Source organism: Oncorhynchus nerka, linkage group LG14, assembly GCF_034236695.1.
Source record: "Oncorhynchus nerka isolate Pitt River linkage group LG14, Oner_Uvic_2.0, whole genome shotgun sequence".
Taxonomy (NCBI): domain Eukaryota; kingdom Metazoa; phylum Chordata; class Actinopteri; order Salmoniformes; family Salmonidae; genus Oncorhynchus; species Oncorhynchus nerka.
In genome coordinates this window covers 17,889,342-17,959,761 of record NC_088409.1, presented here as the reverse complement: position 1 = coordinate 17,959,761, position 70,420 = coordinate 17,889,342, and the positions used below count along the sequence as shown (strand labels likewise).

The window sequence follows — 70,420 nt, the reverse complement described above, 5'->3', positions numbered from 1 at the left end:
TACAGTATCTGCCCCATCTATCTCTGCCAAGACCTTAATACACTTCCAGATTCTAAAATAGAACACTCTGCTCCACTCTGCATGTTGGTACAGTATCTGCCCCATCTATCTCTGCCAAGACCTTAATACACTTCCAGATTCTAAAATAGAACACTCTGCTCCACTCTGCATGTTGGTACAGTATCTGCCCATCTATCTCTGCCAAGACCTTAATACACTTCCAGATTCTAAAATAGAACACTCTGCTCCACTCTGCATGTTGGTACAGTATCTGCCCCATCTATCTCTGCCAAGACCTTAATACACTTCCAGATTCTAAAATAGAACACTCTGCTCCACTCTGCATGTTGGTACAGTATCTGCCCCATCTATCTCTGCCAAGACCTTAATACACTTCCAGATTCTAAAATAGAACACTCTGCTCCACTCTGCATGTTGGTACAGTATCTGCTCCATCTATCTCTGCCAAGACCTTATACACTTCCAGATTCTAAAATAGAACACTCTGCTCCACTCTGCATGTTGGTACAGTATCTGCCCCATCTATCTCTGCCAAGACCTTAATACACTTCCAGATTCTAAAATAGAACACTCTGCTCCACTCTGCATGTTGGTACAGTATCTGCCCCATCTATCTCTGCCAAGACCTTAATACACTTCCAGATTCTAAAATAGAACACTCTGCTCCACTCTGCATGTTGGTACAGTATCTGCCCCATCTATCTCTGCCAAGACCTTAATACACTTCCAGATTCTAAAGTAGAACACTCTGCTCCACTCTGCTAAAGTAGAACATCTGCTCCACCCATCTATCTCTGCCAAGACCTTAATACACTTCCAGATTCTAAAATAGAACACTCTGCTCCACTCTGCATGTTGGTACAGTATCTGCCCATCTATCTCTGCCAAGACCTTAATACACTTCCAGATTCTAAAATAGAACACTCTGCTCCACTCTGCATGTTGGTACAGTATCTGCCCCATCTATCTCTGCCAAGACCTTAATACACTTCCAGATTCTAAAATAGAACACTCTGCTCCACTCTGCATGTTGGTACAGTATCTGCCCCATCTATCTCTGCCAAGACCTTAATACACTTCCAGATTCTAAAATAGAACACTCTGCTCCACTCTGCATGTTGGTACAGTATCTGCCCCATCTATCTCTGCCAAGACCTTAATACACTTCCAGATTCTAAAATAGAACACTCTGCTCCACTCTGCATGTTGGTACAGTATCTGCCCATCTATCTCTGCCAAGACCTTAATACACTTCCAGATTCTAAAATAGAACACTCTGCTCCACTCTGCATGTTGGTACAGTATCTGCCCCATCTATCTCTGCCAAGACCTTAATACACTTCCAGATTCTAAAATAGAACACTCTGCTCCACTCTGCATGTTGGTACAGTATCTGCCCCATCTATCTCTGCCAAGACCTTAATACACTTCCAGATTCTAAAATAGAACACTCTGCTCCACTCTGCATGTTGGTACAGTATCTGCCCCATCTATCTCTGCCAAGACCTTAATACACTTCCAGATTCTAAAATAGAACACTCTGTCCACTCTGCATGTTGGTACAGTATCTGCCCATCTATCTCTGCCAAGACCTTAATACACTTCCAGATTCTAAAATAGAACACTCTGCTCCACTCTGCATGTTGGTACAGTATCTGCTCCATCTATCTCTGCCAAGACCTTAATACACTTCCAGATTCTAAAATAGAACACTCTGCTCCACTCTGCATGTTGGTACAGTATCTGCCCATCTATCTCTGCCAAGACCTTAATACACTTCCAGATTCTAAAATAGAACACTCTGCTCCACTCTGCATGTTGGTACAGTATCTGCCCCATCTATCTCTGCCAAGACCTTAATACACTTCCAGATTCTAAAATAGAACACTCTGCTCCACTCTGCATGTTGGTACAGTATCTGCCACATCTATCTCTGCCAAGACCTTAATACACTTCCAGATTCTAAAATAGAACACTCTGCTCCACTCTGCATGTTGGTACAGTATCTGCCCCATCTATCTCTGCCAAGACCTTAATACACTTCCAGATTCTAAAATAGAACACTCTGCTCCACTCTGCATGTTGGTACAGTATCTGCCCCATCTATCTCTGCCAAGACCTTAATACACTTCCAGATTCTAAAATAGAACACTCTGCTCCACTCTGCATGTTGGTACAGTATCTGCCCCATCTATCTCTGCCAAGACCTTAATACACTTCCAGATTCTAAAATAGAACACTCTGCTCCACTCTGCATGTTGGTACAGTATCTGCTCCATCTATCTCTGCCAAGACCTTAATACACTTCCAGATTCTAAAATAGAACACTCTGCTCCACTCTGCATGTTGGTACAGTATCTGCCACATCTATCTCTGCCAAGACCTTAATACACTTCCAGATTCTAAAATAGAACACTCTGCTCCACTCTGCATGTTGGTACAGTATCTGCCCCATCTATCTCTGCCAAGACCTTAATACACTTCCAGATTCTAAAATAGAACACTCTGCGCCACTCTGCATGTTGGTACAGTATCTGCCACATCTATCTCTGCCAAGACCTTAATACACTTCCAGATTCTAAAATAGAACACTCTGCTCCACTCTGCATGTTGGTATAGTATCTGCCCCATCTATCTCTGCCAAGACCTTAATACACTTCCAGATTCTAAAATAGAACACTCTGCTCCACTCTGCATGTTGGTACAGTATCTGCCACATCTATCTCTGCCAAGACCTTAATACACTTCCAGATTCTAAAATAGAACACTCTGCTCCACTCTGCATGTTGGTACAGTATCTGCTCCATCTATCTCTGCCAAGACCTTAATACACTTCCAGATTCTAAAATAGAACACTCTGCTCCACTCTGCATGTTGGTACAGTATCTGCCCCATCTATCTCTGCCAAGACCTTAATACACTTCCAGATTCTAAAATAGAACACTCTGCTCCACTCTGCATGTTGGTACAGTATCTGCCCCATCTATCTCTGCCAAGACCTTAATACACTTCCAGATTCTAAAATAGAACACTCTGCTCCACTCTGCATGTTGGTACAGTATCTGCCACATCTATCTCTGCCAAGACCTTAATACACTTCCAGATTCTAAAATAGAACACTCTGCATGTTGGTACAGTATCTGCTCCATCTATCTCTGCCAATACCTTAATACACTTCCAGATTCTAAAATAGAACACTCTGCTCCACTCTGCATGTTGGTACAGTATCTGCTCCATCTATCTCTGCCAAGACCTTAATACACTTCCAGATTCTAAAGTAGAACACTCTGCTCCACTCTGCATGTTGGTACAGTATCTGCCACATCTATCTCTGCCAAGACCTTAATACACTTCCAGATTCTAAAATAGAACACTCTGCTCCACTCTGCATGTTGGTACAGTATCTGCCCCATCTATCTCTGCCAAGACCTTAATACACTTCCAGATTCTAAAATAGAACACTCTGCATGTTGGTACAGTATCTGCTCCATCTATCTCTGCCAATACCTTAATACACTTCCAGATTCTAAAATAGAACACTCTGCTCCACTCTGCATGTTGGTACAGTATCTGCTCCATCTATCTCTGCCAAGACCTTAATACACTTCCAGATTCTAAAATAGAACACTCTGCTCCACTCTGCATGTTGGTACAGTATCTGCCCCATCTATCTCTGCCAAGACCTTAATACACTTCCAGATTCTAAAATAGAACACTCTGCTCCACTCTGCATGTTGGTACAGTATCTGCTCCATCTATCTCTGCCAAGACCTTAATACACTTCCAGATTCTAAAATAGAACACTCTGCTCCACTCTGCATGTTGGTATAGTATCTGCCCCATCTATCTCTGCCAAGACCTTAATACACTTCCAGATTCTAAAATAGAACACTCTGCTCCACTCTGCATGTTGGTACAGTATCTGCCCCATCTATCTCTGCCAAGACCTTAATACACTTCCAGATTCTAAAATAGAACACTCTGCTCCACTCTGCATGTTGGTATAGTATCTGCCCCATCTATCTCTGCCAAGACCTTAATACACTTCCAGATTCTAAAATAGAACACTCTGCTCCACTCTGCATGTTGGTACAGTATCTGCCCCATCTATCTCTGCCAAGACCTTAATACACTTCCAGATTCTAAAATAGAACACTCTGCTCCACTCTGCATGTTGGTACAGTATCTGCCACATCTGAAGGATGCCCCTAATTTACCTGAACCTACTCACACCCAATACTACACTCTAGATTTTGATAAGTATTTATTGTTTAGACATTGCATTTGTAGCCATGTTAGCAGTTTATTAAAGTGGTGATACATTCTAACCTAAACTTTATTGTAATTATTTTGCTACTATGGCCTATTTATTGACTTACCTCCCTAATCTTACTACATTTGCACACGCTGTACATAGATTTTTCTATTGTGTTATTGACTGTATGTTTGTTTATGTGTAACTCTGTGTTCTTGTTTTATCACACTGCTTTACTTTATCTTGGCCAGGTCGCAGTTGTAAATGAGAACTTGTTCTCAACTAGCCTACCTGGTTAAATAAAGGTGAAATAAATAAATAAATAAACTGAATGGCACTGAATAGGAATGAGTGTTTACTGTTATAATGACTGTAATACTAATGAATGAATGAATAATGATGCTGTTGTTTATATCTGAATTCCAGATTCCCCCTGGATCAGCCCCTGAGAGCTGTAGGATCCCACCCAGGAGGATGCAGGGCCTCAGGAGGGCCTCAGGAGGAACAGCTCTAGCCAGCTCTGACTTCTGGTGGGGCGGGACAGCTGGTGTTGTGAATCAGGCCGCTATAGTGCCAGACACGGCTTCTTCCCAACACCAGGGTCACACCCCACTGTCCGCAGCACCGAAGCCCCGGAGCCCAGCCCTCTCCCTCACCGGCAGCAAGGCACAGCAACAGCACCGAAGCCCCGGAGCCCAGCCCTCTCCCTCACCGGCAGCAAGGCACAGCAGCACTGTCCGCAGCACCGAAGCCCCGGAGCCCAGCCCTCTCCCTCACCGGCAGCAAGGCACAGCAGCACTGTCCGCAGCCCCGGAGCCCAACCCTCTCCCTCACCGGCAGCAAGGCACAGCAACACTGTCCGCAGCCCCGGAGCCCAACCCTCTCCCTCACCGGCAGCAAGGCACAGCAACACTGTCCGCAGCCCCGGAGCCCAACCCTCTCCCTCACCGGCAGCAAGGCACAGCAGCACTGTCCGCAGCCCCGGAGCCCAACCCTCTCCCTCACCGGCAGCAAGGCACAGCAGCACTGTCCGCAGCCCCGGAGCCCAGCCCTCTCGCTCACCGGCAGCAAGGCACAGCAGCACTGTCCGCAGCCCCGGAGCCCAGCTCTCTCCCTCACCGGCAGCAAGGCACAGCAGCACTGTCCGCAGCCCCGGAGCCCAGCCCTCTCGCTCACCGGCAGCAAGGCACAGCAGCACTGTCCGCAGCCCCGGAGCCTAGCCCTCTCCCTCACCGGCAGCAAGGCACAGCAGCAGATCACAGGAGGACAGATCAAAATGCATGCCGAGACTAGTGGAGGATGTGTCTTTCAAAAACAGACTAGTCTAAGTTAATTAAAAACAAACTAAACATTCCACTGTGTGTCTGATGCATGAGAGGAGCATTTGAACATGGGCCCGAAGCATAACCACCATTGTTTCATTCTCAATTGTGATTAAAGTAGAGTTGTATTGTATTGACTTGCCTTATGACATCTTCTGTGTGTCTGCACACTAGGACTAGGATTCAACATCAGTGAACTATCAGAGCATAAGACAGTACAACTAGAGAGAGGACAGTGCTGATGGGAATAGCATGAAATGAATAATCAATCAAAATGAAATGTGTTCCGGTTTATGTAAAAGCATGACAAATGAAAGGCTGGGTGTATTCCTTTGTCTGGGATTAAATAGAAAATGGATTTTGATGTTAGTCTCAGTCTTAGTATCAGTACGCTTTGTTGGCATCCCTCGGTGCTGCTATTATTTCACTTTATATTATATACTTTTATTAAAACTCATCAAAGGACTTTTTATTTGTTATTCATTACTTAACGAATTGTATGTTTTCATTGTGTGGTGGTAGTTTGTGAGTGAAAGTGTTTAGGTACAATTGTGAATTGGTTTTTGCATCATTATTCCAATAATAAAGTAGGATACATGTGAACAACTACAGCTATGTATCTTGTCATTTATATGATTATCTTTCAAATGATTTGACTATTTTATTGTGTCAAATTATTTCCATTCAGACTGTACGGTACATTGGAAATTAATCGTATAATTCATACACCAATTTCATCATAAAATAAATATAGAGTTGAAGTTCCCGTGCATTAGAATTTCCAAATTCCTCCCCCAAAGATCTGCAAGCATGTCCACTACCGGTCAAAAGTTTTAGAACACCTACTCATTCAAGGGTTTTTCTTTATTTTACTATTTTCTACATTATAGAATAATAGTGAAGACATCAAAACTATGAAATAACACATATGGTATCATGTAGTAACCAAAGAAGTGTTAAACAAATCAAAATATATTTTATATTTGAGATTCTTCAAATAGCCACTGTTTGCGTTGATGATGGCTTTGCACACTCTTGGCATTCTCTCAACCAGCAACACCTGGAATGCTTTTCCAACAGTCTTGAAGGAGTTCCCACATATGCTGAGCACTTGGCTGCTTTTCCTTCCTTCTGCGGTCCGACTCATCCCAAACCATCTCAATTTGGTTGAGGTTGGGGGATTGTGTCAGGTCAGCCCTTACACAGCCTGTAGGTGTGTTGGGTCATTGTCCTGTTGAAAAACAAATTATAATCCCAGTAAACCCAAACCAGATGAGATGGCGTATCGCTGCAGAATGCTTTGGTAGCCATGCTGGCTAAGTGTGCCTTAAATTCTAAATAAATCACAGACAGTATCACCAGCAAAGTACCCCCACACCATAACACCTCCTCCTCCTCCATGCTTTACGGTGGGAAATACACTTCCGTTCACACACACCACATCTCACAAAGACACGGTGGTTGGAACCAAAAATCTACAATTTGGACTCCAGACCAAAGGACAGATTTCCACCGGTCTAATGTCCATTGCTCGTGTTTCTTGGCCCAAGCAAGTCTCTTCTTGCTATTGGTGTCTATTAGCAGTGGTTTCTTTGCAGCAATTCCACCATGAAGGCCTGATTCGCACAGTCTCCTCTGAACAGTTGATGTTGAGATGTGTCTGTTACTTTAACTCTGTGAAGCATTTATTTGGGCTGCAATCTGAGGTGCAGTTAACTCTAATAAACGTATCTTCTGCAGCAGAGGTAACTCTGGGTCTTCCGTTCCTATGGTGTTCCTCATGAGAGACAGTTTCATCATAGCACTTGATGGTTTTTGCCACTGCACTTGAAGAAACTTTTAAAGTTCTTGAAATGTTCCATATTGACTGACCTTCATGATTTAAAGTAACGATGGACTGTTGTTTCTCTTTGCTTATTTGAGCTGTTCTTGCCATAATATGGACTTGGTGTTTTACCAAATAAAGCTATCTTCTGTATACCCCCCCACTACCTTGTCACAACACAACTGATTGGCTTAAACGCATTAAGAAGGAAAGAAATTCCACAAATGATCTTTTAAAGAGGCACACCTGTTAATTGAAATGCATTCCAGGTGACAACCTCATGAATCTGGTTGAGAAAATGCCAAGCGTGTGGGAGCTGTCAGCAAGGCAAAGGGTGTCTATTAGAAGAATCTCAAATCTCAAATATATTTTGATATGTTTAACACTTTTTTGGTTACTATGATTCCATATGTGTTATTTCATAGTTTTGATGTCTTCACAATTATTCTACAATGTAGAAAATAGCAAAGATTAAGAAAACCCTTGAATGAGTAGGTGTTCTAAAACTTTTGATCGGTAGTGTATTTGTCTGGTACATGTGGAAACACCCTGTACATAGTGTGTTGTGGTGAATTACACATTACTAATGTAGGAGGTATGCATCCTATGGCCTGATTTGAGATTTTTTTTTTTATCTCTATGAAGGATACACTGTATTGTCAAATGTGTAATGAGGTAGAAAACACGCTACTCTTAGAATATATTTTATGCAATTTAATACTGTATAAAAATGTATGTTGAAATGTAAAATAGATTATATTTTGAACATTACATTTTATATTGTTGCATTTGGGTATATCAAAATATATTTTTGCTAATGTCTTAATACACTATAATACTTAGCAAACCAAATAGATTTATTTTACAAGCACTTGACCACAAATGTAATCCATAGATATTCACAGCACAGGAGGTTGGTGGCACCTTAATTGGGGAGAAAGGGCTTGTGGTAAGGACCAGTAGTGTAAAGTATTAAGTAAAAATACTTTAAAGTACTACTTAAGTAGTTTTTGGGGGGTATCTGTACTTTACTTTACTATTTGTATTTTTGGCAACTTTTACCTTTACTTCACTACATTCCTAAAGAAAATAAGGTACTTTTTACTCCATAATTTTTCTTAGCACCCAAAAGTACTCATTACATTTTGACAGGAAAATGGTCCTATTCACACACTTATCAAGTGAACATCCCTGGTCATCCCTACTGCCTCTGATCTGGCAGACTCACTAAACACAAATGCTTCATTTGTAAATTATGTCTGAGTGTTGGAGTGTGCCCCTGGCTATCCGTCAATAGAAAATAAAAATAAACATCTGGTTTGCTTAATATAATTAAGTTGGAATGAGTTATACTTTTACTTTTGATACTTAAGTACATTTTAGCAATTCCATTTACTTAAGTATATTTAAAACCAAATATTTTTAGTCTTTTCTCAAGTAGTATTTTACTGGGTGACTTTTACTTGAGTCATTTTCTATTTTCTATTAAGGTATGTTTACGTTTACTTAAGTATGACAATTGAGTACTTTTCCCACCATTGGTAAGGACTGGAGTGGAATCACTGGAATGGTATCAAACTCATGGTTTCCAGGTGTTCGCTGCCATTCCATTTGCTCCGTTCTGGCCATTATTATGAGCTGTCCTCCCCTCAGCAGCCTCCTGTAATTCCCAGGTATGATGAAGCACAAAAAGGGTTTGCTGCAGATGGACAACCTGGACTGGAGGGAAATGTGACGTTTGAGAAACAAGCCAAAGAAAGGCAGTAAGGAAGGTGTCTTAAAATCATTTTGTGGGTGAAGAAAATGAACATCTATGATCCATCAGAATCTGACATTGGTTGAAGATCCAATACAGCCGTTTTTATATAATTATCAAATAATGTCTGGGTATTAACCTTGATGTAATAGATTTCCATTCAAATGGTCAAAAAGAAACAAATGTTTTTTTTTTGTTGCAAAAAACTGTTTCTCAAGCAATATTTTGCTAGGACTTAGTGGTCTGAGTGGGAAGGAGAAAACCTGAAAACTAGCTGTTATTGGCAGAGGTTTGGAACTGTCTTTGTTATTGGTCTATTAACTAATTTACCACCTGAAGATGTCACCATGGAAGCCGAAACTTCACCCATGCAAAACCTGCTGATTAAGAAGGTCCTGTGGAGATTGTATTTTCAACCAGCAACAATCAGGAAATAACACTGATCACATTTTATCACTCTTTTACGGTGTTAGTTTCATCTGCTGTTGTTGTACAATATCATACAAAATACAGAAAAAAATGAATTTGGACTGCGTTTAGAAGAGGTGCAATGATCAGCGAGCTATAATTGTAGCTTTCTAACCAGCAGAGGTCATTAAACGTCCATATCAGAGCTATCGATGCTTTAGTATAGTAGTGCGATTGCTTTTGTCTGTCTGATTGCTGTGCATGGACCACTGGCTGACGTTGGACTCAAAATCTATGTAAAAAATTCCCTGCCATACTACCAATTCAGCAATGCAGTCTTTAGAAGGTCATCTGTATTCGTTCATTTTGATCAATTCTGAGCCAAACACTTATCGACATGTGGCTGGTACAGTCTGAATGTGGTTGCTTATTTTCAGCTGACAGCTAGCTTGCATGGAAGCTAGCTAGGTGGGTAAACTAGCTGAACCTGTTTGTTGTTGTGATTATCTGTTAGTTATAACAAGTCATACAATGTATTGCTCAGTTTTGTGCTGGAATAAACTGAAAGAACTTGCAAGCCAGACGATTTGATAGCGTTGTTGTTTGGAGTGTTCTCCAATGTGTCCCCTTGGCCTTGCCATAGGCTAGTCCTGTGAATGCCAAAGATACTGGAAATAAGACCTCTTTTGAGTTTGCACCCACAAACCAAGGCTTAGCTGGCTAGCTACTGCTGTAGTATAAATGATACAACAATCGTTATTAAGATTTGTCAGTTTGGACCAGTCAGTCAGCTCATAATCTGTAACCTATTTCGTCAACAGGAGAGAATCAACAACTGTGGATGTCACAAGTCATTGATTCGGTGTCCAGCTAGAGCTAGCTACAGCTATGTCTGTGGCCTTTCTCCTGCGAAGTGCCATGAGGTAAATAACCCACTATAGTACTTACATTATCATACTTACATTATCACCTGCACTCAGAATTGATTTTGTGAAAAGGACCACTGTTGTTAGTGATGTAATGCATAGTTTCCTAAACTTGGTCCTGGGGCCCCCCTGGGTGCATGTTTTGGTTTTTGCCCAGGCATTAAACAGCTGATTCAAATAACCAACTCCTCATCAAAATTGTACCATTTTAATCAGCTGTGTGGTGCTAGGGCAGAAAGCAAAAGGTGCACTGGGGGGGGCTGAGTTTGGGAGACCCTGATGTAATGCACAGCAGGCTCCCTTTGGAATTCATAGTGATCATAGTGACAACCCTTTATCCTCCTCTCTGGTCCATGTTGTTTTTCAGAGTGGGGAACAGACGTGTCGCAGCACATTTGGTCCATCAGAGAGCTCTTTCAGGGGCAGATGCTATCAATGCACTGAGACCTTTCTACTTTGCAGTGCACCCAGACTTCTTTGGCCAGCATCCCAGGGAAAGGGTGAATGATTATGTCCTGTCGTAGTTCAAAAGAGCAATAATGTCCATGTATCATAGAATTATGTCGTAGGGCAATTCCACGGCGACTTAACAATTTCCATTCAACATTTGACAAAAACACATTTACTTGAAGAACAGTGTAGATGCAGCATAAACCGTCATTCTGTTACCAAACTTTGCATCTGCACTATTATTCAAGTAAATGTGTTTTTGTAAAATTTTCAGTGTTATTTGTTAAAAGTAGTCCTTGTGCATAGAGTTGTATGGTTTTTTTAACTTTGTATTCATTGTTTTTTGTTTGACATTTTAAAGTGAAAAATATGAGCCTCATCATTCTGTTATCGTGGAATTGCCAATCAAAACGTCCTTTGTGTAATTCTCTTCAGGAAGTGAATGAAAATTCCCTCAAGAGACTCAATGGTTATTTGGAAAACCTTCAGAAAGCGGGGACCCGCTCAGTCCAACCAACAAAGCTCACCTTTTATGTCAGGGAAATAAAGGAGAAGGAAGACATTCAGAAGGACGTCCTTCCTCCTGGTAATGGCCTTTTATCTTGCTTAAAATGTACACTATACAGTATTGCTGTTTCTTCATCATTTGTTTTTTTCATACCGTTTCCTCTGAGAGAGTGAGTATTATGCATGGATGCATTCCAAATGACACCCTATGCACCCTGGTTAAATGTAGTGCACTATATAGAGAACATGCTGCCATTTACAATTTAGATATTTTTTTGTGACTGACTATGTTTGTAATACATTTGACCACATTTCCCAGGGTTCCGTTCGGTCAGCTTCACTCTGCAGACCAAGGATGTCCTGACCACCGTAATGGACGTGCTGAAGTCCTGCAGTCTGTCCACAGAGCACATGAAGGGACTGAAGGCCAGCTCAGAGTCACCCAAGAGCCAGCAGCCAGTGGCTGGGCATGGGAACCCTTTCTACAGGCCCATCAAATGGGACAAAAGCTACTACAGCTTCACTGGCTTCAGAGACCCAGAGCAGGAGCTGAAGCAGGCCAAGAAAGTAGAGCCCACACTAAGGTACTGTATAATGACTACCTAGCCAACGCAAATGGTAACTTCTTATGTATGTAGAATGACATAGACATTAGCATTGCTTTAGCTTGATCACTTTTTAACTGTCAACTCAAATTCACAGATGCATTCCGAAGACGGGTTTAAATAGAAACAAATGATCTTGCTGTCTTTGTCACTGCCTGTGTACTTGAGTTCCTCTGGTTGGCTTATTCCACTCACGCCTTGAGAGAAGTGACATGCTCTACAAGCGAGCCATTGGTCTGTCTGAAGAGTTGTCTCTCTGCTGCAGCTTGTGGCTGAGAAACCATGAGAAGGAGGCTACGAAGAAGCAGAACGCCAGTGTCCCTCGGCGGGAGGAACTGAAGAGACTCAAGAAGGAATTGTGTCAGAAATTTGCCTTGGAAGATATTAGGTAATCATCAACACTCTGAACAACAGCTGTTCCATTCTAATAGAAGAAGAAAACATTGGTGAGTTTCATTAAGTGCACCAACTCCCATGCAGATAGAAAATGGTGCAGAGATGCATAGTAAAAATCTAAATGTCACATGCGCCGAATACAACATGACTCTGATGCACAGTGCTGGTCCTATGAAGTAAAGTGCATAGACCCTTCAGCTTCATAGGGTGCATGTTTGAGTGAGTTACTGTTTGACTGGGTTCTACTGGCCTGCGGTACAACAGAAGGTGGTCAATGTCATTCCAAAGTAATGTATTATCAATGTTCTGGAGACTTTGAGCCTCCTGTTGTTACATCATGACTGGGGATCTCTGCTCCCACTTGAACACCTGATCTGAGGACAATACCTCCTCCCTCCTGCAGGTGGCAGCGCAGCTGGGGAGTGACTCACAGATGCTGTCAGCTCCAGAGTCTGAGCCGTCTCTCCCAGCAGAACCCTGAGGCTGTGCTCAACCTGCGAGGTATACACACCTGGAAGAGAGTCAATAAGGGTCTTTGTCTTAAGAGTGGGCTTGAATTGTTCTATTCTGTTGACATTTTGAAAGATGTCCTGACTCACAGAGAATAATGAGTGAATTAAAATGATGTATGGTTAATTACTTTATACATTCCTTATTTTCTTGTAGGACACACTATAATATTCACTGACCAATCAGGGATGAATGCCTCGGGTCATGTGATGCTGGGAACAATGGATGTTCATCACCAATGGACAAAAGTATGGCACATGTTACATTTCAGCTGGAAAAGTTACCAGTCTTTTTTATTCTCCTGTTGCTCATGTTCCGTGTTTGTTTGTGTGTGTGCGTGTGTACATGTGTCCTAGCTGTTTGTGAGTCTCCCCAGCTACCGTAGCCTGTTCCAGCAGACAGAGTGGCTGAAGGAGAGGATCAGCCATGTGTTGGGAGGTATTCAGGTAATTAACGTAGAGAGACTGGGACCTGTACAGCCTATAGAGGAACACTGCAGCATCCTCAACACCTTCCATAAGAGACTACTGGCCCGACGCCTATCCCTGCATCCCAGGAGCCTGCAAGGTCTGGCCATGACCCTGGAGAAGTAAGAGACTCTTCCCTATCCACCCACACCACAGACCATGTACCCGACTGTCTACCAGTGGGCCAAAATACTCTGTTTATGCAGCACATTCCTGTTCAAGGGTGTGATTTTGATGCTACTGTAATACCAGTCTGTAGAGTGGGGGTCCCGAATTACACTGAACAAAAATATAAACGCAACATGCAACAATTTCAATGGTTTTACTGAATTCATATCAGGAAATCAGTCAATTTGAAATAAATGTATTAGGCCCTAATCTATGGATTTCACATGACTGGGCAGGGGCACAGTCATGGGTGGGCCCGGGAGGGCATAGGCCTACTCACCTCACTAGGGAGCCAGGCCCACCAACTGGAGTACCAGGCCCAGCCAATCAGAATTAGTTTTTCCCCGCAAAAGGGCTTTATTACAGACAAAAATACTCCACAGTTTCATCAGCTGTCCAGGTGGATGGTGCATGTGAAGATGCTGGATGTGGAGGTCCTGGGCTGGTGTGGTTACACGTGGTCTGCGGTGGTGAGGCCAGTTGGCCATACTGCTAAATTCTCTAAAATGACATTAGCGGTTTATGGTAGAGAAATTAACATTCAATTATCTTGCAACACCTCTGGTGGACATTCCTGCAGTCAGCATGCCAATTGCATGCTCCCTCAACTTGAGACATCTGTGGCATTGTGTTGTGACAAAACTGCACATTTGATTGTCCCCAGCACAAGGTGCACTTGTGTACTGATTATGCTGTTTAATCAGTTTCTTAATATGCCACACCTGTCAGGTGGATGGATTGTCTTGGCAAAAGAGAAATGCTCACTAACAGGGATGTAAACAAACAAATGTGTGCACAACATTTTAGAGAAATAAGCTTTTTGTTCATATGGAACATTTTCTAGAATCTTATTTAATCTCCTGAAACATGGCGCCAACACTTTGCATGTTGCGTTTACATTTTTGTTCAGTATACATTTAGCTGTGGGACAACTTTTCCTGATGGCCGGTGGGCCGGAACATAGTTATAAATCATTTGGATCCCAAACAGATATAGTATTTGACAAAAGCAGAATAATTTCAAACCTTGATTACATTGGGATAGGATCACATACGCCTTGCTATTTATGTGTGGGAATACTTGGGAAGAGATTTCTTAAATTAAAATCACTTTGAGATTTTTTGTTGTGATTTTAGTATTTTATGTCCAACAACAACAATTACCCAAAACGTTTTTATTTTAATTATTATTGATTTATTTTGCTCAGAGAACTTGGAGGGCCAAATGAAATAACCGGCGGGCTGCCTAGAGGGGACCCTGGTGTAGAGGCATGTGAGAGATTCCCCAACCACTGATGATGTACCTGTGGTGTTTTGTCCCAGTGACCGCTCCAGCCCCAGCCTGCATGAGATGGGTCACTTCATCATCCCAGCCACCTGTGAGCCCAGCAGACTACAGACTTTCCTCCAGAGCATGGCCTGGGAGGCCCGACAACGAATCAAACACAGGAACCAGTGAGTGTCTGTCAACCTTGTCTTCCTGCCCTCCTACTTCCTACATGTTTGTGTACGTTGTTGTATTGATTATCCCTCGGTCTGTGTGTGGCTAGGCGTGCTCTGTGTGTGACCCTGACCTGTGTCCGTCCCCCAGGCTGCAGAAGGAGGAGGAGGAGGTACTGCTCCACTGCCTGGAGGCTCTGGCCCTGAGGAATCTGTCCAAGGAGCCCAGTGTCAGACACAACCAGATGATCCCCTGCTGCAGGCGGTTGCTGGAGGAACGCTCCCCCCTCTTGGAGGGCCTCCGGGTGGAGGTCTCCCACTTCTACTCTGTCATGCAGGACGGGGACTTGTGCATCCCCTGGGACTGGCAGGGCTGAGGGGACAGGGACAGGGGACATGCTGCAGCACGCCTGGTTGAACCAGACTCAATGCTATGCTCACCATGTCTACCACCAAGCTACACTGCAGCTGCCACACAGAGAAACAAACCGACCGACTCTCACAAGGTCAATCACGTTATCTTTCTACTGGAGAGGACAGATAAACAGACATACTCTTTTCACACTATTGTGCTGAACCAGGGCCCGGTTTCCCAAGAGCATCTTAAGGCTGAGTTCATAGTTAGAACCTTCGTAGGAGCATTGTTAAATCTCTGAAGTGTTTTCCAAAGCCATCCTTACTAAAGTTGCACTTAAACGCCTGTAATTCACCGCCTGCCTCAGATCACTCTGAGAACTGCTAGTGTTATTTTTCCCTTCCACTAAACATAGACTCAAGATGCTTCTCTGTCTCTCTGTGAGCACCGATAACTTCACAACGATGTGGACTTCAAATATAGAGTTGCCAATTGCCTTTGCAATCGTTAGAAGCAACCAAAGGATAAAATTATGTTTAAAATGAAAACCGACATGACTGCATTCAGAAATAAATAGCCTACCTACCTACAGTATAGTCTACATAGGCCTATATTTACATTAGTTTTATTTATCTATTTGGCTACCATCTGTCATTTCTGCCCTTATATATTTCATGATGTGTCAAATCTTGATTTAGTGCATTTATTATAGGTTAAGCATTAGAATAAGATCACAGTCGCACTAGCTGATCCGTCGTCAGTATTGTGGAATAATTATAATTTTAAGGTAAGATATTAATGAAGAAAGCTGATCCGAATTCTTTCAATCTTTGGCCATTGTAGGAAAGGTGCATCGTTAAAACACTTGTAAGCATAAATTCCATCGCTATCGAGAAGCCAGGCCCAGTACTGTGCTGGCTTGCATACGTTCTTTTCATAATGTCCTTTCCAGCACGTTCCAGTAACTATGGTGGATAGGATGGGTAACCAGACCAGCTCAGCTTGGTTTAGTAGTGTGAATAGGTTTGGTCAGAGCAGGCTGGTGCAATAGAGTTAGTTTGTATTAACCAACAAGAAGGCCTAGTATCTTGAAGTCAGTCAGTGTTCAGGAAGGTGTGAATAAACCAACACAGAGGAATAGTATCAGTATTTTCATCAGGGGTGTATGAGGGAAAACAAGATATTTGTTAATGTAGTTCAGTGCCACTTTATATTGATTGTTATTTTAATGAACATTTTGTGGAATAGTATTTCCGAGACGATCTACGAAGATGACTATTACACTTATTCAAATCTATTACACTTGACTTTAAACTGTACAGAAACACACTTTGCTATCACAAAAGAAGAGCTAAGAAAAGAAATGGCTCGGTATTACGAACTGTCTCATACGGTGACCGGAATGGGAGATGTCATATACTGTTGCAGTGTTTAAACTCTACACTAGATGGTGTGCTCTAAACTCAGTGAGATTTGATCTTCTGGTGTTTCTCAGAGTAGGAGTGCGGATTTAGGATCAGTTTGGCCTTTTAGATCACAATAAAACATTACATGGACAGGGGAGACCTGATTCTAGATCAGATGTTTGATACATAGAGCCTATGGTTACTGTAGGTGGTCTACTGTAGGTTGATCTTGACTGAAATGGGCACCAGCTATTAGAAGAAGAGCTAAAGTACTGGAAGTGGATCCCACCACATTACAGCTCGTGTGATGGGACAGTCAAATGGAATGAAGACTTCATACTGCAAGATCAAGTAATACTAACTGCATCAGTTCCCTGACTAGCTAGAACACTGTCGACAGCTGGGAACAATAATGATTCATATATGTTTGTTTTTACCTCTTGTTAACTTTAACACAACCAATACCACAGAATAAAGACCTGCTAAAAGATGGATCATTGATTTAATCTAATATCATTTAGAGATGCTAAATGACGAATGTAAAATGTCCATGACTATTGCTGGATTAACACTATTTTCAACATTCTTGTTTGTTTGCCATTGTCCTTCACAAAGTGTGTTGTAACTTGTTGCAGAGCTGACTGACTCCATCCCTAATCAGCTCTGTGCTGAATGGTCGTCAAAAGCCAATTTGATCCAAACACACCCATTCATAAACTCTACATGAACATGTGGATGTCTCCCTCACTCTCCCAGAGTGATAAATGTGTGTTGAATCAGACGATATGAAGTCCCTTCCTCCTCTGTATACTGAGCCAGAACTATATAGATAGATCATGTGTTTATTTAAATCAGTGGTCAGAACAGCCTCTTCAAAGAAACAACAGATCATAGATCCACCATCACCTGTCTGCCTGTCGGTCTGACTGTCCAGCTCCTAGATTCAGGGCCTGTAAAAAGTAGTGCACTAGGGAATAGGGTGCCATTTGGGATGGACCCTGAGGCAGGGTGGGATGGATATTAGCAGAGTAATTCTTAGCTTTTTAGGGGACATTAATAGACAGGGGAGGTTGTGTCCTGCCTAGCATGGGGTTGGCCTTCTAGCAGTGCTGGTGTTAGTCATCCTGCCTCTTCATTGTGCAGGATATGGGTTTGGTTGGTTTATGGCAAGCTGATCCTGATCGGCCACTTCCTCCTAGTTAGAGAGGAACCCCCTCTGAGTTTGAATGTTGCCATTAAAGCCATAATGGTCATGATGCTAAATCAGACTGTTTTGAAACAGGAAAGCCTTGAATGATTTATACCTGAGCTCCCACTGTTGTTACCATACCTCCCCTGATCTAACGTAGTCTGGGTACCAGTCTTCAGAACTAACATTCCACTCCTTCCTACTCGTCTTTGGCAAATGACAAGAGTGGCAAGGAATCGAATGTTATTACTGAACAGAGACAACAACCAGGCTAGCTCTAACACACTGTTATTACCATACTGCTCCTGCTCTGATGCGTTTTCACAGACCTGGGAGGGGGGCGTTCACTATCAATTACCCCATTTGATCATGACAAGAGGCGGCGACCTGACCAGCGTTTGGCCCTCTTGTGACTGTGGTAAAGGTTTTAATCAAGTGCAATAAAGTTGGCCATTATTCTGTAAAATAACAAGGGCCATCAATATCTTGAATGTCAAATGAAAAGTAATGGGAAGACAAACATGCTACCTTTCCTGTTATTTAGGTTGCTGGGACAATAACTTGAATGTCCCTGGCTACTTCAAAGTAGATCATATTTCTGGTTCTGAACTGAATGTTTTTGAACACTCTACTCTCTTTCCCAGCGTCAACTCGCTTCCTTTAGTAACCAGAAAATACATCCTGGCATTATGATCATAACATTCAGTTCAGAACCAGAAATACGATCTACTTTGAAGTAGCCAGGGACATTGAAGTTATTGTCCCAGCAACCTAAATAACAGGAAAGGTAGCATGTTTATCCACCCGGGACTTTTGATTTGACATTCAGATATTGATTGGGCTTGGTAGAGTATTACTGGTGTTCATGTGATTCCCATGTTTTATGTCTCCGAGTCTTTCACAGATTTGATTTCCCAAGTGTAATATGACTCAGGGAAGGGAGACATGCATGTTAGAAGTTGACCCCCTGCCTACCCCGTGCCTACCCCGGCCATCAACACAAGTGCTGTGGAACTGTCCTCTTAGTCAAATGGTTAATGGTTCCTCCCGTTGGAGACTCGGGTTCAGATCTCGGCTGGTTAGACGGACAACCAAGTTGTCTTTGGCCATTTCCAACACTGACGCTTCTTGACTCTTTCTTTCCATAGTGCCCCAGTCCTAGTAGCCTCTTGGGTTTTTCCTCTGAGCAGGATTGGGCGGGGCCAGCTCCTTATCCAGGACTGGATAATGGGGTCAGAGCTCTGTCACCCAGGCTGGCTTCCCACTGCTTATTTTGGACTGCCAACATGTAAAGGATAAACCTCACTGGGGTTGTCCTGTCCTGGCCACTGTGTGTGTGTGAGATATTCCTGGAGACTGAACCCAAAGCACAACATCAATGGCATGGCCTTCACAGAGGCATGCAGAGTAAGCATTGTTTGTCCGTCTGAGACAGGGTGAATGGATACGATCATGATCAGTCATTTATTTGTTCACATTCAAAGTGGGCATTAGAGTTGTTTAAATAAAACGTTAGCATTAGGCTACTTACTGCAGTTTAAATACAAATGATTGCGTTTTTCGTTGTTTTAAATACACAAGCCAGAGAGAACGTTTGATTTAGTTTGCCTGGTACCATGGAACCAATGGAATCGTCTCAAAAGTATCAAATGAAATTAAAGCCAGTCTATAATTTTTTCCAGGAAATTAAAATATTGAAATATATCCCTTGTTTTTGCACAACTGCTGTTTGAGGTCTACGCCACGAAATATTGCATACTATATTGTAACATTTCCAATTAAAATGTTACTGTTAAAATGGCATGAATAGGGAGACGCTAGTATGTAACTGCCCAGCCCCGCTCTCCAACAAAGTCCCCTTCCGTGTGATGAAACGGAAGTATGCTCACAGCTGTAGGATTAGAGACATTCAGGGCATTTTCGAGAAACTCACGTCCTGCAGTTAACATGGCACATAATACACATATATAGTAAAACCGTCGTTGTACCTATTGATATGTGGTTTAGTTCAACATGCGTAAAACGCGTGCACAAGCGCAAATGAACACAATTCCATGGAACGCTTCATTGCAAGGAACGAATGGATTCATTCTGCGTTGGCGGATGGTCAAGGAAAGTCAGGGGAAAACGCTGGACATTTGATCTCAACAAAGTGCAGCCTTTTATTGAGCACAACGAATGCATCACAGAGAGCATTTCGTTCAGAGAAGGTATCATAGAGTAACAAATCCTTTTTGGGAGACTGTTCAGCAACTGTTTGGCTATTTGATCTTATATGCGCGCAAGTATCGAACTTATTACATCAAATGGATTCATTATTTAATTGCCTTCAACAGTCTCTGTTTGATGCGCATGGTTGGTTACATTTGAAAGAGTTGTGATGGTGGATTGGAATAATTGGGCGGACACTTACTGTTAACACGTTTGTGCGTAAATGAACAGAGGAATTGATAACGAAAACCGGCAGTGGCCCTTCTCTGTGCTTGGGGAGAATTCGGGTGGGGGACACGCAGCCGATTTCATGTTTGCCACAATATTGGTTTATTCCCCGCAGCATTGACGTAAACAAGAACAAACAACTCTGTAATATTAAGTTATAATTACTCTCAAATTTCAATACGCAAAACACGTAAAATGTGAATTATGTATGCAAATAAGGAAGACCCGAAGTTGTTTCTATTCCAAAGAGCTTTCGTTGACGTTGACTGCCATTCCAATTTCCTTCAAACGCACGTCCTTCACCGGCAGACCTATTTAATCAGTTACACATTTTATTTGGTGTCAGTGAGTGGATACCAATTTTGCACAATAGGAGCAACATTTAATAGAACCATTTAATCTAGTCTATCGTCATTGCATCTATTTACAAAGGAAACCGTAGGCTATGTCTAAATGCGGGTTTAAAGACCCCTATTCCAAAGCAGTCGTGCAAATGGCTTCATTCCCTGACTCAGACTTGATGACATGCCCCCTATGCAAACAACTGTGCTGCTCCTCTGCTCCACTCTCCTCCAACTCTTCTACCTCCTCGTCCTCGTCTCATACCTCAACTAGCTCATCTACCTCATCCTCCAGAAGGCTCCACGTCCTCCCATGCCTCCATGCCTTCTGCAGGCAGTGTCTGGAGGGCCAGCGGAACCCCGAAGACCCCTTGAAACTCCGGTGCCCGACTTGTGACCTAAAGGTTCTAATGCCCGTATCAGGAGTAGATGCCTTGCCCTCGTCAAACTTTTTATTTAGCAACATGTTGGATGCCGTGGTAAATTTGTCTGAGGAGCAAATCAACAATACTGTTAGCAGCAGGAGCAACAACTTGTCTCACAGACACAGCAGAGAGCCCCTGTGCAGCTCTTGCAACGAGGGCAATCCCGCTACCTCTCACTGCCGAGACTGCCAGGAGTACCTATGTAACAACTGTGTATGGGCACACCAGAGGGTCCGGCTTACCAAAGAACATTTCATTGATAGACTAGTGGAGAGTCTGTTTCACCAACACCTGGGGAACCGAACCAACAACTCTAACAACTCTCCTACTGCCACTCTGAGCCGGTCCTCCTTCCAGTCGAGCTACTCTCTGCTGCCTGTCTTTAAGGACAGAGAGCATGACAATGCGGTAAGTTTCTCCATCTAACAGCAGTAATGTTGTTTAATATCATCATGAGATAGCCCCCATCCTCCCATATCCTCTGTCTGACCCACCACCTCTTCAAAGCCTAATGTGGGTTTGGGTGTTATTGGACACCTCTTCAAAGCCTAATGTGGGTTTTGGTGTTATTGGACACCTCTTCAAAGCCTAACGTGGGTTTCGGTGTTATTGGACAAACTCAAATGGGATCTACCATTTGGGCTTGACATTCCATAGCAATATCACAGTCTCATAACACCAATTTCTCAGTCTCATAATACCAAAGTCATGGATAAATAATCTATGATATAAATGTACATTTGGAGAGTAGTTGGAGCAGTGTCTCTGCTGGGGTGTACTTGGACTAAGCAGCAGTGCAGTCCCTCACTCCTGTCCATTGTCTAACGTCACTAGGTGTCATTCTGACGTCACTACTAGGTGCCATTCTAACGTCAGTAGGCGTCATTCTGAAATCACTAGGTGTCATTCTGATGTCACTACTAGATGCCATTCTAACGTCAGTAGGCGTCATTCTGAAATCACTAGGTGTCATTCTGACGTCACTACTAGGTGTCATTCTGACGTCACTACTAGGTGTCATTCTGACGTCACTACGAGGTGTCATTCTGACGTCACTACGAGGCGCCATTCTGACGTCACTACTAGGCGCCATTCTAACGTCACTACTAGGCGCCATTCTGACGTCACTACTAGGCGTCATTCTGACGTCACTACTAGGTGCCATTCTAACGTCAGTACTAGGCGTCATTCTGACGTCACTACTAGGTGCCATTCTAACGTCAGTAGGCGTCATTCAGTGTGGTGTAGGAGTGCCTGCTCCCAATAGAGAAAGGTACAGGAAGCCTTTACTCAGTGGAAGGCCAGTCGGAATGTCATGACGTTGGCCTTTAGCAGAGCAGTCATCTGGGAGACATGTTGAGGATGGGACTACACACACATTCTCTCTGTATTCACACACCCCCACAGACACACTTTCTATTTGTTCTACCCATTCATCCTCTTGTCTACTACTTCTCTCTACAGTCTCTGGTGAGAACGTTGAATGTTACAGAGAACACTGTAACACCAGCTCAGTGAGATGGTTGAACATTCCTGCCTTGTAGTGGGGCAAAGCCAAAGAAATCCAGGATCTGAATAGCCATGACAACAAGTAGGTTGGGTTGAAGTTAGCCACCTCAGACATAGTGTGCATCCCAAATGGCACCCTATTCCATAAATAGTGCACTACTTTTGACCAGGGCCCATAGTGTGGACATAGTTTTGGTTAGATTTGTATTTATTTTTCCCTGCCAGACGTTTGACTAGAAACTCAACTCTCTACGAAACCTTATGTAACTTATTGTCTAAAAAACAATTTCCCTTTTCTAGTTGTGAATGGCCTTTGGTCAGAACTAGTAGGAGGTCCATATCCATTCAATGTTTAAGATGAGAGAATGTTGTTCTCTCTCTCTGTCTCTGTCTGTCTCTGTCTGTCTCTCTCTGTCTCTCTCTCTGTCTCTCTCTCTCTGTCTCTCTCTCTCTCTCTCTCTCTGTGTGTTGACTTTGATTCCAACAGAAGGTCACAAGGTGGAAGGGACGGAAGCCCGTCACTGCATTGTTGCTGTTGTCTGTTTTCTCCCTCAGGCTTGGGGTCAGGGGTTACGAGGGCATGGCCACACGGGTTGCCATGTGGTGACAGTGTAGAACATTCAGTAAAGAATCACCTAACCCAAACCTTTTTGTAGATTACATTAGGATAGGAAGACTTGATTATTCTATAATGAGGAAATTTGAAAGTTGCTGGTATGTTTAGGCCTTGAGTCATTTGGATAGCCAACCTAGTTTGTTGTGCAGCTTAATGACATTTTAGAGGAATGCATCTAACTCATCCTCTAATCAACAGGACAATAAGAGGTTAGTGGTTAGAAGAGAAGCCTTTTGCGTGATGACACTCCCAGCCTGTCACTAACCAGTTTAGTCTCTGTCTGTAACTCATCTAATGTCAGGACGATCTGATGAGACACTGCTACAGGCTATAGGTTCATGTGTTTTCAGATATTGTCTCAGTCACTAACCAGTTTAGTCTCTGTCTGTAACTCATCTAATGTCAGGACGATCTGATGAGACACTGCTACAGGCTATAGGTTCATGTGTTTTCAGATATTGTCTCAGTCACTGAAATAAAAGCCACTGTTGCCGTTATTGACTAGAGGCCCGTCTCTCATTGACTACACTGACAGCTATGAACATTCAATCAATGATTCCACAGTACATTAGACAGTTAACTGGGGGGAGGCCCGTCTCTCATTGACTACACTGACAGCTATGATCATTCAGTCAATGATTCCACAGTACATTAGACAGTTAACTGGGGGGAGAGGCCCGTCTCTCATTGACTACACTGACAGCTATGAACATTCAGTCAATGATTCCACAGTACATTAGACAGTTAACTGGGGGAGAGGCCCGTCTCTCATTGACTACACTGACAGCTATGAACATTCAGTCAATGATTCCACAGTACATTAGACAGTTAACTGGGGGAGAGGCCCGTCTCTCATTGACTACACTGACAGCTATGAACATTCAGTCAATGATTCCACAGTACATTAGACAGTTAACTGGGGGGAGGCCCGTCTCTCATTGACTACACAGGGGGCTGCTGAGGGGAGAACGGCTCATAATAATGGCTAGAATGGAAGAGTGTCGAACACAAGGAAACCATGGGTCTGATGTGGTTTATACCATTCCATGTATTCCTTTCTAGCCATTACTATGAGCCTGTCCTCCCCAATTAAGGTGCCAGCTACCGCCTGTGATTGGCTACCATCGCTCCTACCAGTGCAGTGAACTCGTGAGGAATCTTGTCTGGTTTGTCATTCTGTCTAGCTGGGGATCTCCTCTGTGAACCAACCTCAGTCACTATTTTATTATTCTGTTTCAGTTCTTCTTCCTCCCTGTGCCTCTCTTTTTCAATTTTAACCCATTTCATGTAAGAGAGGGAGCCCCTCCCGGTGCTTTGATATTGAAAACTATTGAAAACTGCCCTGGCCCAGCCCCAGTTTATCCCCGGCCCAGCTTAGGACCTAACCAGAGAGAGAGGGCTTCCTTTCCTCCTATGGTAGGACCAGACCTTCATCAGGAATGTGGAACGGTCTTCATTAGGGATGAGGAGGGAGGCCTGACTGGCAGTATTACTAATAGACCTCTTATGTAACAGAATTAGAAACCAGACAGAAGAACTGGAGATCTGTTGTTTTATTCCCATGGAAAGTTCTCTCTCTAATGTTCCTCTATTCCTGCTAGTTCAGCTGGTTCTGAAGGTGGATGAACATTGTAGATGTTGTCCATATTGTTAGTTCTAGACCAAACCTTTAATACACGTTAAAGTTCTACTGTAGGCTACACATGCACAACCATTGCATTGGCAGGACTCAGGTCTTTTAATGAAAGGAATTGTACATCTTTTCTCCCCGTGACTATAAATCTCTGTGTTGAAGAGACTTTGAAAATAGTTTTAACTTGACAGAGTGGACGTTTGGTTTCCCTGCTGGTCCTACAAGGTGGCAGACATCAGGAGACATTGCATTAACGATGGGGCCCAGCCTTCTCATTGGGAATATCAAAACCATGTCTAGCCAAAATAACTCTGTTTATACGTCCCAAATGGCACCCTATGCCCTAGATAGTGCACTACTTTTGACCTGCCCCCCCTAAGGTAAAGTAGTGCACTATGAAGGGAATAGGGTGCCATTTGGAACGTAGACTCTGTGTTGCCATAAAGCAGGCAGCACGGCTGGCGAGTCAGTGGAACATATGTCTGAACATTTAATGCTGTTGTATGAAGAAGACAGATGGAACAGTCAGTCCAGTCCAGGGACATAAAGAAAGCAGTTGGAATGGTCTGCAGATTGTGTTTCTGATGAACAGTGGGAAGTAGAAGGGGGATTCACTCAGTGTGGGTCACGTTTCTTCTTCTGCTGAGTGTAGATTTTAGTACAGATGGAATATCACCATTGTAGGAAACAGAATGGGTGTACACACAGTCACAGCTGTGTGGAAGTGTTGGACACATCGATCAGTGTAGAGCTGGAGCTTGTCAAAGAGATGTGTCCATGACACTTCCCTGTAGTTGGGTAGTTCCTTCACTCTACCATTAACCAGGGGGCTCATATGGGTGTGTGTGTGTGTGGGGGGTAAGTGTGTGGACTGTAGGGTAGGACACATCGATCAGTGTAGAGCTGGAGCTTGTCAAAGAGAGATGTGTCCATGACACTTCCCTGTAGTTGGGTAGTTCCTTCACTCTACCATTAACCAGGGGGCTCATATGGGTGCGTGTGGGGGGGGGGGGGTGTAAGTGTGTGGACTGTAGGGAAGTCCCCCCACACGCACAGCTCACATGGAAGCGCTTTCATAATTTTATATACAAGAAATGTCTGGCATGGCATCAAAGCAGCTCTTTCACTGGGATGGGATGGAAGCCCTATTCCTAGACAGCGAGGGGCTCTGAAACGTCTCATGTGTTTTGGCTCATGGTCAGTCCATGAGGAGGCACAGTTCTTTATTAGGGTTCTGAAATTCTGGGAACTTCCCCAAAAACTTTTCCAGAAATCCTGGTTGGAAGATCACTGGAATCGGGAGGGAATAAGCAGGAAATCTAGGAACGCTCCAAACAGGAATGTAGAAAAACCTGTGAGTTTCGGTAAAGTTACACGAGTGTTGCTAAATTCCTGTATCAGAACTGGAGGTCATCTACACACAGAACAACTTGGTGTATTGCTTGTAGTGTTCTATTGTAGAGGCTGAGCTATAGAGATCAAGTCCTGCATGTTACTGGAAGAACACCCAAACCAACAAACAAATCAAATCCAGTTTTATTTGTCACATACACATGGTCAGCAGATGTTATTGCGAGTGTAGCGAAATGCTTGTGCTTCTAGTTCCGACCATGCAGTAATATCTAACAAGTAATCTAACAATTTCACAACTACCTTACACTTGTGTGTGTATAAAGGAATGAGTAAGAATATGTACATAAAAATATATGGATGAGCGATGGCCGAACGGCATAGGCAAGATGCAGTAGATGGTATAGAGTACAGTATATACATATGAGATGAGTAATGTAGGGTATGTAAACATTATTTAAAGTGGCATTGTTTAAAGTGACTAGTGATACATTTATTACATCCAATTTTTCATTATTAAAGTGGCTAGAGATGAGTCAGTATGTTGGAAGCAGCTACTCAATGTTAGTGGTGGCTGTTTTTAACAGTCTGATGGCCTTGAGATAGAAGCTATTTTTCAGTCTCTCAGTCCCTGCTTTGATGCACCTGTACTGACCTCGCCTTCTGGATGATAGCGGGGTGAACAGGCAGTGGCTCGGGTGGTTGTTGTCCTTGATGATCTTTTTGGCCTTCCTGTGACATCGGGTGGTGTAGGTGTCCTGGAGGGCAGGTAGGTTGCCCCCAGTGATGCGTTGTGCAGACCTCACTACCCCTTGGAGAGACTTACGGTTGTGGGCAGAGCAGTTGACGTACCAGGCGGTGATACAGCCCGACAGGATGGTAAAAGTTTAAGTGTTTTTGGTGACGAGCTGAATTTGTTCAGCCTCCTGAGGTTGAAGAGGTGCTGCTGCGCCTTCTTCACCACGCTGTCTGTGTGGGTGGATCATTTCAGTTTGTCCGTGATGTGTACACCGAGGAACTTAAAACTTACCACCTTTTCCACTACTGTCCCGTCGATGTGTTTCCTGAAGTCCACAGTTATCTCCTTTGTTTTGTTGACATTGAGTGTGAGGTTATTTTCCTGACACCACACTCCGAGGGCCCTCACCTCCTCCCTGTAGGCCGTCTTGTCGTTGTTGGTAATCAAGCCTACCACTGTAGTGTCGTCTGCAAACTTGATGATTGAGTTGGAGGTGTGCATGGCCATGCAGTCGTGGGTGAACAGGAGAGGGCTGAGAACGCACCCTTGTGGTGCCCCAGTGTTGAGGATCAGCGGGGTGGAGATGTTGTTTCCTACCCTCACCACCTGGGGGCAGCCCGTCAGGAAGTCCAGGACCCAGTTGCACAGGGTGGGGTCGAAACCCAAGGTCTTGAGCTTGGTAACCGTTTTGAATAACAAACGTATTATTTTGGCTGCCATCTTTCTCCTCTCCTCTGCTGCTCTGATCTGGGGGCTAAAGACATCAGCATACTTCAGTTGGGCTGGCTGCTAGCCCAAACCCAATGAGTGTACTCGCAAACTCGTTTAAAAGACCTTCGCTTGAAAAACGTGAAAAAAGCGTCAATATTACCATTTGTTGATTTGAGACCCCGTAGCCAGTATAAACTTCATCAAAATAGTCCCAATTAATTGAAGATAACCCAAGATACCCGTCATTCATTTAGACATTTTTATGTTTGCTGCAGCATGAAAAAATGTGTGGCCAAACAGCTGAAAAAAACCCTTACCAAAGTCCTAAACGTGGTGTTGAGGGCTGTGTTAGAGGTCCTAAAGGGCTGTGTTAGAGGTCCTAAAGGGCTGTGTTAGAGGTCCTAAAGGGCTGTGTTAGAGGTCCTAAAGGGCTGTGTTAGAGGTCCTAAAGGGCTGTGTTAGAGGTTGTCAGCCTGTTGAGAGCTGTGTTAGAGGTGTTAGTCAGCGCTGATGGTTGGCCTTTGTTGTGGGGAGCAGAAAGCACCTCCGAATCAGTTGACATTTTCAAATGGCTGACTGGGAAGAGGGAAGGGGCCAATGGGTGAGCTATGTACCCCGACCCATGCTGAGTGATCCATCATTTAATTTGAGGGCTTTGTGGTGCTGAGTGGACTAAACACACACACTCTCGTACTGAATCTCCAGAACTAACTCTAGAGCATCCAGTCTAAATGAACTCTCATTGTGAAAACTCTCTGACAACTTAACCTCTGCATTAAACCTTAGTATCGTCAGAGTATGTCCCCACACCAGCACCAAGTTATATTATGACTGTTGCTATAGAGACATGTACTAGCTAAGTACTATACAGTGCTTGAATGGATTTCTGGATACGTGCCACACATACATACATTTGAGTGGTAATACATAGGAACACAGCTAAGATAAACATCTTTAGGGGCTCTGTATTGTAAATATTGATGTTCTTGGCAACAGACCAATGTAGTTGTTTATTGGCCTCCTTTCTCTATACAATGTAGTGATTGGCCTGCATCACTCACCCTGCTTTCTCCATCCTATCCTGTACGCTCTGCCCTTTCACTCCTGCAGTGATGGGAAAAGTAGCCATTCGTCATACTTGAGTAAAGGTATCTTAATAGAAAATGACTCAGGTGAAAGTCACCCAGTAAAATACTATGTGAGAAAGCCAAAGTATTCTGTTTCAATATACTTAAGTATCAAAAGTAAAAGTGTAAATCATTTCAAATTCCTTATATTAAGAAAACCAGACGGCATGATTTTTGTGTTTTTTTTTAACTGTATTTACGGATAGCCAGGGGCACACTCCAATACTCAGACATAATTTACAAACAAAGCATTTGTGTTTAGTGAGTCCATCGGATCAGAGGCAGAAGGGATGACCGGGGATATTCTCTTGATAAGTGTGTGAATTGGACCATCTCCCTTTCCTGCTAAGCATTCTAAATGTCATGAGTACTTTTGGATGTCAGAGAAACTGTATAGAGTAAAATGTACATTATTTTCTTTAGGAATGTAGTGAAGAAAAAGTTGTCAAAAATACAGTGTAGATACAAAAAAATATATACTTATGTAGTATTTTAGAGTAATTTTACTTAAGTACTTCACACCACTGCACTCCTGCTTCCTCTCTTTCATTCTTTCTTACCCTTGTTTCTTCTTTCACTCTACTCTGCTTTAGACAGGACTGTGTCCAAAACACTGAGTATGTGATGCCATACAGTACATCGTTGTGCAGAGCCATAGCTTAATGTCATTGTTACTATTATTAAATCGCCAGGACCCGAGTCAACATGTTAGATACTGTACAGAATGTAACAATAGAACTGGCTGCGGTTGGTTGTTGCTGTATGTGAGAGGATAGATGTTCTGTTGCTGACTGTCTGCTTCTGTGCCTGTTCCCTCTGCAGGTTCTGTTGCTGACTGTCTGCTCCTGTGCCTGTCCCTCTGCAGGTTCTGTTGCTGACTGTCTAATTATGTGCCTGTCCCTCTGCAGGTTCTGTTGCTGACTGTCTAATTCTGTGCCTGTCCCTCTGCAGGTTCTGTTGCTGACTGTCTAATTCTGTGCCTGTTCCCTCTGCAGGTTCTGTTGCTGACTGTCTAATTATGTGCCTGTCCCTCTGCAGGTTCTGTTGCTGACTGTCTAATTATGTGCCTGTCCCTCTGCAGGTTCTGTTGCTGACTGTCTAATTCTGTGCCTGTCCCTCTGCAGGTTCTGTTGCTGACTGTCTAATTCTGTGCCTGTCCCTCTGCAGGTTCTGTTGCTGACTGTCTAATTCTGTGCCTGTCCCTCTGCAGGTTCTGTTGCTGACTGTCTAATTCTGTGCCTGTCCCTCTGCAGGTTCTGTTGCTGACTGTCTAATTCTGTGCCTGTCCCTCTGCAGGTTCTGTTGCTGACTGTCTAATTCTGTGCCTGTCCCTCTGCAGGTTCTGTTGCTGACTGTCTAATTCTGTGCCTGTCCCTCTGCAGGTTCTGTTGCTGACTGTCTAATTCTGTGCCTGTCCCTCTGCAGGTTCTGTTGCTGACTGTCTAATTCTGTGCCTGTCCCTCTGCAGGTTCTGTTGCTGACTGTCTAATTCTGTGCCTGTCCCTCTGCAGGTTCTGTTGCTGACTGTCTGCTTCTGTGCCTGTCCCTCTGCAGGTTCTGCATTTCTTCTGTGATACGTGCTCCGTGCCTGTCTTTAGGGAGGCCAGTGTGGGTTGTCACTCGGGCCACAGCCTCCTCTACCTCCAGGATTCCCTGCAGGACTCCAGGACCCTCACCATCCAGCTGCTGGCAGACGCCCAGCGGGGCAGGCACGCTGTACAGGTGGGTACTGGGATGCAGGGCAGGCACGCTGTACAGGTGGGTACTGGGATGCAGGGCAGGCACGCTGTACAGGTGGGTACTGGGATGCAGGGCAGGCACGCTTTAAGTGGGTAATGTGATGCAGGCATGCTGTAGGTGGTGACTCTCACGTAGATCTATAGGGGGATATACAGAGGGGACTCTACGTAGACCTATAGGGGGACATACAGAGGGGACTCTACGTAGATCTATAGGGGGACATACAGAGGGGACTCTACGTAGATCTATAGGGGGACATACAGAGGGGACTCTACGTAGATCTATAGGGGGATATACAGAGGGGACTCTACGTAGATCTATAGGGGGATATACAGAGGGGACTCTACGTAGATCTATAGGGGGATATACAGAGGGGACTCTACGTAGATCTATAGGGGGATATACAGAGGGGACTCTACGTAGATCTATAGGGGGATATACAGAGGGGACTCTACGTAGATCTATAGGGGGATATACAGAGGGGACTCTACGTTGGTGTGTGTGTGACGACCACTAGTCAGCTCTGACAGTTTGTATTCAGAGTCTTGACGGCATCAGGAGCAGAATGGATCATTAGTGTCCTCTATCACTCCAGCCTCACATGGCCCGGGGAGTGGGAGGGCGGGAGAGAGGGAGGGAGAGCGGGCGAGAGAGAGAGGCCATAGTGCCCATTTATAGCCCCTGTAATACTATGTCTGCGTCCCAAATGGCACCATGTTCCCTACATAGCGTTCTACTTTTGACCATAGCCCTATGAAGGGAATAGGGTGTCAGCCCTGTGAAGGGAATAGGGTGTCAGCCCCGTGAAGGGAATAGGGTGTCAGCCCCGTGAAGGGAATGGGGTGTCAGCCCCGTGAAGGGAATGGGGTGTCAGCCCCGTGAAGGGAATTGGGGTGTCAGCCCTGTGAAGGGAATTGGGGTGTCAGCCCCGTGAAGGGAATTGGGGTGTCAGCCCCGTGAAGGGAATTAGGGTGTCAGCCCCGTGAAGGGAATTAGGGTGTCAGCCCCGTGAAGGGAATTAGGGTGTCCGCCCCGTGAAGGGAATTAGGGTGTCCGCCCCGTGAAGGGAATTAGGGTGTCAGCCCCGTGAAGGGAATTAGGGTGTCAGCCCCGTGAAGGGAATTAGGGTGTCAGCCCCGTGAAGGGAATTAGGGTGTCAGCCCCGTGAAGGGAATTAGGGTGTCAGCCCCGTGAAGGGAATAGGGTGTCAGCCCCGTGAAGGGAATTAGGGTGTCAGCCCCGTGAAGGGAATTAGGGTGTCAGCCCCGTGAAGGGAATTAGCGTGTCAGCCCCGTGAAGGGAATTAGGGTATCACCTGGGATGCAGACAACCACTCAGAACATTTACATTTACATTTAAGTCATTTAGCAGACGCTCTTATCCAGAGCGACTTACAAATTGGTGCATTCACCTTATGACATCCAGTGGAACAGTAGTACATCTAAATCTTTTAAGGGGGAGGGGGGGTGAGAGGGATTACTTTATCCAGAACATTAGGCCACTCCTTCTTAGTCGGCTGGCTGGGAGGTGGGTTGTCCTCCAGCTGTGAATAGAGAGTGAAGGGTGTTGGGAAGAGGATGGCTTTGGGAGGACGGACACAATGGAGAGGAATTCTAGGAAGACGCTTCCTTCCCCCGCCCTGTCCCCATACACCCCCTCCCATATCCCCCAAACCAACTCACTCACATGCCAATGAAATGTGTATGTCCCTCCCCTTTCTCAAAACACAATAGAAAAACACACCTCCCCCTACCCCCTTCAGTTCTGTAACGCTCAGTTGGTGTTTTGAGGCTCACTTAACTTGAAGACCTAATTCACTAAATGCTGCTAACTCAGTCTAGGTTGAGTGTTTTTAGCTCCTGTGAAGAGGCTGTACTATGACAAGGACCAGCCTGATAATCCATTATTTCCTATGAAGAGATTTCATGGGCTGTGTCCCAAATGGCACCCTGTTCCCTATGGGCCCTGGTAAAAAATAGTGCACTACATAAACAATGGGTCCAACTTGGGACACACTTTACATTTACATTTAAGTCATTTAGCAGACGCTCTTATCCAGAGCTACTTACAAATTGGTGCGTTCACCTTATGACATCCAGTGGAACAGCCACTTTACAATAGTGCATCTAAATATTTTAAGGGGGGGGGTGAGAAGGATTACTTTATCCTATCCTAGGTATTCCTTAAAGAGGTGGGGTTTCAGGTGTCTCCGGAAGGTGGTGATTGACTCCGCTGTCCTGGCGTCGTGAGGGAGTTTGTTCCACCATTGGGGGGCCAGAGCAGCGAACAGTTTTGACTGGGCTGAGCGGGAACTGTACTTCCTCAGTGGTAGGGAGGCGAGCAGGCCAGAGGTGGATGAACGCAGTGCTCTTGTTTGGGTGTAGGGCCTGATCAGAGCCTGGAGGTACTGAGGTGCCGTTCCCCTCACAGCTCCGTGAAGGGCACCATGGTCTTGTAGCGGATGCAAGCTTCAACTGGAAGCCAGTGGAGGGAGCGGAGGAGCGGGGTGACGTGAGAGAACTTGGGAAGGTTGAACACCAGACAGGCTGCGGCGTTCTGGATGAGTTGTAGGGGTTTAATGGCACAGGCAGGGAGCCCAGCCAACAGCGAGTTGCAGTAATCCAGACGGGAGATGACAAGTGCCTGGATTAGGACCTGCGCGCTTCCTGTGTGAGGCAGGGTCGTACTCTGCGGATGTTGTAGAGCATGAACCTACAGGAACGGGCCACCGCCTTGATGTTAGTTGAGAACGACAGGGTGTTGTCCAGGATCACGCCAAGGTTCTTAGCGCTCTGGGAGGAGGACACAATGGAGTTGTCAACCCTGATGGCGAGATCATGGAACGGGCAGTCCTTCCCCGGGAGGAAGAGCAGCTCCGTCTTGCCGAGGTTCAGCTTGAGGTGGTGATCCGTCATCCACACTGATATGTCTGCCAGACATGCAGAGATGCGATTCGCCACCTGGTCATCAGAAGGGGAAAGGAGAAGATTAATTGTGTGTCGTCTGCATAGCAATGATAGGAGAGACCATGTGAGGTTATGACAGAGCCAAGTGACTTGGTGTATAGTGAGAATAGGAGAGGGCCTAGAACAGAGCCCTGGGGGACGCCAGTGGTGAGAGCGCGTGGTGAGGAGACAGATTCTCGCCACGCCACCTGGTAGGAGCGACCTGTCAGGTAGGACGCAATCCAAGCGTGGGCCGCGCCGGAGATGCCCAACTCGGAGAGGGTGGAGAGGAGGATCTGATGGTTCACAGTATCGAAGGCAGCCGATAGGTCTAGAAGGATGAGAGCAGAGGAGAGAGAGTTAGCTTTAGCAGTGCGGAGCGCTCTTCAGAGAAGAGCAGTCTCAGTTGAATGACTAGTCTTGAAACCTGACTGATTTGGATCAAGAAGGTCATTCTGAGAGAGATAGCGGGAGAGCTGGCCAAGGACGGCACGTTCAAGAGTTTTGGAGAGAAAAGAAAGAAGGGATACTGGTCTGTAGTTGTTGACATCGGAGGGATCGAGTGTAGGTTTTTTCAGAAGGGGTGCAACTCTCGCTCTCTTGAAGACAGAAGGGACGTAGCCAGCGGTCAGGGATGAGTTGATGAGCGAGGTGAGGTAAGGGAGAAGGTCTCCGGAAATGGTCTGGAGAAGAGAGGCGGGGATAGGGTCAAGCGGGCAGGTTGTTCGGCCGTCACAAGACGCGAGATTTCATCTGGAGAGAGAGGGGAGAAAGAGGTCAGAGCACAGGGTAGGGCAGTGTGAGCAGAACCCGGTGTCGTTTGACTTAGCAAACGAGGATCGGATGGTCGACCTTCTTTTCAAAATGGTTCAGTCATCTGCAGAGAGGGAGGAGGGGGGAGGGGGAGGAGGATTCAGGAGGGAGGAGAAGGTGGCAAAGAGCTTCCTAGGGTTAGAGGCAGATGCTTGGAATTTAGAGTGGTAGAAAGTGGCTTTAGCAGCAGAGACAGAAGAGGAAAATGTAGAGAGGAGGGAGTGAAAGGATGCCAGGTCCGCAGGGAGGCGAGTTTTCCTCCATTTCCGCTCGGCTGCCCGGAGCCCTGTTCTGTGAGCTCGCAATGAGTCGTCGAGCCACGGAGCGGGAGGGAGGACCGAGCCGGCATGGAGGATAGGGGACATAGAGAGTCAAAGGATGCAGAAAGGGGAGGAGAGGAGGGTTGAGGAGGCAGAATCAGGAGATAGGTTGGAGAAGGTTTGAGCAGAGGGAAGAGATGATAGGATGGAAGAGGAGAGCCCGGGGAGAGAGAGCGAAGGTTGGGACGGCACGATACCATCCGAGTAGGGGCAATGTGGGAAGTGTTGGATGAGAGCGAGAGGGAAAAGGATACAAGGTAGTGGTCGGAGACTTGGAGGGGAGTTGCAATGAGGTTAGTGGAAGAACAGCATCTAGTAAAGATGAGGTCGAGCGTATTGCCTGCCTTGTGAGTGGGGGGGAAGGTGAGAGGGTGAGGGTGAGAGGAGAGGAGTGGAAAGAAGGAGGCAGAGAGGAATGAGTCAAAGGTAGACGTGGGGAGGTTAAAGTCGCCCAGAACTGTGAGAGGTGAGCCGTCCTCAGGAAAGGAGCTTATCAAGGCATCAAGCTCATTGATGAACTCTCCGAGGGAACCTGGAGGGCGATAAATGATAAGGATGTTAAGCTTGAAAGGGCTGGTAACTGTGACAGCATGGAATTCAAAGGAGGCGATAGACAGATGGGTAAGGGGAGAAAGAGAGAATGACCACTTGGGAGAGATGAGGATCCCGGTGCCACCACCCCGCTGACCAGAAGCTCTCGGGGTGTGCGAGAACACGTGGGCGGAAAGAGCAGTAGGAGTAGCGGTGTTATCTGTGGTGATCCATGTTTCCGTCAGTGCCAAGAAGTCGAGGGACTGGAGGGAGGCATAGGCTGAGATGAACTCTGCCTTGTTGGCCGCAGATCGGCAGTTCCAGAGGCTACCGGAGACCTGGAACTCCACCTCCCGCTGGGACCACCAGATTAGGTGGCCGCGCCACAGTTGGAGCGTTTGTATGGTCTGTGCAGGGAGGAGAGAACAGGGATAGACAGACACATAGTTGACAGGCTACAGAAGAGGCTACGCTAATGCAAAGGAGATTGGAATGACAAGTGGACTAACTCGAATGTTCAGAAAGGTTACGTGCAAGAATCTTATTGACTAAAATGATTAAAATGATACAGTACTGCTGAAGTAGGCTAGCTGGCAGTGGCTGCGTTGTTGACTTTGTAGGCTAGCTGGCCGTTGTTGACACTACACTAATCAAGTCGTTCCGTTGAGTGTGATAGTTTCCACAGTGCTGCTATTCGGGGGCTAGCTGGCTAGCTAGCAGTGTTGATTACGTTACGTTGCGTTAAAAGAACGACAATAGCTGGCTAGCTAACCTAGAAAATCGCTCTAGACTACACAATTATCTTTGATACAAAGACGGCTATGTAGCTAGCTATGTAGCTAGCTACGATCAAACAAATCAAACCGTTGTACTGTAAAGTTCTGCCACCCCCTCTGCCACACATAATGTTCATGGGCTTGAATGGCACAAAGCCCGAGCTGTAGAACTCTGTCCTGAAAGGTAGAAGACCTTTGGCCTAAAGGGTTACATTAAAACACCATAATCTCATTTGCCGCCTTTTTCTGCCTGTTCTGCCACCCCCTTAACCTCTGAACCAGGATTTGTTACCCCTATAGATGACGTCATTGGTGCTTTCTCTCTGATTGACACCACCACCCTGGTAGTACCCCTCATTCCATTGGTTGAGCTCAGTCCTGCCGGGACGGATCAGGTTATGGACGGTTGTCAGCTTCCACCTAGTGAGAAGTTAATTTAACCTTTTTGTCCTAGTCGGTCACACTTTATATCAAGGCCATTTAGCAGACACTTTTATCCCAAGAGACTTAGTCATGCTTGCATTCACTCTCCCTACAGTTAAAGGCATGTCTGCTGATTAAGCATTTTGGTAGCAGATCTTAACACAGTCTTAACTTAACGCTCTGAGCTTTAGTTCCGACCCCTATATCCACCAGAGGTGCCTCTATAGAGTGACTTCATGATGAGGACCAACTACTGTCTGGAAAACAGCTGCTGTGTTGGCCTGGGGTCAACAGCCTCTCTCCAGCAGTGGTACTGGACCCAGTCTGAGGTATTTAATTCACTTAACCAGCTGGCATCCTACTGAAAAGACTGAGGTCACTCATCAATTCATCCACTGATATGGAGGGGAGGAGAGGAGAGCCATTTACACCATAGTCTCATGATAACCAGTAGCTTGCTGGTCCCTGGTGTAAAAGGTTGAGAAACACTGACCTCCTGCATCTGATAAGGAACAATGTTTCACTATTTAAAGGTCTTGCCGCTCCGATCCCTTTAGAGGGATCATTTTCGTCTACATCCGGTGAATTGCAGAGCGCCAAATTCAAATTAAATTACAAAAAATATTTAATTTTCCTGAAATCACAAGTGCAATACACCAAAACATACCTTAACTTGTTGTTAATCCAGCCGGTGTGTCAGATTTCAAAAAGGCTTTACGGTGAAGGCAAACCATGCGATTATGTGAGGACAGCTCTCAGCAGACAAAACATTACAAACAGCTAGCAGCAAAGTAGATTGGTCACGAAAGTCAGAAAAGCAATAAAATTAATCACTTACCTTTGATCTTTGTATGTTTGCACTCACGAGACTCCCAGTTACACAATAAATATTAGTTTTGTTTGATAAAGATTCTCTTTATATCCAAAAACCTCCATTTGATTGGTGTGTTTTGTTCAGTAATCGTGCGGTCACGACGGGCAGAGGAAAATTCCAAATAATATCCGTAAAGTTCATAGAAACATGTCAAACGTTTTTTATTATCAATCCTCAGGTTGTTTTTACAATAAATAATAGCTAATATTTCAACCGGACGGTAGCCTTTTTAATAGAAGAGAGAAAGAAAAGGTCTCGCTCCCGGCGTGCGCGCATGCACAAATCTGAGGACATCTGGCTATCCACTGACGCAATGTGATCATTCTCTCTCATTTTTTCAGAATAAAAGCCTGAAACTATGTCTAAAGACTGTTCACACCTTGTGGAAGCCATAGGGAAATAATATGGTTGATATCCCTTTAAATGGAGGATACTATGTCTTGCAATGGAAAAGAGTAGTTTCAGAAAAACAGCACTTCCTGGATGGATTTTCCTCAGATTTTCGCCTGCTATATCAGTTCTGTTATACTCACAGACAATATTTTGACCGTTTTGGAAAATTTAGAGTTTTCTATCCTAATCTGCCAATTATATGCATATTCTAGCTTCTGGGCCTGAGAAATTGGCAGTTTACTTTGGGCACGTTTTTCATCCAAATATCAAAATACTGCCCCCTAGCCTAAAGAGATTTTAACCTGTCAGGACTTAACATGTGAATAATGTGTCAATGTACCATTCAAAGGTCATGCTACATTTTGTCCCCACTAAAGCAGTTTCTTAATGATTTACCTGCAGCTGAGCATTGAGAAAGCACAGGCCGTTGCTGAGCAGGTGGAACTGAAGGCCATGGTGGTCCAGTCAGAGGTCAAAGCCATCACACAGCGTCATAAGAAGGCCCTGGAGGAACGAGAGTGTGAACTACTGTGGAAAGTAAGTTGGTTTTCTGCTAAGTAGTATCATACTGTAGGACCTACAGTACATTTACACATTCCAGCAATGTTACAAAACCTGACAAGTGTAACTATCTTTTCTTTCTCCTTTCTGTCCCTTTCCCCTCTCCCTCCTTTTGCCCTCTCTAAAGGTTCAGAATATCCGTCAGGTGAAAGCCAAGTCCCTCTATCTCCAGTTAGAGAAGCTGCACCAGAACCTGACCAAGCTGGACAGCACCATCTCTACAGTAACCCAGGTCCTAGAGAAGGGCAGTAGTCTGGACCTGCTGCTGGCCAGAGAGAGCATGCTCCTCCAGATCACAGAGCTTAAGGCCCTCGGGGAGCTGTTACTGCCGCAGGATGATGATCGCATCCTGTTCACCACCCCCGACCAGACCTTGCTCCTTGCCATCCAGTCCCTAGGTCTGGTCAGCTCCGGGGCCTTCGCCCCCCTCACCAAGGCCCAGGGAGAGGGGCTTTGTCGGGGCTTGCAGGGTAAGCAGGCTTCCTTCACTGTGGTGGGGTATGATCATGATGGAGAGCTCAGGCTGTCTGGTGGGGACGGTGTGTCAGCTGTGGTGGTGGCGTCCGATGGTAACCTGCTAAACGCTGAGGTGACCGACCATCAGAACGGGTTGTACACGGTCAGCTACCTGCCCAATGTAGAAGGAGAACATCTGGTGTCAGTTCTTATCTGCAACCAGCACATCGAAGGCAGCCCCTTTAAAGTGCTGGTCAAGTCTGGCCGTAGCTATGGAGGTATCCCCTTGCCGGTGGCCTCGTTCGGCAGGGAGGGGGACGGAGATGGGCAGCTGTGTCGCCCCTGGGGGGTGTGTGTGGACAAAGAGGGCTACATAATCGTAGCTGACCGAAGCAACAACAGGGTGCAGATCTTCAAGCCGTGCGGTTCCTTCCACCACAAGTTTGGTACGCTGGGCTCTAGACCAGGCCAGTTGGACCGACCAGCTGGGGTGGCCTGCGACAGCCAGAGGAGAATCTTCGTTGCCGACAAGGATAATCACCGCATCCAGATCTTCACCTTTGAAGGCCGGTTCCTCCTCAAGTTCGGGGAGAAGGGAACCAAGACCGGTCAGTTCAGCTACCCCTGGGACGTGGCGGTCAGCTCGGAGGGAAAGATCCTCGTCTCAGACACCCGGAACCACCGCATCCAGCTCTTCAGGCAGGACGGCACATTCCTCAACAAGTACGGCTTTGAGGGGGCTCTATGGAAACACTTGGACTCCCCCAGAGGCGTGGCCTTTACTCAGGAGGACCACCTGGTGGTGACAGACTTCAACAACCACCGTCTGTTGATCATCCGGTCGGACTGCCAGTCGGCCCGCTTCCTGGGATCAGAGGGAACTGGTAACGGTCAGTTCCTGCGGCCGCAGGGCGTAGCAGTGGACCAGGAGGACCGCATTGTGGTGGCTGACTCCCGGAACCACCGGATCCAGGTGTTTCAAACCAACGGCAATTTCTTATGCAAGTTGGGGACTCAGGGTAGCAGCTTTGGACAGATGGATCGCCCATCGGGTATAGCTGTTACTCCTGACGGAAGGATTGTTGCCGTGGACTTTGGAAACAACCGAATCATTATGTTCTAGGCTAGGCAGTTTGTCTGCTGGTTTGCAAAGAAAGAAACATTGAAGAGGAGATTTTGAAACACACCCAGCAGATGCAAATGTCTTTGTGAGCAAATGGAGACGGTAATATTGAAACTTGACCTTTTCTCTCAGCTTTACCTCTATTTTGAAAGAGCAAATCAATGTAGAACATGAACCACTGCCAACAAGGGGTTATTGTCATAAGCTGACATTTTGAACCCTATAGAAGGCCTTCTGTGACAGTATCTGGCTCGATAGTTGTCTTTGCTCCTGATGTGTGCGTCAAAATCTCTGATTTTCTCAGGGAATTTCTTGCATTCTTGAAATATTTCCTACCTCATGTAGCTGTGTATGAATGTACTCCTTTATTATTTGATGGAGATTTTGCCAGTGGAGTTTTGATAAAGTAACTACCTCAATGCAAGAGAAAAGTATAGTTAACATGAAGCAACATTTGGTTGATATTTGCACAGAAAGCACTCACACATTTTCTCTAATTGTTACTGTTGACATAAAGCGTGTGAAATCCCAGAATGTTGCTGAGAACAATGTATTTCCTGTGTTACATACATGTGGAAACGTGGAGTCAGACATTTTTTATAAACTCAGCAACTGTTATTTTTCCATTTTGTTTTTAAATATGCCTTCATACCTCTGTAAAACCTTTTTTACCTCATGTCACAACCACATAGTACCTCAGAACTTCAGTGTCCTCAGGTCAATAGTATCCTGAGTCCCAAATGGCACCCTATTCCCTAAATAGTGCACTACTTTTGACCAGGGCCCATAGGGCACTGGTGCACTAAATAGCGAATAGGTTGTAATCTGAGACTCGTCCTGTAAAATGGATTCTCTCCACAAAATGGCTGCTGCCAGTTTGCTATAGGCAGGTTGAATATTTGATATCAGTGACCATTGTCAGTTCAGTCAGTTGTGTGATTTCAGGGAAAAAACATTTAACAAGGAATTGACCATCTTGAATTGGGTGAATCATCAGAATTATTATTTTCTGGGCATCTATGAAGAATTGTGACTTGAAACTACTGGCAATCATCATTGTTGTTAGGATATATTAATCCTGACATGTATTCATTCATCTAAGGCAACTAGTGCATTCAGCCACAACATAGTGAAGATTAGACAATGACACATTGGTGTGGGTTAACTTGGATTTAATCTCAACCATGTCTGAACCTGAGTCTAAATCTATTTACTGATATCCATTTAGAAATCATTGAAATCTGTGTAGGGGTCTAAGAGTAGTGAAGTTTCATTCTGATATTTTTTGAAGAACAACCTTTCTGCACATGGTTGGTGGTTTAGATTGGCACCCTAATGACGCTACCATGCTCCTTTCTTTGTGTTCGTTGTTTGAAAAGTCTATCGTTGCCTCTGTGCCTCGACTATGTTCCCGTCAAAGAAAGTCATCCGTTTAGCTTTTTTTCCTTCAAAATAGAATGCGTCAATCATGGGAAACCGCGAGAATATTGTTTTATCCTGGTGGCAAATAAAATAATTTTTAAAAGTAAAACTGACCAGTAAATTAAAAGTGACAGCATTGATGTTGACCTCCATTGCCTCCATAGTATTTTCAATAGATATTCTCCGTAGTAACTCCTAGCTGCTTGTCAGTTGCCTGATGACCCACTCATGTAGCCTACAGATGGCTGAGTAACCAAAGCAAAAGGCTCCACATAAATAGAATTCCATCAGCTGCTGCTCCCACACCCACATTCACCCTGCTCTGAACTGTGATGGCAGGGAGTCTGTTGGTCACATTAGACGTTGGAATATCAGTCAGCACAGCAGTTCCTCTCTATTGTATGTACCTCTGTCTGAGAGAACATAACCAAACCAGGTCATTCATGGTTCCACAGTGGCTATTAACTACAGAACATCAAGAACCAGTAAAAATGCAAATGTTAAAATTGAATTCATTTTTTTTCACCAGCTGTAGCCTGCCCTGTGTTATAAACTAGCTGTTCATAGCTATTAATATTGTGCTTATAGCTTGAACTGTTAAAGCCAAGTCCCACTCTCCTCCCTCTGTGTCTCTGACTGTGTCTAATGGGCCAGTATTTCCTGTCTGTTGAGCCACATTGCCGCAAGTGCTGGTTTACGAGGAGAGCTCGGTTCTTTTCCAAATGGCACACTAATCCCTATATAGTGCACTACTTTTGACCAGAGCTTTATGAGCCCTGGTCAATAGTAGTGCACTAAATAGGGACTAGGTTGCCATTTGGCACACCTCGGTGAGTTGGTGAGGCACCATAGCTGTAGGTCTCCAGCTGCTCTAACCCCCAGAAGAGCTGGAAGGCATGCAGCTCGCCAGACACACCTCATATCTCTTTTACCTTAATAATCACAGCTGAGTGTACAGGGGGACCAGTGAGACGTTGGGCTCCAGACACACCGCATATCTCTTTTACCTTAATAATCACAGCTGAGTGTACAGGGGGACCAGTGAGACGTTGGGCTCCAGACACACCTCATATCTCTTTTACCTTAATAATCACAGCTGAGTGTACAGGGGGACCAGTGAGACGTTGGGCTCCAGACACACCTCATATCTCTTTTACCTTAATAATCACAGCTGAGTGTACAGGGGGACCAGTGAGACGTTGGGCTCCAGACACACCTCATCTCTTTTATCTCTTTTACCTTAATAATCACAGCTGAGTGTACAGGGGGACCAGTGAGACGTTGGGCTCCAGACACAGCTTACTCGGTTACATCCTCTTAATGATTGAACCAAAATGGCCACTTTTTAGATGTTGAGTTTCCAGGTGTTTTAGTGGATTATTCACATTGACACTGTTCCAGTGTTGTAGCTTGTGCCTTTTGTTATACAGGAGATAAATTACACTGTTTCTGGGCCATTTGTGACCAGCAGGAAAGGCATTGTGACAAAAACAAACAGTATAAATGGACTATTTGAGGTAATAAATATAACTCTTATAAAAATGGCACACCATCACTGTCATTTAGTTAAGTATTTAATGTTGTCCTTGCTGGTGTGACCCCTGGAATATAAAATAATAATAATGATATATATATATATATTTAACCAGGCAAGTCAGTTAAGAACAAATTCTTATTGACAATGACAACCCACTGTTCCCCGGTAGGCCAACTGCCTTGTCCAGGGGCAGAATGACAGATTTTTACCTTGTCAGCTCAGGGATTCGATCCAGCAACCTTTTGGTTACTGATCCAATGCTCTAATCACTAGGCAACCTGCCACCCCATATATACCTCATTATACAGAAGGATATAGGTATAATGTACATCTTTACCTCAGTATTACTGAGTTACGCCCATTACCTCATTGCTGAACTGTTAATACCTCGTTGGCATGGTTGCATTTTTCAAACCTCAGTTGAATTGCAGTTAGATGTGTGGTCTTATAATGTACTGTTGTTACACTAAAGAATGGAAAGGGAAGGCTTGGAGAAGTTATGAACAGTTTGATCAAGTAGATTAAACTGAGGACAATGCTGCTTCAAATCCACACTGATCTGATGTATTTTCAGTACATTGTTGGTTCCTATATTGTTCCTATAGTTTGAACTTAACTTTGCAGTGAATGTTTCTTAAAAGACCTCAAGGTCTTGACACTTAGAGAAGACTTGTATATTTTAATGCATGATTCAAAAAGTAATTGTGGAAAAGATTTGTCACTGCTTTTTAATTATTTTAGGGTTGTAGTATGTTAAGTTGAGGAGGATGGCTTCCTTTGACTATAAGATTGTATCTATTTTATGAATAGCCTTACTGGGCTCAATCAAGTTACCTCATCATGTCAAACAACAGATTTCAAACAGAAATACATTTGCCTTAAATATTTCAGTATTTTATTAGGACCCTGATTAGCTACTGCTGAAGCAGTACATAACACTATACTAGTAGAGGACATTCAACATGTACTCTGTCTATACTTCCAGTTGGAAGTATCACAAATAATCAAGAAAACTACCAAGGGCTTAAAGGTAACCTTTGAACTTTGTTATTTACCTGTTTCTGTAGTTAGTTTTTTGTCAGGTTGCAAAATTCTGGTAACTTTACAGGTTTTCAAGAATTCCAGGTTGGAGGATTCCCGGAATCAGGAGTGGATAAAGAGGGAGGGAATCTTCTAAACGGGATTTCTGGGAATTGGGGGAAAGTTTATTTGCAACCCTTGCCAGAAGTATACTTTGGGCTCCATTTGATCCATATGGTGGAAATTCAGCACTATAGAGAAATTAAAGGCAATGTTCCCACATTTCGTGGGGACTGGCAGCGTTAACCGTGAATGCAATGTCGACTCAAATCAGAAATGACCTTTTTACATTTTAATTGCGCTATAGCGCTGAACTTCTTCGGTGCAGATTAAATCGAGCCTCAGTCTATCCAAACTATTAGAAATGGTCTGTGTTCCATCCTCCACAGTAAGGTATCTGGTTGAGCAGTATGGGAGGATTCCAGCATTAGTACTTTTCTTCTCATGGAGATAAACAACCGAAGCCTATCAGTTCATAAGAACATGGTCTTAGACAAATTGACTACATGATCATATTAAAGTCAAACTCCGGTAGGTATAATGCTAGTGTTCCACGTTTTGAAAAACTCTCAATAAGCAGCTTTTACCTATTCTGATGAAAAAAATGTTTTTAAAATTACATAAGTTCCAACTTTAAAATGCTTAATCAGATCATTTTGAGTGGAAAAAAAGTACTGACTCAAACAGATTTGTTTTACTTTTCCAATGTATAATTTTTGTTGGTGTCTCATAGTATGTGGGGAAAAATGTCTCAAGGAAAAAATATTCTGTATTGTGACAATTCTATGCTGTTGTGAAATCTATATTATACTGTCAGATGTCTCTGATCCTTAGTCCTAGTCAGGCCATTTTGTGCATGGTGAACGGGGTATATTAATCATTTCATACTTTAGGCCATTTACTCTGGAATTGTGTTCAACCCAAAAAAATTCACTGTATGAAAAACGTTGAGGTCGTTTGACCCTTTTGTGGGGTTTATATAACCTGGAGTCGAGCCTAAATATTGTGCAGTTTCATTTGAAGTGAAATGGAAGGCTGCTCCATATAGATTCCACTTATGAGTGTTTGAAAGGGATAGCAGTGAGATTAGGGGACCCTATACCCTCTATTGACTGGTTGGAAGTGTTGGTGAGCCCTAAATACCACCCTGTTCCCTAGAGCACAGGTGTTAAACTCATTCCACGGAGGGCTGTTTGTTTTCACGTCTTCCTTGTACTTGATTGAGGAATTTAGGTCACCTGGTTGTCTTATGTTTTAGCAGACGCTCTTATCCAGAGAGACTTGCAGTACTGGTCCCTCGCGGGAATCGATCCCACAACCCAGATGTTGCTAGTGCCATGCTCTACCAACTAGACGCATGGAACCTGGGTTGTCTAGGTCTTAATTGAAAGGAAAAACCAAAAACCTGCAGACACTAGACTAGGCCATCCATGGAATGAGTGACACCCCTGCCCTATAGAGGGCACTACTTTTGACTAGAGTCCTATCAAAAGTTGTGCATTATATAGGGACTAGGGTGCCATTTGGGACTCAAGAAGCATTTTGAAGGATGTTAGGTGACTGCTGTTAACCTGCCGTCTGCTTCTCGTCTATATGGACTTAACATTTCCTATGCAGTTTGGGACTTCAATAAAATGGGATTCTTGTATCCAACATCCATTTCCTGATCCGTCTCTTTTTGAGTCCACAGTTATTCAGGCACTGTAGAATACCAGAAAAGCGGTGTGTCCACATACCAAGAGGTGATCAGTGACCAGGCAAAGCCATGTGTTTATTAGTGAGGAGTCTCATGGCTCAGTCTGGCAGCAGGGAAGGGGAGGCTTTAGGAAGTAACACCCCAGTCTCCTTTATCTCATCACCTGATTTACTTAAGGTACATTACAATGGGTGGTCCAGGTCTCCTCATGTCATGGCCCATGTGGGGGGAGGCCGATGACGGAGGGCACCATCAGACCAACTCCTTGAAATTTGCGTTTGTCTAAAACTTCACTGTTACATGTGTACATTACCTGTATTTATACACTGTTTTAACAGGAAAATATCAAGTTGGAGTGTGTTTAATGGCACCCTATTCCAAATCCAATGGGCCCTGGTCAATCAAGAGTTGTACTATGTACCAAAACCAGGTTTTAGTTTGTGTGGTCCTTGTGCCCTCCTCTAAAAGGACAGACAGCAACCTCTTAACCCCTCCCCCACACAAAGCATATTCCTCCTCTGACATGACAGCAACCCCTCCCCCACGCAAAGCATATTCCTCCTCTGACATGACAGCAGCACAACTCCACCTTCTCCCTCAAGGGTCTGAAAACTATTACAGACCCACCAGCCATATAAAATGCAAGTCAGCTTACTTCTGTAAATAAAATTTATTTTTTTATACAGGTATTTAATTTGCCCCAAGCAAAAGTCAGTCAGTATAGATCATAACGGATGTTGCTGTCACAAATGGAAAGTTAAAACTCTCAGAGAACAGAGAAATCATGTCAGATCTGCCCCAAAGACACTGCAGGTGATAGCCACTGAATAAAGGCTCCATCCCAAATGGTACCCAGTTCCTTATATAGGGCACTACTTTTATTAGGGCCCCATAGGGCTCTGGTCAAAAGGAGTGCACTTACATAGGGGATAAGGTGTAATTTGGGCCGTGAACGCACCCTTCGTCCACCCGACAGGAGACCTCTGCATTTCATACCAGGACCTGACCTGGAGGGGCTCCGTCTGGGCGCTGAGGAGTTCAATTTCCCCTAGGTACAGATATAGGATCAGCTTCCTCTCCACCAATGTTAACTTAACCATTAGTGTGAGGAAATACAAAGCTGAGTCAAGATCAGCATCTAGGGACAACTTCACCCTACACCGGCACTGAGTTGGGGTCAGCTTGCCTTAAATAAATAATACACTGAGGTGAAGTGATGACAGGTGCGTGTTGCTGTGCAATGGGGCAAGGAGGGTTAGGGGAACAAGGGTTGAGGGCTCATTTGCGCTGGACTGTTGTGAAGGGTGAGGGCATCTGGATGGGTGGTTGGACAGGCTGGAAGGAGGAGGGAACAGGCTTCTTTCGTGTGTCTGGAGACGGCGCCTGGAGCACTGAGGGGAGGAGCTGGTTACGTTTGATGATCTGCAGGGCGAGCTGTGTGTTCCCTGAGAGAGGAGATGGGGACATAAAGAGAGGGGTTGGGAACATAAAAGAGGAGAGGGGGTGGGGGTGGGAACATAAAGAGGAGGGGGTGGGAACATAAAGAGAGGGGGTGGGGACATAAAGAGAGGAGGTGGGGGGTGGGGACATAAAGAGAGGAGAGGGGTGGGAACATAAAGAGAGGAGAGGGGTGGGAACATAAAGAGAGGAGAGGGGTGGGAACATAAAGAGAGGAGGAGGGGTGGGAACATAAAGAGAGGAGAGGGGTGGGGACATAAAGTGAGGAGAGGGGATGGGGACATAAAGTGAGGAGAGGGGATGGGGACATAAAGTGAGGAGAGGGGTGGGGACATAAAGTGAGGAGAGGGGTGGAGACAAAGTGAGGAGAGGGGGTGGAGACAAATAAAGTGGAGGAGGAGGGGGTGGGGACATAAAGTGAGGAGAGGGGGTGGGGACATAAAGTGAGGAGAGGGGGTGGGGACATAAAGTGAGGAGAGGGGTGGGGACATAAAGTGAGGAGAGGGGGTGGGGACATAAAGTGAGGAGAGGGGGTGGGGACATAAAGTGAAGAGGGGGTGGGGACATAAAGTGAGGAGAGGGGGTGGGGACATAAAGTGAGGAGAGGGGTGGGGACATAAAGTGAGGAGAGGGGGTGGGGACATAAAGTGAGGAGAGGGGGTGGGGACATAAAGTGAGGAGAGGGGATGGAGACAAAGTGAGGAGAGGGGTGGGGACATAAAGTGAGGAGAGGGGGTGGGGACATAAAGTGAGGAGAGGGGTGGGGACATAAAGTGAGGAGAGGGGGTGGGGACATAAAGTGAGGAGAGGGGGTGGGGACATAAAGTGAGGAGAGGGGGTGGGGACATAAAGTGAGGAGAGGGGACATAAAGGAGGAGGGGACATAAAGTGAGGAGAGGGGGTGGGGACATAAAGTGAGGAGAGGGGGTGGGGACATAAAGTGAGGAGAGGGGGTGGGGACATAAAGAGAGGCAGAGGGAAACGGTGAGATCATACACAGCTCTTAGTAAGGTCATAAGGTCCTGACCCCTGACCTTTCTACACTGGATAGAGGTTGACTGACAGCAGTAATCTGTCATCACTGCCTTTGTGCCAGAGTGTGGCCTTCGGCATTCTACCTGGAGAATTCTAGAACTGGAATGTCAAGAGTTTGACATCAGTCTCAACACTTCCTTGGAACCCCTCCCCCTTACCTCATACTATGCTAGAAAACAATAGTCAATAAGAATCTATAAAAGACAACTATCATAAGGGCCAGATTGGGAAACCTGAGGGCCCCACATCACAACTTTGCAGGTGGGAATGAGAACCCAGAGAGATGACTCACCGTTCTGCAGCTCCAGGTAGACAGCCAGTAAGATGGCTTCAGGAGGAATCTCCTTGGTGTTCACCATGGAGGCGGCCTGGGAGAGAGGAACAGGTTCACAGACATCTAAACACAGTCATGTTTGGGATAATAACACATCTGAATGGTTTCAAGAGATAAGTATGTACTGTAGCTGTGTGTGTGTGGGCGTGTGCCTGCGAGTATGAACCGTACCTGATGCAGGCACTTGCGGGCCTTCTCGTACTCACTCCTCAGACAATAGGCACTGCCCAGGTTGAACAGCATTATGGCCCGGGCTGAGCTCACTGTGCTGGGGTAACACAGAGGAGTCTGCTTCCCTGCTGTACCAACACACAACACACCCTGTCAACACATGATCACTGGATGTCACCTCACACACAGATGGGGAGTCTCTACTGAGACTGCAGGGAGTGTGTTAGGTGATAAGTGTGTGTGTGTGTATATATATACACTCACATGACTCGACAGGCTCCAGATCCCCTTTATCTGGCCCTGTGAACACAAACACACTATCAAACAGTGATCCAGACATCAAACCATCATGTGGTAAAGTGGATAGGTCATTTCAGTTAGGGCAGAATACTGGTTGGGGTGCTGTGTTTTCCAGCAGACCATCGATTGGAGGAGGGGTGGGTGTGAGGACTAACCTTGGTCCTGCTCGCTGGACAACACCCCCATGGAGACATCAGTGACATTCTCTGGGTTGAGGTGACCGATGGCTTCTGAGATCCGGTCCAGGGATATTAGGGCCTCTGCAGCATACAGGTGTCCCAGGAACCTGGAACAGAGAGACAGAGGATGCACCGTCAGACAGAATCAGATGCACCATTGACTCACTAGTATTGGGGCTTGTTCATGGGGATGTGAACATAGCTAATCGTATATACTGTCAAAAAAGGTGATCTACCGTAACACTTCAATTAACAGCCCGGGCGTTAAATCACTCAACACAACACACTTCTTAGAGACAGGCTTCTATTTGAGCCGGATTCTTTGTCCTTAATGCGCACAGCTTTTGCATTGTTAATAGTTTAATTCCAGCATTATTTTAATCAATTTCCTACACGGTCAGGTTTATTTAGTCTTAGTATGCCTCTAGAAAAATGTACTAGTCTCCTTTATGACTGTGCATTTTCAGCAGTTCTTACTTTTGCCACTAGAGGTTGGTCGGACAATTTTCTGTACTCCTAAAGTTGTGTTTTTGTGCTAGCAGTTATTAGCACTTTCGTACTGCCGATAAAAACGGATGATTGCCATAATTGATTTTTTTATGTCACAAATCTAACATTAAACCTCGTAAACGATGAATGGTAATCACGTAAACAGTTTATTTGCTGAAATGTCTGCTGTTGCCTGGCTATTAAATGGGACTGGTGGCTATTTGATACTGGGTTTTACAGTATGTACAGGTGCGACCTAATATATTGGCACCCCTGTACTTTCCTTAAATAATTCCCCTATTCTCAAATCAATTTGACATAACGTTTTTTCCCCCATACATTGTTATTGGATTTTCAACATTGCAGAACCAATTTTAGTTTTGTAAACTTGAGCCAAGATGAATTTACAATTTAGAAAATAAAGACCAACGACAAAATGATTGGCACCCCGGAGCTGAAACTTGCACAGCCTTTAGCCAAGATAACGGCAGACAAACACATCTTGTAGCCATCAATGAACTTGCTGCACCTTTCTACTGACAATTTGGCCCCCTTTCAGCAGCAATCTGCTCTAAATCTTTCATGTTTGAGGGGTGCCCTCCACCTACTGGTGTTTTCAGATCTCACCATAGGTTATGGATGTACATGGTGTGGTGACCAAAAGTTTATTTACGCATTCTTTAACTTATTTTAGAAGAAATACATACATTCTGTGGTGAGGAGGACAGCAGGACACCCCCCTAGTATGTCATTAACCCTCCTCATTCTGTGGTGAGGAGGACAGCAGGATATTAACCCCCCCCCTAGTATGTCATTAACCCTCCACATTCTGGGGTGAGGAGGACTAGTATGCAGGACACCCCCCTAGTATGTCATTAACCCTCCACATTCTGGGGTGAGGAGGACCTCACCTCATTAACCCTCCACATTCTGGGGTGAGGAGGACCTGCAGGATACCCCCCCTAGTCTGTCATTAACCCTCCACATTCTGGGGTGAGGAGGACAGCAGGATACCCTCCCCCCTAGTCTGTCATTAACCCTCCACATTCTGTGGTGAGGAGGACAGCAGGATACCCCCCTAGTCTGTCATTAACCCTCCACATTCTGTGGTGAGGAGGACAGCAGTGCAGTCTAGGGACATGGTCTGTAATTAACCCTCCGCATTCTGTGGTGAGGAGGACAGCAGGATACCCCCCTACTCTGTCATTAACCCTCCACATTCTGTGGTGAGGAGGACAGCAGTGCAGTCTAGGGACATGGTCTGTAATTAACCCTCCGCATTCTGTGGTGAGGAGGACAGCAGGATACCCCCCCTACTCTGTCATTAACCCTCCACATTCTGTGGTGAGGAGGACAGCAGTGCAGTCTAGGGACATGGTCTGTCATTAACCCTCCACATTCTGTGGTGCAATCCAAGGAAGGAGGAGGGACTGACGGGAAGTCTGTGGTCATGAAGTCATTAAGTAGTCTGAAGAGTCAAGAGGTCTGCTAGGGCCACATTACCATTACCAGACGGTGAGTCATGTTGAGTGCTGTAAGCTTTGGGGGAGGGGGGGGTAAGTCATATGGAGGTTAATGAAGTGATAACAAGAGGTGCATGGGTAGCGGGAAGGAGGGGGGAGAGGAAGAAACAGAAAGAGGTGTTGAGGGGAAAGGGGGAGTGAGGATGAAAGGCTAAGGGAAAAGGGGATAGAGGAATGAAGTCCATCTGGTGTAAGAGTTTATCTGAGTGGGGAAAGAGATAGAGAGACAGATGGATAGAGAGAGACAGATGGATAGAGAGAGACGGATGGATAGAGGTCTTACTTGAGTGATCCAGACAGCTTGGTCTGGTGAAGGAGCTTCTCTGCATGGTTCAGGGCCATCAGGTTGTCTCCTAACACCAGGGCCACGTAGGCACTGCAGGCCAGGAGGGAACACCTAGAGAGAGACAACACCATATAGGAGGACCCAGTCAGCACGGGCAGGACAACAACAGATCACACCAATCCTGCACTGGGAAACATAGTGGGTTGCATAACTTTCACATGTGGGGGAAATTCATTCTATATTGAAATGAATACTAATTAAACAATAAATTCAGTTCTTTCAATTATTTTTCTTGGTCAAAGAAAAGTGCAGGCGGGGAGAGTCTGGACTGTAGTGGTCGTGTCACTCCCAGGCCTCTCACTGGTTGGCAACAGAACACTCAGGGATTCCAGGAAATAAACCCAAGTAGTTGACGGGGCTGCTCGTAAACTTTCCCTGTGGGGTCAGCCCTTCATTCAGCACATCCTCCCCAACTCTAACCCCTCCCCAACTCTACCCCCTCCTAATGAAAAGTGGAAGGAAGGAGGGCAAGCTTTGTCCAATTAGTCCAGAGAACAGAGACCCAGGAGGACCAGGGCAAAAGAGACCCAAGAGGACCAGGGCAACAGAGACCCAGGAGGACCAGGGCAACAGAGACCCAGGGCAACAGAGACCAGGAGGACCAGGGCAACAGAGAATGGAAAAAAGAAAAGGGGGAGAAAGGATTATTAACTGACTGGGGGAGACAGGAAGGGGAGAACGGATTATTAACTGACTGGGGGAGACAGGAAGGGGAGAAAGGATTATTAACTGACTGGGAGAGACAGGAAGGGGAGAAATGATTATTAACTGACTGGGAGAGACAGGAAGGGGAGAAAGGATTATTAACTGACTGGGAGAGACAGGAAGGGGAGAAAGGATTATTAACTGACTGGGGGAGACAGGAAGGGGAGAAAAGATTATTAACTGACTGGGGGAGACAGGAAGGGGAGAAAGGATTATTAACTGACTGGGGGAGACAGGAAGGGGAGAAAGGATTATTAACTGACTGGGAGAGACAGGAAGGGGAGAAAGGATTATTAACTGACTGGGGGAGACAGGAAGGGGAGAAAGGATTATTAACTGACTGGGGGAGACAGGAAGGGGAGAAAGGATTATTAACTGACTGGGGGAGACAGGAAAGGGAGAAATGATTATTAGCTGACTGGGGGAGACAGGAAGGGAAACAGAAAGGTCTGGGTAGAGAGGTCTCTCTTACCTGAGGTTTTCAACCTCCTGTTTCCTCAGAGGTGAAGACGGTGCTGCAGAAAGGAACTTGTCTCCTTCTTGACCCTTCCCACTGTCAAACCAACGATAAGGACGTCGGGGAAATGGAAAGAAAGATACTTCCTGTAAAGTTCTTCTTCTATAAGAGGACATGGAGAGCTGAATCCTTGTTAATAGTCTATAATCTTAACCACAGTGCTCTACAAAAATAGATTTGACAAGGCATGTTTTAGCACCAAGCCAATCTCAGGGTGAGATGAGACACTGACCTGCAGGCGTCGCTGTTCTCTGAGCCGCTCTCTGTGCTGCCTGACTGGCTGGTTGTCTTGGAGCCGTTCTCTGCCTTGTTCTCCTGCTGCTGGTGATCAGGGAGGAGGACCAGGCCGTTCCTCAGACAGATCGCTGCAAACTCCATACTGGCCACCGGAATGGCTGCAGACTGCCCATCACTACACACACCCACATTTAGGAGAGGAAAGAGTAAACCAAGAGGTTAATGGAGATATAGTAATGATCAACATCTTGAGTTGTCTCAGAGTACCCTCTAATTTCAGCAATCACTACCACGTAAACAAATGTTTTAGCGCCATCTCCTGGACAGCACTGGTTAGGTCCATAGGGAGAGGGAAAACGGACCTGTAGATTGTGTTCTGGGTGGACTGTGATGCCAGGATGATCTTGCGATGGTAGCCCTGCCCAACGATGGCCTGAACAATGCCCTTTTTACTCGGAAGACCCTTGTTGTCTTGTTCTAAGCTCTGGAAAAATAACAAAATGCTACATTTGAATGTTGTTAAGTTTTATTTCACTGTAAGAAAACAAGTGTGTGTGTGTGTGTGTTTGTGAGTGTGTTTTTTAAAATCACAACTCACACCCTTGTTGGCAGCAATGCAGCACTCAGCCAACCGTAACCAGAGGCCAGGGTTAGAGTGGTACACCTGCACAGCATCCATCAGACAGTCGAAAGCCGCCAGGGGCCGGCCGATGTGCAGCAGCTGGATCCCACAGTTATACAGCAGCTCATAACGCTTGTTGGCTAGCAGCGCACACATGGGGATGCCCGAGAACTGCTTAGCTGGAAGGACAGAGAGACAACAGAGCTAGTCAGCGTACAATGACAGGAGAAACATGTAGGACCAGTTTCCCGGACACAGATTAAACTAGTCCTGCACTAAGATACCATTTTGATGTCCGAATCTGCATGTAACATACTTTTAAGTCCAAGACAAGGCTTAATCTGTGTCCGAGAAACTGTCCTATGGCGTTGAATGGCGTTAAACCCAGTTTGTTGACTCACATTGCCCGTTCCCCGTCGCCCCACCGTCCCCCAGCTGTGCACACGTGTGGTCGTTCTCCTGCAGGGCCTTTTTGAAGTAGAATATACCTAGGTTGTGTTTCCCCATGGCAAAGTGTATGCAACCCAGATTGTTCCAGAACATACAGCGCACACATTCACCTGATGGTAGAAACAAACAAGACAGAACATTTAGCGGAAGTTCACTTTCATATAGGGAAGTGGCTCCCAAACTTTTTATAGTCCCGTACCCCTTCAAACATTCAACCTCCAGCTGCGTACCCCCTCTAGCACCAGGGTCAGCTGTACCCCCTCTAGCACCAGGGTCAGCACACTCTCAAATGTTGTTTTTTTGCCATCATTGTAACCCTGCCACACATACATTATACAATGCATTTATTAAACATAAGAATGAGTGTGAGTTGTCGTCACAACACGGCTCGTGGGAAGTGACAAAGAGCTCTTATGGGACCAAGACCAAATCAATAATTTAGCTTTCTTACATATAAACTTAATTTGTTAATCGAGAATTGTGAAAAACTCACCACAAGTTAATGAGAAGGGTGTGCGTGAAAGGATGCACATAACTCTGCAATGTTGGGTTGTATTAGAGAGAGTCACAGTCTGAAATCATATTCCACACACAGTCTGTGCGTGTATTTAGTTGTCATGATAGTGAGGGCAGAGAATCCACTCTCACATAGGTACGTGGTTGCAAAGGGCATCAGTGTCTTGACAGTGCAATTTGCCAAGGCAAGAAACTCTGAGCGCAGCCCTATCCAGAAATCTGGCAGTGGCTTCTGATTCAATTCAATTTTCACAGAACCGCTTGCTGCAATTTCGATGAGGCTCTCTTGCTCAGATATTGGTAAGTGGACTAGAGGCAGGGCATGAAAGGGATCACAAATCCAATAGTTTGTGTCGTCCATCTTAGGAAAGTACCTGTGTAATTACGCACCCAACTCACTCAGGTGCTTCGCTATATCACATTAGACATCGTCTGTAAGCTTGAGTTCATTTGCACACAAAAAGAAAATCATACAATGATTGAAAGACCTGTGTTAAGACCTTGTTAATGCAGACAGAGAAGAGCTCCAACTTCTTAATCATAGCCTCAATTTTGTCCCGCACATGGAATATAGTTGTGGAAGAGTCCCTGTAATCCCACCTAGATTCAGATCATTCAGCCTAGAAAAAAACATCACCCAAATAGGCCAGTCGTGTGAGAAACTTTCGTCATGCAAGCGGTCAGACAAGTGAAAATTATGGTCAGTAATGAAAAGTTTAAGCTGGTCTCTCAATTCATAAAAACATGCCAATACTTTGCCCCTTCATAACCAGGGCACTTCTGTTGTAAAAGCGTTACATGGTTGCTGCCCATATTATTGCATAATGCAGAAAATACACAAGAGTTCAGGGGCCTTGCTTTAACAAAGTTAAAGATTTTTACTGTAATGTCCAAAACGTCTTTCAAGCTGTCAGGCATTCCTATGGCAGCAAGAGCCTCTCAGTGCATGCTGCAGTGTACCCAAGAGCCTCTCGGTGGATGCTGCAGTGTACCCAAGAGCCTCTCAGTGAATACTGCAGTGTACCCAAGAGCCTCTCGGTGGATGCTGCAGTGTACCCAAGAGCCTCTCAGTGAATACGGCAGTGTACCCAAGAGCCTCTCGGTGGATGCTGCAGTGTACCCAAGAGCCTCTCGGTCGATGCTGCAGTGTACCCAAGAGCCTCTCAGTGCATGCTGCAGTGTACCCAAGAGCCTCTCAGTGCATGCTGCAGTGTACCCAAGAGCCTCTCGGTGGATGCTGCAGTGTACCAAAGAGCCTCTCAGTGGATGCTGCAGTGTACCCAAGAGCCTCTCAGTGGATGCTGCAGTGTACCCAAGAGCCTCTCAGTGGATGCTGCAGTGTACCCAAGTGCCTCTCAGTGAATACGGCAGTGTACCCAAGAGCCTCTCGGTGAATACGGCAGTGTACCCAAGAGCCTCTCGGTGGATGCTGCAGTGTACCCAAGAGCCTCTCAGTGCATGCTGCAGTGTACCCAAGAGCCTCTCAGTGCATGCTGCAGTGTACCCAAGAGCCTCTCGGTGCATGCTGCAGTGTACCCAAGAGCCTCTCAGTGCATGCTGCAGTGTACCCAAGAGCCTCTCGGTGGATGCTGCAGTGTACCCAAGAGCCTCTCGGTGGATGCTGCAGTGTACCCAAGAGCCTCTCGGTGGATGCTGCAGTGTACCCAAGAGCCTCTCGGTGGATGCTGCAGTGTACCCAAGAGCCTCTCGGTGGATGCTGCAGTGTACCCAAGAGCCTCTCGGTGGATGCTGCAGTGTACCCAAGAGCCTCTCTGTGCATGCTGCAGTGTACCCAAGAGCCTCTCGGCGCATGCTGCAGTGTACCCAAGAGCCTCTCGGTGGATGCTGCAGTGTACCCAAGAGCCTCTCGGTGGATGCTGCAGTGTACCCAAGAGCCTCTCGGTGGATGCTGCAGTGTACCCAAGAGCCTCTCAGTGCATGCTGCAGTGTACCCAAGAGCCTCTCGGTGGATGCTGCAGTGTACCCAAGAGCCTCTCGGTGGATGCTGCAGTGTACCCAAGAGCCTCTCTGTGCATGCTGCAGTGTACCCAAGAGCCTCTCTCGGTGGATGCTGCAGTGTACCCAAGAGCCTCTCTGTGCATGCTGCAGTGTACCCAAGAGCCTCTCGGCGGATGCTGCAGTGTACCCAAGAGCCTCTCGGTGGATGCTGCAGTGTACCCAAGAGCCTCTCGGTGGATGCTGCAGTGTACCCAAGTGGCGTCGGGAGCAACTGCTTGCACGCGCGTTACCACTCCACTATGTCTCCCTGTCATGGCTTTTGCACCATCAGTACAGATACCAACACATCTTGACCACCAAAGTCCATTTGATGTCACAAAGCTGTCTAGTACTTTAGAAATATTATTTCCTGTTGTCCTGGTTTCCAGTGGTTTGCAGAAGAGGATGTTTTCCTTAATTGACCCCCATAAACCTAATGGACAAATACCAGGAGCTGTTGACACATCGAGCTATAACGCATAGAATTCACTGGCTTGTATGCGAAGCAGTAATTGTTTCTAAACATCTCCTGCCGTGTCACTGATGCGTTGTGAAACAGTGTTGTTTGATGAAGATATTGTCTGTATAGTTTTGGGGGCCTTTTCCCCCAGCATTGTCCCAGCCATATCCGTGGCAGAAGCAAGAATTAAGTTATCCACAATAGTATGAGGCTTGCCTGTCCTAGCCACTCGGTAGCTCACCATATAAGAAGCTTCTAGCCCCTTCTTATTAATGGTATCTGTTGCTTTTATACGTCTTACTACTCAAAAGTCATCTTTATTCTCACTCAAAAAACTCCTGTGGCTTATTTTCCAAATTGTCATGTTTCGTTTCTAAATGTCTGGCAAGAGTGAAGGTTTCCCACGAGAGTGTAACGGTTAATGTGATTGGATGTTAATTATTTAACTAGGCTACCTGTATTTGACATTGTGTTGTTATTTCACTGAACACTAGATGGTTTCATTTTATTTCTGTCATTGAAACTAGACTACTCAAGAGCAGAAAAAGACCCTCACCCAAATGTATAGACCCATTGGAAAAAATAAAAGCAGTTTACATGTATTTATTTTTAAAAAATGTGAATCACATTTATTTGGCGTACCCCTGACGGCATTGCGTGCACCCCAGTTTGGGAACACCTGATATAGGTAATACTCAATTGTGCTCTGTCGCTAACAGGACAGTCCTAAACCCTTTTCACACCATCTAGACAACCTGATCCATATAGTCCTGAATCGGATATATACTTTTACATAGTCTTTTCCAGCACGTTCCAACAACTACGTTGGATGTATAACCAGGTAAACAGGGGTCTAAACATACCTGTTTTGATGGCCCCAGGGTGCTCTGCGATGTTGGAGCTGTTTAAGAGCTTCACTGCTTTGCGGTAGTTTCCTCTCAGGTACTCAAAGTTACTCTTGAGGAAGAGTGAGGAAGCAGACTAGTGGGAGATGAAGGAAACACAGGTTGGCATGGAAACATTGACATTCTAGTCATTTAGCAGATGCTCCCATCCAAAACGACTTTCAATCAGTGGATTCGACTGAAGCAGGGAAAGGTAGGAAGGGGATGTTTGGGAGAGAGCAGGTTTAGTAAGCCAGTTTAATAACCCGGTTCCAGATCATTTCGTGCCATCTTTCTAACTCCTATGGTCATCGTCACGCCATTGACCATAGGAGTTGGTAAGACAGCACAAACAGAAACCAGTAATGTGTTTAGCAACGCAACCATCATGACTCACATTCCCTGCTGTGTTCATCACAGACTTGATCTCCCTTTTGCAGGCCTTTGATGACTTCATCTGAATGTACGCTCGCACTTTGTACTGTGGACGGGAAGAACGACAAGTGTGAAACAAAATTCAAAAGCTGCTTTTCCGTCTTCATTTCCTCCACCTCAGGAAAAGGATTGGTGTTAAAGGTACCTGGTGCATTTTGGATTTTGCCGCTTCGATCATGTCAATGAACTCTGCCTTCTGGTTCCGACCATCTTTGTTGACACTCTGCAATATCAAGAGAGACACCAACGTTTGAAAATAACCACATTGCATTAAGAAAATATAGACTTCAAATGTCTTCTCATAGTAAGTGAAGTTTAAAACCATTAGTAAAATAGCCTGCACTCAGATGTAACTAGCGTAACTGCATAACCTCAGTAAGATATTTTTTGGGGGCAAACAAAAATTACGTGGACACCCAAAGTAGGAGTGTATTGTGTTTGGTTCTAAAGGCACCTTTACACTGACCCAACATTGACCAACGCTCCAACATTTACCAGCAACCGCCAAATCACACCTATTCAATTCTGTGTTTCTTGATCAATGTTGTGTCAGTGTGTAAGCGCCTGAAGTATATTTTAGTAACCTGTCCTCCAGTAAGCTCCCTGAGATTATCCTGAATGAGGTCTGCTGACTCCACTACCGGGTCCCTGTGAATGTAGAACTTGCACTGTGCCTGAAATATTACCTGGACATGACAGACAACCTCAATGTGAGTACACACGCAGCAGCACATCTTTGCCGTCAACACAAGAATCTTACAGTTGCAACTAATAATAACATATCTGCTTAGGAAGAACAGTCCTTTCTCCAAGAGGTGGAAAATAACATTCAACATACATGAGCACAGTAACAAACATCAGAACATCATGGGTCAAAGTCAGAAACATGACACCCGAGAATGGTGCATGCTAGCACACCCCTCTTTAGAGGGACACGTACCTCCCCTTTGCCGTTCTTGTTATTTCCCTGTACAGACAGTTTCTCCAGCACAGCAAGGAGATGGAGGGCCTTCTCTGGCTGGTACGTTAGCAGGTACAGATCCACCAGCAAGAAGCAGACCGCCAGAGCAAACTTCTCTTCTAGGACAAATAACACCATCAAGCTAAACTGTTGGGCTGCAAAGGCCGATTCATCAGGAACATTGCCAGTTGCTGTGACTAAGTGTGTGCGTGTGAGTGTGTGTACTGTGTAGTCATGCAATACATTTCAATGTTTGTGTTCTCTGACAAGAGCTTATAGTCTGACAAATAAGACTGTCCATATAAAAACACCAAAACCTACCAAACGGCTCCAGAAACTGGTACAGCCTCTCTCCAATAGCAATAGCTTCAGAGTACTGTCTCATGTGGTAGTGAATGATAGCTTGATTGTAGTAGAGAAGACTGTTTTCTACATCATCCAAACCATCAATATCCTCCATTGAAGTGTGAACCTTGATAGACAAAAAAGATGCATGAATGTTAAGTATTAGCCAACTTAATTAACTATTGTGTGCATCTGTGAATATATTCATCAAGAATCAAGACATTTAAAACAGGAATCAACGATACTAGAATATGTTTAACATTTATTTGGCGTGTCATTGAGAGACTGGATAAAAGGTTTCAACGATAGTCACCTGGTTTTTCATTGCAATAAGAGTCTGCTTCAGTGTGCATGTGGTGGTTTGGCCGCTCTTGTAGAATTCAGCTATTGCTTTATTCAAAGCAATCTTGTAGTCCTCCTTGTTCAACTCTTGCAGCTTCCCAAGGTGTTTCAAAGATTCCTCATAGTTTCCAGCCTGTGAGTAAACAAATTAAAATCAACAAATGTAACAAAAAAACTTGTGAATAGTTGCATCAACAAATGTAAACATCAACAAATGTAAACAAATATATGTAAATGTCAAATGTAAACAAACATAAATCAGATAGGTTTGATAGATGGAGTTGTAGCCAAGTTGGCCAACTCCCTAGGATTGCAGAATTTGCAGCAAACTGTTGATGGTAAATAAATGCGACGTTACCGTAAACGCCTCCAACGCATTTGCAGCTATTGCTTTTTCTTGGTCTGAAATCCCAGGGGAAGAAGTGTTATCATGCTTGACTTTATTTTTTTTTTTTTATATATATATATATACAGCCCATTTAGCTAGCTAATAATGCCAACTGTTTGCTGCCAAGCCATAACATAATGTTAAACCAAGTTAGTTAAAGTAAGCTAGCTAGGTCCAAATTCTGGTGGGCGTGTGTTGACAGTTAGCATTCATGACACGCTAGTCAAGATTGTTGACATGACAAGTTTGGGAACTAGCAAGCTAGTGAATAGGTAGTCGAGTGTGCCAATGTTGGCACACGTGACACAATTAACAACTAGCTAGCTAGCTAACTAAATAGTTGTTTATTGGCATGTTTAGTTAGTAAATATAAATTCATAGCTAGTTAGCTACCAACGCAGCTAGCGCAAGGACACTGGAAGGATAGCTAGCTAGCAACACTGGCGTTTGCTAATATCAGCTAGCAAACAACCGATGGTTGGTTAAATGTAAAGCCCATGTAAATGCTGGTGGATGATTAAAACTAGTGTTTGTACTAGCTAGCTATCCGTACAGTTAGCAAGATAGAAATAACCGCGTTAGCATACCACTTTAGTTAACACATATTAGCTAGCAAGCTAGTCACTCTCCCACCTGTGTTGTTATCTGCCATTTCGGGGATCTCGTGCTTTAATTGATGGAAATGCCCCAGCCAGAAGGTTTACTAAGATAAATATTGGGACAAAACTATTCGTTTGCTATGTTAGCTAGCCAAGATGATAAATGTAAGTACTCAGCTCGTTCGTAACTAGAACAATATATGCGAAATCTGACCGCTCTCAAATGCTTTTTTTCAGTGTTCCGCCATTGAAATGACGCTGAAGTAAACAAATCTGAAAGAGGGGCAGCTCGTGACACAGATGCCTGTCAACACAGATAAATAGTACCATCTACCGGTATGGAGGGAAAATTCAAGAAAAGTGTATTACTCAAAGCCTGGTCCCCATCCCATACATCAAATAATGTGGTCACTCTCACTGTAAAATAAAATAATCCTGCGTATTCATTTGCATTACCGGGTTATCAGAAGGCACACATGATCTGCACAACTTAATAAAAACCAAAGCTAATCAAATATTTTGCATCAGTTTTCAATAACTCGCACCCCTAACTTATCTCCACACGGTGGCAGTAAATTATCATTATTGATACATGATGATGCCCCGCAGACTGGTAAGTAAGAAAGTCAGAGAAACAAAAATAAAATATAAAGTAGGCCTGATCGTTGCATTGCTTCGCTTCAAAATCATGCATATTTGACACCGGTGAAATGTTGTTTTACAAAATGATGTTATCTCACTATAAAAGGGCTGCACTATACTGTCGTGAAGCTCCAGGGAGGACAATATAACTAACAAAGTAAACCAATTGTGTACTGCAGGCTAATAATGAAAATCAATTAAGCATCATTACAGAATCTCTCTCCATCTCTCTCTGTCTCATCAAAAAGGAAGTTAATAAAAAAAGACTAATGGCTTTTTAATTGTATTTCACTCAGGCAATTCCACACAGTCTGTGGTTCTTTGAATAAAGGACCCAGAGTAAGATCGGTTATTTGGCAAAGTCAAAAAGAAATAGAAGATGCTGGAAGATATTTGAAACCCAGTGGCAGTTCCTGCTCTCAATAGTGAAGACTCAAAGGAGAGACTTGGCAAGAACAGCTGAAATATGCAAAGGGAAACAACAGTCCATCACTACATTAACACATGAAGGTCAGTCAAGCCAGAAAATGTCAAGAACGTAGAAAGTTTCTTCAAGTGCAGTCGCAAAAACCATCAAGCGCTATGATGAAACTGGCTCTCATGAGGATCGCCACAGGAAACGAAGACCCAGAGTTAGCTCTGCTGCACAGGATAATTTCATTAGAGTTACCAGCTTCAGAAATTGCAGCCCAAATAAATGCTTCACTGAGTTCAAGTAACAGACACATCTCAACATCAACTGTTCAGAGGAGACTGTGTGAATCAGGTCTTCATGGTTGAACTGCTGCAAAGAAACCACTACTAAAGGTCACAAATAATAATAAGAGACTTGCTTGGGCCAAGAAACACGAGCAATGGACATTAGACCGGTGGAAATCTGTCCTTTGGTCTGATGAGTCCAAAATTTGTGAGACGCAGAGTAGGTGAACGGATGATCTCTGTATGTGTGATTCCCACTGTGAAGCATGGAGGAAGAGGTGTGATGTGTGGGGGTACTTTGCTGGTGACACTGTCAGTGATTTATTTAGAATTTAAGGCACTCTTAACCAGCCTGGCTACCACAGCATTCTGCAGCGATACGCCATCCCATCTGATTTCCGCTTAGTGGGACCATCATTTGTTTTTCAACAATATAATGACCCAACACACATCAAATCAAATCAAATGTTATTAGTCTCATGCGCCGAATACAACAGTGAAATGCTTACTTACGAGCCCCTAACCAACAATGCAGTTTAAAACAAATACGGATAAGAATAATAAGGAAAAGTAACAAGAAATTAAAGAGCAGCAGTAAAATAACAATAGCGAGACTATATACGTACCGGTACAGAGTCAATGTGCAGGGGCACCGGTTAGTTGAGGTAGTATGTACATGTAGTTAGAGTTATTAAAGTGACTATGCATAGATGACAACAGAGAGTAGAAGCGGTGTGGAAGAGGGGGAGGGGGGGGGCAATGCAAATACTCTGGGTAGCCATTTGATTAGATGTTCAGGAGTGTTATGGCTTGGGGGTAGAAGCTGTTTAGAAACCTCTTGGACCTAGACTTAGCGCTCCAGTACTGCTTGCCGTGCGGTAGCAGAGAGAACAGTCTATGACTAGGGTGGCTGGAGTCTTTGACAATTTTCCGGCCTTCCTCTGACACTGCCTGGTATAGAGGTCCTGGATGGCAGGAAGCTTGGCCCCAGTGATGTACTGGGTCGTTCACACTACCCTCTGTAGTGTCGTGCGGCGGGAGACCGAGCAGTTACCATACCAGGCAGTGATGCAACCAGTGCTCTCTATGGTGCAGCTGTAGAACCTTTCGAGGATCTGAGGACCCATGCCAAATCTTTTCAGTCTCCTGAGGGGGAATAGGTTTTGTCGCTTCACTCTTCACAACTGTCTTGGTGTGCTTGGAACATGTTAGTTTGTTGGTGATGTGGACACCAAGGAACTTGAATCTCTCAACCTGCTCCACTGCAGCCCCGTCGATGAGAATGGGGGCATGCTTGGTCCTCTCCTCCAGGCTGTGTAAGGGCTATTTGACCAAGAAGGAGAGTGATGGAGTGCTGCATCAGATGACCTGTCCTGGTTTGGGATGAGTTGGATCGCAGAGTGAAGGAAAGCAGCCAACAAGTGCTCAGCATATGTGGGAACTCCTTCAAGACTGTTGGAAAAGCATTCCAGGTGAAGCTGGTTGAGAGAATACCGAAAGTGTGCAAACCTGTCATCAAGGCAAAGGGTGGCTACTTTGAAGAATCTAAAATCTAACATGTTTTTTATTTGTTTAACACTTTTTTGGTTACTACATGATTCCATGTGTGTTATGTCATAGTTTTGATGTCTTCACTATTATTCTACAATGTAGAAAATATTACAAATAAAGAAAAACCCTTGAATGAGTGTGTCCAAACTTTTGACTGGTTCTGTATTTCAAAGTTTAAGATGTGTACCAAATAATAACTATCTTGATTTAAGCATAAACATTTTAGGATTTTTTTTTTTCCAACAAATTAGTTTGAAAGTGAGTGATAACAATATGGAACATTTGTAATATTACTCTGTAGAACCACTGTTTAGAATCATTGAGATCCTAATTATACAGTCTCAGCACACTGATGGCTGTGTTTGTATGTATTACCAGTGGGAAATTCCTGTATTCCTTGTTCCTGGAGTATTCTAACCCATGCGGGTCTCATCCTGTTCTCACTATACAATAGCTCCCCTTTACCCGTGAGAGAGGGCCAGCAGATGGTGTATGGGGATTGGTTAGATTCATATGCAGCTCAGCTCTGCAATGTAGATACCCAAAGATTTTTGAGTTGTTTTTTATTGTTTATCAAACATTTTTTTTAAAGCTTTATTTAACTAGGAAAGTTAGTTATTAAGAACATATTCTTATTTACAATGACGGCCTAGGAACAGTGAGCTAACTGCCATGTTCAGGGGCACCCAGTATTGGATATAATTGTGAAAAGGTCAATGGAAGAAGTAACATAACAATATGATCAAGCTGTGCTACGGACTGGGGCCATTTTTTACTAATATCTGACACATATTTGACACATACTGTCTACTTTCTCAAAGGTGGTGGCTATATGTTTTCACTCACAATCCTTCACAAAACAATTTTCATTAAAATGTCAGACAATATTGTATAAATTCTTAAAAAGGAGAGCAAAGAAAGGTATGAGGACAGTCAAAGGAGAATATAACAGGGCAGTATCTCCTAAAACTGCTACACTTCTCCTGAACTTCTGACTTGAAGGAAATGATGACGCTGAGACAGAGAGATACACTACTCAGGTTCAGGTGGAATTGTGATTGACTGTGGAGAATGGGAAAGGATGACTATTTTATGTATTTGGGCACAGGGGAAATTTAGACATTCTGGCTAAGTGAAACATCATTACACCAATACCATTTTTAACAAGAAAACGAGGACATTGAAATGAAGAGCTCAAAACGTAAAAAAATATTATTTAATGTGTTTACGTCAGTTCTTGAGATAAAGTGGCTCTGTTGGTCTGGTAATCGATTCCACTGTGATTTGGAACACAGGATCCTAGGTAACTGCTTGGGGTGCACAATCAAAATCAAATCCAATTTTATTGGTCACATACACATGGTTAGCAAATGTTATTGCGACTGTAGCGAAATGCTTGTGCTTCTAGTCCCGAAAGTGCAGCAATATCTAACATGTAGTAATCTAACAATTCCACAACAACTATAAGAATATATACCAAAAAATATATGGATGAGTACTGACAGAGCAGCATAGGCAAGATGCAATAGATGGTATAAAATACGGTATATGAGATGATGAGATGAGTAATGCCAGATATGTAAACATTATTAAAGTGACTAGTGATCCATTTATTAAGGTGGCCAATTATTTGAAGTCTGTATGTACTGTAGGCAGCATCCTCTCTGTCTTTGTGACGGCAATCAGACAGTGCCTTAATGATAGCTCCCCAGAGACTATCATCACAACTCTGAGACAAGTCATTGTGGATGCTACAGCACCATTGAGATGTGGCAAGTTAGTGACAACTAGCCTGGTTAAACCAGACTGAACACTGTCCTCAACATTATTTCACTTGAAACAACACTAAAATATAGTGAAATCAGCTTGGATGCCAAGCTAAGGGAAGGCCCCTCTAATTATGGCAAAGATGGAGGGTTGAACTGTACTATGGAAGTGGTCTCCTAAGGACAGTAACTTACTTTTTCATTTAGCAGACACTCTTATCCAGAGCTACTTACAGGAGCAATTAGGGTTAAGTGCCTTGCTCATGGACACATCGGCAGAATTTTCACCTAGTTGGCTCTGGGATTTGACCAACCAGCGACCTTTCGGTTACTGGCCCAAAGCTCTTAATCGCTAGGCTACCTGCCACCCCATACCCCATAAAATTCAATTCAGGATATCCTCCGTGTTAGAATAAATAAAGACCCAGGACAGCTCTGGGGGTTCAATCATGGATGCTCAGGTGTACAGTACAAACTTGTGTCAGGTAACGTTGTCCTACTGTCACGCCCTGACCTTAGAGAGCCTTTGTATGTCTTTATTTGTTTTGGTCAGGGTGTGATTTGGGTGGGCCTTCTATGTTTTTGTATTTCTATGTTTTGGCCGGGTATGGTTCTCAATCAGGGACAGCTGTCTATCGTTGTCTCTGATTGGGAATCATACTTGGGCAGCCTTTTTCCCTTTTGTCTTTGTGGGAAGTTGTCTTTGTTAGGGGAACTATAGCCCTTGTAAGCTTCACGGTCGTTTTTGTTATTTCTTGTTTTGTTTGCAACATTTGACTAAATAAAGGAAAATGTACGCTCACCACGCTGCACCTTGGTCTTCCTTGAACGACGGCCGTGACACCTACCCTTGTCACGGTACATCCTGCTTCAGACTTGAACCATGTGTGACTATCAGGATATTAGATTAACGAGGCCAAGCTTGGCCTGCAAGAAGTCAACGCTTCTTGTTGTAATTTACAATCTAAGCAATTATATGGAATGACTGTAATTTGCAATAGACAAGGAAGTCATTACGGAAAGGAGGTGAAGCTTTTATTGGGCCCAGAGGCCCTTTGGACTGCACAGACACACATCCTACCCCGGAGAGAACCTGTGCACAGCTCTGGCCATTAGGATAAAGTGTTCCATTAAAACGCATGTCGGCTTAGAACAAGGGAAAGTGATGTATCTGCTTTGTCCAATCATATCGGTCTGTGCTTCTCCAAGGGCATGATGTGCAGACACAGACAGTTGCTGTTTGATAGAGGCTGTTTCTAGCCGTGTTGACTGTATTGTCATTAGGGTGTCCACATGTACTTTCCAGGGCTGTCCAACTTTAACAACACATACTGTAGTGACCTGCTGAGCCAATAAGAGAAAGAAGCACAAACCTACAGAGGAATATTCTCAGGGATTCATTGAGCAATAGGCACGGATGGCTCCTCTTCTACAAGCTCTTCATGTTCTGAATTAGGTTGTGGAGATTTGAGGACAGGTCATAGGTCATACTGTAGAGATAAGGTGTTGCAAACACACGTGGTCCTAGTTCTTCATCGTATTCACCATAGCCAAAGTTGTAAGGGAATACAATTCCTTTGAGTGAAAAATATATATTTTTGTACATTATTTGATAAAGTTGCTTGTTTACCGGCAATAGGTGGGCCCTGCCACCTTCAACAAGGGGTAGAGGTGAGTACAGAGCTACACTGAGGATTTGTAGTAATATAATAACCACCAGTCTGAGTTTAAATTGGAAAAGAACCTGCTAATACATCAAGTGAAGTCACCACTCACCTTTGTTCACGGCAAAGGGAAAGGGCATTATGGGGAAAAACACTGAGGGAGGTTGCTTTACTGCAGGGATCCTCAACGAGGGAGGTTGCTTTACTGCAGGGATCCTCAACGAGGGAGGTTGCTTTACTGCAGGGATCCTCAACGAGGGAGGTTGCTTTACTGCAGGGATCCTCAACGAGGGAGGTTGCTTTACTGCAGGGATCCTCAACGAGGGAGGTTGCTTTACTGCAGGGATCATCAACGAGGGAGGTTGCTTTACTGCAGGGATCCTCAACGAGGGAGGTTGCTTTACTGCAGGGATCCTCAACGAGGGAGGTTGCTTTACTGCAGGGATCCTCAACGAGGGAGGTTGCTTTACTGCAGGGATCCTCAACGAGGGAGGTTGCTTTACTGCAGGGATCCTCAACGAGGGAGGTTGCTTTACTGCAGGGATCCTCAACGAGGGAGGTTGCTTTACTGCAGGGATCATCAACGAGGGAGGTTGCTTTACTGCAGGGATCCTCAACGAGGAGGTTGCTTTACTGCAGGGATCCTCAACGAGGGAGGTTGCTTTACTGCAGGGATCCTCAACGAGGAGGTTGCTTTACTGCAGGGATCGTCAACGAGGAGGTTGCTTTACTGCAGGGATCCTCAACGAGGGAGGTTGCTTTACTGCAGGGATCCTCAACGAGGGAGGTTGCTTTACTGCAGGGATCCTCAACGAGGAGGTTGCTTTACTGCAGGGATCCTCAACGAGGGAGGTTGCTTTACTGCAGGGATCCTCGAGGGAGGTTGCTTTACTGCAGGGATCATCAACGAGGAGGTTGTTTTACTGCAGGGATCCTCAACGAGGAGGTTGCTTTACTGCAGGGATCCTCAACGAGGGAGGTTGCTTTACTGCAGGGATCCTCAACGAGGGAGGTTGCTTTACTGCAGGGATCCTCAACGAGGAGGTTGCTTTACTGCAGGGATCATCAACGAGGGAGGTTGCTTTACTGCAGGGATCCTCAACGAGGGAGGTTGCTTTACTGCAGGGATCCTCAACGAGGGAGGTTGCTTTACTGCAGGGATCATCAACGAGGGAGGTTGCTTTACTGCAGGGATCCTCAACGAGGGAGGTTGCTTTACTGCAGGGATCCTCAACGAGGGAGGTTGCTTTACTGCAGGGATCCTCAACGAGGGAGGTTGCTTTACTGAAAGGGATCCTCAACGAGGGAGGTTGCTTTACTGCAGGGATCCTCAACGAGGGAGGTTGCTTTACTGCAGGGATCCTCAACGAGGGAGGTTGCTTTACTGCAGGGATCCTCAACGAGGGAGGTTGCTTTACTGCAGGGATCCTCAACGAGGGAGGTTGCTTTACTGCAGGGATCCTCAACGAGGGAGGTTGCTTTACTGCAGGGATCCTCAACGAGGAGGTTGCTTTACTGAAAGGGATCCTCAACGAGGGAGGTTGCTTTACTGCAGGGATCCTCAACGAGGGAGGTTGCTTTACTGCAGGGATCCTCAACGAGGGAGGTTGCTTTACTGCAGGGATCCTCAACGAGGGAGGTTGCTTTACTGCAGGGATCATCAACGAGGGAGGTTGCTTTACTGCAGGGATCCTCAACGAGGGAGGTTGCTTTACTGCAGGGATCCTCAACGAGGGAGGTTGCTTTACTGCAGGGATCCTCAACGAGGGAGGTTGCTTTACTGAAAGGGATCCTCAACGAGGAGGTTGCTTTACTGCAGGGATCCTCAACGAGGAGGTTGCTTTACTGCAGGGATCCTCAACGAGGGAGGTTGCTTTACTGCAGGGATCCTCAACGAGGGAGGTTGCTTTACTGCAGGGATCATCAACGAGGGAGGTTGCTTTACTGCAGGGATCCTTAACGAGGGAGGTTGCTTTACTGCAGGGATCCTCAACGAGGGAGGTTGCTTTACTGCAGGGATCCTCAACGAGGGAGGTTGCTTTACTGCAGGGATCCTCAACGAGGGAGGTTGCTTTACTGCAGGGATCCTCAACGAGGGAGGTTGCTTTACTGCAGGGATCCTCAACGAGGGAGGTTGCTTTACTGCAGGGATCATCAACTAGATTCAGCCGCAGGCTGTTTCTTTTATTGAGTGGATGGTCAGGGGGCCGGAACATAATTACTAATCATTTGTACACTGTAAGAAGCCCAAACAGATATAATATTTGACTAAAACATAATAATTTAAAACCTTGTTTACATTTGTATATAATCACGTCTCTGTGTGGGAATACTTGGGAACAGATTTCAAAATGAAAATTACTTGGAGCTGATTTCCTGGTGTTTTTACAGTCTTTTATCTCCAACAATCAAAAAATGGTTTTGTTTTTTTAACCGGTACCTATTTCCGTCCAAGTCAAGCACTGCTCTACTGCATGTTACAGGTAAGAGGCAGGAAGGGGAAAGTATCCCACACACCAACAAAAGACTCAAGACAGTTGACTAAAAAGTAGACTTACGATGCACCTGATGCTGTTGAAGGTGTTTCTCCACTTCTCCAACTGTATTACTCAAGTAAAGAGAGGGGGGAAATTGAAGGTGCCATTGTATGGGGGAGCGAAGCCCTTGAGGCATGGAAGGTGCTCCACTGTTCTGAGAGATTGAGTTTATCCTCGGAGGACTGAATAGAAATGGCTCAAATTGCTTTGAACTCCACAGTCACCCCATTTCACTGACATCTTCCTACTGTGCCTCGAGGCAGGAAGGAGAGAGAGAGAAAAAGAGAGAGAAAAAAATGAAAAAGTAAGAGAGAGAGAGAGAGAGGATGAATGCCTGATGAGTGTGTTTTGACCAGAGGCAGTGCCAGGGGACTGACCGTCTGTAGGGGCCTGTAGGGTCCTCCCTAGCAGCTGATGTTTTATTGAACTTTGGGAGCCCAGAGCCACTAATAAGCAACCTGTGCCACGGGGCCCCTGGAGTATTGACAGACGTATACGCTCGGAATAACCATCAAAGAGGAGCCTTGAATGTTCTGGTTCCTTTGATATCCCCCCTCCCCATCGCTCTGCATTCTGTTACCCTGACTGAGAGTGTATGAGGGAGTTACACTGCACAGCAGGCAGCAGAAGTGGAGGAGTCCATTTCTGTTTGCATTGCAGATTGGTGCCCTGCAATGAGCAG

General features: G+C 44.9%; 4 protein-coding genes across 9 annotated transcripts in view; 3 read left to right on the top strand and 1 right to left on the bottom strand.

The window, feature by feature from the left end:
* Positions 1–6,209, top strand: part of LOC135574966 (mucin-1-like) — a 43,805-nt gene extending 37,596 nt beyond the window's left edge. Inside the window, exon 3 of the mRNA XM_065027093.1 lies at positions 4,703–6,209. Within this exon, the coding sequence (XP_064883165.1) occupies positions 4,703–5,569 (867 nt within the window). The 3' untranslated portion in view covers positions 5,570–6,209. The remainder of the gene's footprint in view (positions 1–4,702) is intronic.
* Positions 6,210–9,791: 3,582 nt separating this feature from the next.
* On the top strand, positions 9,792–17,308 carry tcaim (T cell activation inhibitor, mitochondrial). 4 transcript variants are annotated; one of them, XM_065027610.1, is made up of 11 exons: positions 9,792–9,883; positions 10,409–10,510; positions 10,881–11,013; positions 11,399–11,549; positions 11,790–12,054; positions 12,341–12,463; positions 12,875–12,972; positions 13,138–13,229; positions 13,338–13,570; positions 14,939–15,070; positions 15,207–17,308. In XM_065027610.1, exons 2-11 carry the CDS (start codon positions 10,476–10,478, stop codon positions 15,430–15,432), a joined length of 1,488 nt encoding a protein of 495 aa, XP_064883682.1. In that variant the 5' UTR covers positions 9,792–9,883; positions 10,409–10,475; the 3' UTR covers positions 15,433–17,308. The 4 variants fall into 4 exon arrangements, with proteins under 4 accessions (XP_064883682.1, XP_064883683.1, XP_064883680.1 ...); XM_065027608.1 differs by having other exon boundaries at positions 9,822–10,055; XM_065027609.1 differs by having other exon boundaries at positions 9,824–9,933.
* Positions 17,309–19,858: 2,550 nt separating this feature from the next.
* Positions 19,859–40,468, top strand: LOC115118602 (E3 ubiquitin-protein ligase TRIM71-like). The gene is made up of 4 exons (XM_065027603.1): positions 19,859–21,618; positions 30,450–30,617; positions 38,113–38,247; positions 38,399–40,468. Exons 1-4 carry the CDS (start codon positions 20,890–20,892, stop codon positions 39,848–39,850), a joined length of 2,484 nt encoding a protein of 827 aa, XP_064883675.1. The 5' UTR covers positions 19,859–20,889; the 3' UTR covers positions 39,851–40,468.
* A 5,768-nt stretch (positions 40,469–46,236) lies between these two features.
* cnot10 (CCR4-NOT transcription complex, subunit 10) lies at positions 46,237–61,131 on the bottom strand. Of its 3 annotated transcripts, none has more exons than XM_065027604.1 (19): positions 60,914–61,131; positions 60,251–60,294; positions 59,864–60,025; positions 59,527–59,677; positions 59,185–59,324; positions 58,390–58,467; positions 58,207–58,290; positions 57,789–57,906; positions 53,903–54,061; positions 53,478–53,680; positions 53,242–53,363; positions 52,875–53,054; positions 52,598–52,678; positions 51,358–51,471; positions 49,039–49,169; positions 48,848–48,883; positions 48,584–48,711; positions 48,371–48,446; positions 46,237–47,030 (listed from the first exon to the last, which is right to left on the bottom strand). In XM_065027604.1, the coding sequence occupies exons 1-19, from the start codon at positions 60,930–60,932 to the stop codon at positions 46,864–46,866; spliced, it is 2,193 nt and encodes a 730-aa protein (XP_064883676.1). In that variant the 5' UTR covers positions 60,933–61,131; the 3' UTR covers positions 46,237–46,863. The 3 variants fall into 3 exon arrangements, with proteins under 3 accessions (XP_064883676.1, XP_064883677.1, XP_064883679.1); XM_065027605.1 differs by having other exon boundaries at positions 59,185–59,321; XM_065027607.1 differs by lacking the exon at positions 46,237–47,030 and having other exon boundaries at positions 48,584–48,733.
* Positions 61,132–70,420: the final 9,289 nt, after the last annotated feature.

Bases quoted from the DNA above. Each gene is read 5' to 3' on its own strand.
- tcaim (XM_065027610.1), top strand. From the start codon at position 10,476: ATGTCTGTGGCCTTTCTCCTGCGAAGTGCCATGAG. The intron at 12,973-13,137 runs GTATACACACCT...ATTTTCTTGTAG, and splicing joins GGCTGTGCTCAACCTGCGAG to GACACACTATAATATTCACT. The intron at 13,571-14,938 runs GTAAGAGACTCT...GTTTTGTCCCAG, and splicing joins CTGGCCATGACCCTGGAGAA to TGACCGCTCCAGCCCCAGCC.
- LOC115118602 (XM_065027603.1), top strand. From the start codon at position 20,890: ATGTCTAAATGCGGGTTTAAAGACCCCTATTCCAAAGCAGTCGTGCAA. The intron at 21,619-30,449 runs GTAAGTTTCTCC...GTCCCTCTGCAG, and splicing joins ACAGAGAGCATGACAATGCG to GTTCTGCATTTCTTCTGTGA. The intron at 30,618-38,112 runs GTGGGTACTGGG...ATTTACCTGCAG, and splicing joins GGGGCAGGCACGCTGTACAG to CTGAGCATTGAGAAAGCACA.
- cnot10 (XM_065027604.1), bottom strand. The intron at 58,468-59,184 runs GTACGTGTCCCT...TTGATATTGCAG, and splicing joins ACAAGAACGGCAAAGGGGAG to AGTGTCAACAAAGATGGTCG. The intron at 57,907-58,206 runs GTGAGTCATGAT...ATCTCCCACTAG, and splicing joins TGATGAACACAGCAGGGAAT to TCTGCTTCCTCACTCTTCCT.